Below are 71325 nucleotides of genomic sequence, written 5' to 3'. Positions count from 1 at the left end.
GACAGGACACGGCTTGTAGGAACGATGTCTGTCAGCTGATACCCAGCGGGGGAACCTCCCAGAGCTCCATCACTGGGGGAGGATGGGGCCTGAGCATTTGCCTGTCTGCAGAGTGAGGAGTGGTCCCACAGAAGGGATCCTGGCTCAGCCCAGGGAAGTGCAGAGAGAGTGCTCACAGAGCCTGCAAACTCCATGTCGGTGTGTAAAAAATTGAAAGTGGTAGTCGCTCAGTCATGTCTGACTCCTCAGGTACTAGACAGAGAATGTTGCTCTTGTGGGAAGTTTGGCCCCAGTTTGATGATAAAAGTGCACACAGTCTTTTCACAAAGTACTGCTCTGTCCATCACTAACTGGGTGAGGATTGTGCGTGGACCAGCCAGCGATCAAAGTGCCTGTCTGGCCTGTGCCTCCAGGCCAAGTCAGGAGGAGGATGTGTGAATGCATTCCCTTCCTCGACTAGACCCTCCCAACTTCATCTGTGCTGCAGTCTGTGTTGTCTCTTGGTTTCATTGTCCAGGTTGTACCTGGACACATCCATGGTGGTCATCTTCAGCTACCCCTTTTGGTTCGTGCTCACCATCATCTTCATCACTGGGATGACCCGCATCAGCATCTTTTGCATAGGCTATGTGGTGGCCTGCTTCTACTTCCTGCTCTTCGGGGGCGACTTGCTTCTGAAACCCATCAAGAGCATCCTGTGCTACTGGGACTGGCTGATCACTTACAATGTCTTCATGATCACAACGAAAAACAGTCAGTAAGTGGCTTGTGCCGTGTAACACATTTGCGGTCCCAGCTTCAAAGCAGATGACCTGTTGGGTGGTTATAGAAAGCCCTCAGCCCCTCATGCTGCTCTTTTAAAAGCCCCAAATAGGATGCTGGCAAACTCAGAATGACCGTTTATTACTCCTTGTTTTGCCATTTTAAGCAGAATCCTTTTTGCTCACTTCTACCCTCTCAAGGACAAGAGGATATGTATTTGTAGGAAAAAAAAAAAAAACCTCTAAAATGTATTTTCTCAATTAAAATCTATCCCTTCTGAGGAACAATTGGATATCACTCCAGGACAGGCTGCATGTGGCCCTTTAAATGAGTTGAAATAGTCATGGGATGTCTTCACAAATTATATTCTGTTGACTGAAACTGACTTTCTTACTGGGAAAGCACCATGCAAGTGTAAATATTGATAGAATGGACAAGGTTTTTCACTACATGGTGTAGGGTACAGATGGGAGGGATGGGCCCCCAAAGGTGCAGGTGTTTTATGGTGCCCTGATGCATGGTGGACACAGGAGCTTCATAGCTGCCCTAAGCACTGGCGTCTTGACTTAAAAACAGCTAAGATGGTGCAGGATTGAGACCAACACTTCCTGTCCACAGAATGTGGCCGGTTCTCTGTTAAATTTCTGCCTTCTAGGCCACAGTGTGGCCCTTCCCTGGTAGATAAACCACCCACGGGTCATCCCAGAGTCTCATGAAAATTTTAGGCCACAAAGATAGCTTTTAAGCTCTGTATTCTGTCAAGAAATTAAACAGTGACCTTTCAGGAGCTGAAGGAGTTAATCCACCTCTAGCTCTAATTTAAACTCAATCCCAGGGCCTGCTGCTCATGGCTGTAACTGACAGAGCGTTAGAACAGTGGTGGAATTGGGTGGGAGGTGAGAAGGAGTTTCAAGAAGGAGGGTACATGCATATACCTATGGCTGATTCATGTTGATGTGTGGCATAAACCAACACAATATTGTAAAGCAGTTATCCTCCAATTAAAAATTAATTAAAAATAAAAGAACAGTGATGCGTGACTGCCTGCTTCTCCCCTTCCTGGCACTTGAAGATGAGCTCACCAGGCAATTCTCCTGGAAAGCATTTGACTTTGGGTGTGGGGAGGCACATGCATTGCTGTGTTTAGAGGTCTAGGGAAGCCAAGTCTATGTAACCATGAGTGTGTCTTTGAATAATTTAATTTTTCTCCAGTCCATGTGAATGGTTAAGTTTCTAGTTGGTAGTAAAAATTATTTTTATTCCTCAGTTGGACTCTAGCAGTGCGTGTTTGTCTGTGGGGTGGTGTCGAGAGTTATAGGACAGGGGTGAGGCAGGACAGGAGGTCATGCTTTCTCCTGAAGCCAGTCCAGTGGGCAGAGACGGGCGCCTGGGAGCTGATCCCTCCCAAGAACTGTTCCTGGAAAGTATGTGACTGTGGAATCCACTCATTCACTCATTCATTCTGTAAACCCAGGTTTCAGACCTGGTCTTCACTTTTCTGTTGTTGCTGTTTAGTTGCCCAGTTTTGTCAAACTCTTTGAGACCCCATGGACTGCAGCACAACTGGCTTCCCTGTCCTTCACTATCACCCAGGGGGTTTGCTCAAACTCATGTCCATTGAGTCAGTGATGCCATCCAACCATCTCATAATCTATTGTCCCCTTCTCCTTCTGCCTTCAATCTTTCCCAGCATCAGTGTCTTTTCCAATGAATCAGCTCTTCATATCAGGTGGCCACAGTATTGGAGCTTCAGCATCTGTACTTCCAACTAATATTCAGGGTTGATTTCCTTTAGGATTGACTGGTTTGATCTCCTTGCTGTCCAAGGGAATCTCAAGAGTCTTCTCCAGCACCACAACTCAAAAGCATCAATACTTCAGTGCTCAGCCTTCTTTATGGTCCAACTCTCACATCCATACATGACTACTGGAAAAACCATAGCTTTGACTATATGGACCTTTGTCGGCAAAGTGATGTCTCTGCTTTGTAATATGCTGTCTAGGTTTGTCTCTGACCAAATGAATCCTGGATTAGTGCTCACCCATTGGCTATTGCAAAGTCTGGCTTGTTCCTATGACACTCTAAGTATCCTCTTTGAAAAGAGAGGTATTTCTCAGTGCAGAGAGCACCATGCTGAGGCTTCTCCTCCTTGCTTCTTGGGTTTAACTCCCAGAAGTGAAACACCAAGCACTTCACTGGGTGGGACTGGATTTTAGGAGCCATCAGAGCACTGAGCTGTGGGGAATTCCTGCATGTGTTGGGATTGAAAGATATCAACCTTGTTTTCTGGGTGCAGAGTTTCAGGATACTCCTTTCCCATTTGTTTTTCAGATAGGAGCGTGTGGCTGTATTGAAAAATTGGTTCAAAATAGTTAATGGTTGATCCAAGCATTCAGCCTGGCCTGCACAGTCAAGGGATACACAAATGCATGAGTATGAAAAGCAGATTTGGGAACAGAGGGACAGAGAAGGGAGGGCAGAAGTAGTGTTCTAATTTAAATATCTGGGTCAAAGCCCCTGAAGGAAGAAAATGAAGGGACACCCAACTCAGTGTCTTCATGGAGCTGTGGGATGGTGCCTCCAGGGTATCTGTGGTCAGAACACCCCTACCCCTAAGATAATCTTTGATCTTCTTCTACAAATATCCCATCCCTCTTCCCAAGCAGGTATTTAGCAACTCCCTGAACTTCCTGTATTTATGATGGGAAATGTCACAGATGCCCATGCACACCTATGACTGCTGGGTGGATCATCAGAGGAGCTCTGCCTGCAGAGCCCCCACCCCGAAGCTCAGAGAAGCTCCACTGGATGGACAGTCGGGAGGAGCAGCAGAATGTCTGTAGTTAGACTCCCTCCCTGATGGAAGCGGGACTCCCATTCCCACCCTGTGCCTCTTGCGTCAGCACCCTGGACAGCGCCACTGTCCTCTGTTCTCCATAGGGCCTGGAACCTGGCTCTCCCCGACCTCCACCCCCACCCCCGCCCTGCCCTGCCTTCCTGTCAGATGATGAAGGAGGCAGTAGAGCTTGTTTGACTTGGGGGGTCAGACATGCTGTTGACACCTCTTCTTCCAGTAGACTGTAGCTACTCTGCTAGTCACCCTGGAAAGGGCCCATTCCCAGAACATGTCTTGTTTGTGCCGAGATTCCCTCTGGTGTTGGGACAAACAGATGTGATTTCTCCCTGGCCTTTCCTCCTGAGCCCTAGAGTATCCAGAGCTCACTTGTGGCCATCCTTCTGAACTGGTGCTGTTACCATACTTGAAGTTTGTGCCCTTGGCTGTGAATAAATCCGTTCACAGGGACTCAGTGTCTCGGAAGTTTGCTCGTATGTCTGTGTAATCGTATCACAGAGCTTATAAAATAACAATGAAAATGAGTATTCATTTTAATTTTTTTCTTTTTCTTTTCCCCTCCCCTAGCTGATGACGACTCGTCATGTAAACTGCTTAGTGGGGAGGTGGGGATCATTTGGGACAGCATATGCTTTGCCTTCCTCCTGCTACAGAGAAGAGTGTTCATGAGTTAATATTTTTTGCATGTGGTGGTGGATATAAAAGCCTAGAAGATCCTGGCATCCAGGTGGGTCAGGCTGTGGAATCAGGGATTTCTCCTAAGAAACCTGCTGGGAAGTGACATAGCCCCCAGCCTGCTGTCTGAGCTTGCCTGTAGAACCCACAAGGAATTAAGACACATTCCTTCCAGGAAAAGTGATCCAAGGCTTTAAGATCTAGAACAGAAGAGTAAAGAGGAAGACTCTGGAGGGAGTTACACCTTACCAAGACTAGGATACTCTTGAAGTTCAAAGACAGATTGGACATTGAGCTCCTCGGTCCAGACCTCAGTCCTGGAGTAGCTCCTTAGAGCCTCCTGAGTCAGAACAGAAGCAGAGACCATGTTGGTCCAGAGTCTAGTCCATCTTCCCCTGCTGCCTCCATTTTAAGGAGAAACTCCTGACAGTAGAGAAAAAATATTCATCTGTTACCTTTAAGAGTATAGCTGGAGGAGCCCATCTCCCCAGGGGAGGATGGAGGGTGTGTGAACCCATTCACAGGGATGGGGCTTCTAGACCGGACTTGGGACCCCCAGCTCCAGCCCAGAGACTCCAGGCAGCAGCCCACCCAAAATGTTTTCTCTTAGTAACTGTTGTCAGAGAAAGTGGCCAATACCGATAAAAATGCTCATTCATTCTGTTTCTGGCTTTCCTTTAGAGGGGTTGAGCTTTTCCATGCCACCATTGTAAAGGCTGTAAAGGCCAAAATCGAGGAGGAGAAAAAGTCCATGGACCAGCTAAAGAGGCAGTAAGTACACTTCCCTTTCATTTGGGGTACACCTGATCCTGTCCCACCAGATCCTGGCTCCCAGGGAGCCCCAAGCCCTGAAGAAGCCATTTGTGGTGACCTTCACACCTACCCAGGTGTTTGCTCTGTGCTGACTGATGTGGAAATTGTCCAAAGGAGGTCACAGAGGAGTTGGGGCAAGGGGAGGAGCTGCCATGGGCAAGACCAGCGTCAGGTCCTAGTTTAGATGATTCTTCTGGAGCCCCCAGCAGGTCTCTAAACTCTCTGAATTCCAGTTTCCTGTTTTAGATTAGGACTCGGTTCTGCCTGATCCTGGTAAATATTAAACAAGCTAGTGAATGAGACAGGGTCGTTCCCAGCAACACTAACTCAGAGAGAAGTCCATCATGTCTGTGGGTGAAGTGAAGGAACATAGGTTCTCACTTCAGAAGGATCTTTAGAGATAATACGGTCCAGTCTGATCAGAAGCTGCTGACGCATGTAGTAGATGACTTAAAACCCACAACAAACCGGAGGTGGCACTAAAAATACACCCACATTTCCATGTCCAGTTCATGGCCTCCTGTCCCACTGGGCCATTCTGGAGAAATCAAGTAATGGACTAACTCCACCCAGGAGATCTGAGAAGTCTTTTTCTTTTTTAATTAGCCCACTGAAAATAGTTATTTTCTTAGAGTGAAATCTCTAGCAATAAGTGGAACTTCTGAGGAAGGCTAGTGCCTCACATGTCTGGGGCCAGGTTTAAGAGCTGATGGCCATAGAATTCAAAACCTAGCCACTTTCTCCAGGAAAATGGAGAGACTCTGTCAGCCCACCTGGAAAGTTCCCTGCGTTTCTAAGACTACTTCATTCCATCCTGACCTCATCTCCCAGCTCCTTTCCCTGTGCAAAAAATATTTGCCAATATGAATCACACTATCCCATGGCATGGTTATTTTCATAATCAGAGGTATGAGGTATATAACATATATATATATATATATATATATATACACACACACACACACACACACACACATATATAGCTATGTAGCTACTACTATTGCTGTTTCTAGCTATCTAAATCATGTCTAGAGAAATAGCAAATTTGACCTCACATGTAGTATGTGTTCCTAATTTCCCATAAGTGAGACCACTTACTATAATTTACATCACTGGATTTTTCCATTTCCTCAAATGAGAAGTCAAAGAAAGAATGAAGGCAATGATCATTGTTAAATACAAACAAATAAAGAAAATATTTAAGCTGCCCAAAGCAGAAATGTCACTTAAATCAGTTTTAAAACTTGGGCCATACATTTAGAATTTTAAGAAACCAGGAAATGAAATGTTTTAGGACTTCCTTAGTGGTCCAGCAGACTTCCACTGCAGGGGTGGGGCAGAGTTTTGATCCCTGATCTGGTAATTAAGATCCCACATGCCACACAGTGAACCCAAAAATGTTTTTTGTAAATTTATTTATTTATTTCAATTGGAAGCTAATTACTTTACAATATTGTAGTGGTTCTGCCATACATTCACATGAATCAGCCATGGGTGTACATGTGTCACCCATCCTGAACTCCCCTCCCACCTCCCTCCTCATCCCATCCTTCTGGGTCATCCCAGTGCACTGGCCCTGAGCGCCTTGTCTTATGCATCAAACCTGGACTGGCGATCTATTTCACGGATGGTAATATACATGTTTCAATGCTATTCTCTCAAATCATCCCACCCTCACCTTCTCCCACAGAGTCCAAAAGTCTGTTCTTTATATCTGTGTCTCTTTTGCTGTATCACATATAGGGTCATCGTTACCATCTTTCTAAATTCCATATATATGCATTAATATACTGTATTGGTGTTTTTCTTTCTGACTTATTTCACTCTGTATAATAAGCTCCAGTTTCATCCACCTCAGTAGAACTGATTCAAATGCATTATTTTTAATAGCTGAGTAATATTCCATTGTGTATATGTACCACATTGCCGCACAGTGAGGCCAATTTTTTTTTTAATTAAAAAAAGGAAATGATATTTTTCAAGAGGGTATATGTGGGAGATGAAGCTCAACACTGCAGTTTCTGAATAGATTTCCTGAATAAACAGACAAAAAGCTACAAGACATTTTCCCAGATCCAATAAGAGATTAGATGTGACACACAGAAGAGTTGCGGGGTCTGATAGAACACTCCAGAATGTTGAAATAGCAACTTACTATGTACAAAACAGTTCTCACATTTATATGTCTTTTCATTTGATCTTCACAACTATATGAGGTAGGCAGCATTTTTTTTTTAAAGAAGAATGCAAAACCTGGGAGAATAAAAGAAACAAGGAGACAGTTGTTGCTAACAAGCAACCATCCACAAGTCCCAAATGTTGCCACACTATCCACGATTTTGGCTGTCTGCACAAAAGTGTATAGGTAACTGTGGGTGTAGGCTGTGTGCATAAGTGTGTAGGTAACTGTGGGTGTAGGCTGTGTGCATAAGTGTGTAGGTAACTGTGGGTGTAGGCTGTGTGCATAAGTGTATAGGTAACTGTGGGTGTAGGCTGTGTGCATAAGTGTGTAGGTAACTGTGGGTGTAGGCTGTGTGCATAAGTGTGTAGGTAACTGTGGGTGTAGGCTGTGTGCATAAGTGTATAGGTAACTGTGGGTGTAGGCTGTGTGCATAAGTGTGTAGGTAACTGTGGGTGTGTCCTTGGCGTTGCTGCTGGTGTTTTGTTGTACAGGATGGACCGCATCAAGGCCAGGCAACAGAAATACAAAAAGGGTAAGGAGAGGATGCTGAACTTGACCCAGGAGTCAGGGGAAGGCCAAGACCTCCAAAAACTTTCTGAAGAGGATGACGAGAGTATGTTGAAATATTTCCTTCTTCACTCAGTACCTTGATGTTGGGTAAAAGCATGATATAGGGTAGTTTTATGAAATAATATTACTATTCATTCTAGTTTTATGTTCCAATTGTGAGTGGAATGTGTTTGTTTCAGAAAGTACATATTTAATGAATCCATGATTTTATGAATAGCCCCATATTTAGCAAGATGACTTCTCTTTCACGGACATGAGCTTCTGAAGAAAATAGGATGAGTTGGCTTCATTTGTTCCTTTAGGGAAGATATTTAGATATGTAGTCTACAGTTGTCTTTGATTTCTATAAAATTTATACAAAAATTAAATACATAGGCCTCTGAATAAAAGTAGTTAAAATATTCAATTATGGTCTGTTCCAATGAAACTTGAGATGAAATAACATATTTATTATATCTAATTATAGATTTGTTATATCCAGTTAAGTTTAAAAGTTCTAAAAGATGCTTGCATGCTTGTCTATTTGAAGGGAATGGAAAAATAATACATGGTATTCTTCCAGTGCATAGCATCTATTTATCAATAGTAAATTGATATTTTTCCAACCATGCATTAAAATGATCACAAGAGATATTTCAGGTTATTGGAATGGATGTATTACAGCAAATTATTTGCCACTAAATTCTTCTATAGTATCTGGGTGGTGCTTCTTTTTGTTAATTCTATGGAAAATTCAATGTGGGATGCATTTTTGACAGATAATCCTTTTCTTATTATACTTTTTATATGCCCTCAGTCACTAAAAAGAGAGTGAAAATGTGGCATTCTGTTAATAGAATACTGAATATTTACCTTGTGAAATTGATTGCTGAACCACCTAAATGTTCAGAGTCAGTAGAATTTCTTTTCCTGACCTCGGGTGTACTTTTGCAATGTGTCTAGATTTTGACAATTGAGTTGTTAAAGCATGGTTTTCAAAGTTTGTTTTCTCATTTCCTGAGAATTAATATTTGGACATATTTTGTTTTAGGAGAAACAGACAAACAGAAAACAAAAGGCAAAAAAAAGCAGTGGTGGCGGCCTTGGGTTGATCATGTTTCCAGTAGGTTTTCTCAATCCTCTTACAATTTCATCAATTCTAACCCTTACATCCTTGACCAGAATTCAGGTGTCCCTGTGACCCGTGTGTTCCATGCATGGTTTGATGCTTGTGACTTGATAGGAGGGGCAGAGGGGAGAAACACTGTGATCTCTGTGGGTCTCTGAGCCCGACTGATGGAATCTTCCAGAGCAGTCAGCTGACTACCATGTGGCTCACTTGCCCCTGAGCACCACACATGGGCTCAGAAAGAGAAGAGGGGTTGATGGTTTTGTTATCCAGTTCTGAGGTCCAGAGCTCTGCTGAGGTGTGTTTGTTCCATGGCTGAAAACCCTTATTGAAAATGCATTTCAGCTCCTCCTGGAACTCTGAATTTAAACAGAACCACTGTATTTGGAATGCCCGTGACCCTCTTTGAAAAGCATTGAGCGTGAATGCGAATGAGCTCCCCTTCCCGCCCTGGCCCACCCCATGCTGTCATTCTGAGAGCACTGATTCCATTTTCATGTAAGGGTAGTTGGCAATTTATTAAACACAAAGATGGGGATACCTTAAGACAGTTGCTTTCTTATCCTGCCTCCTCAGTTTCAAAAAAGTTCTAAACTACCCTCCAAATCCAATGCCCAGTGTGTGGGTAGTCTCAGAGTCACCAGAGCTCAGACAGGACCCTTCAGAGCAAAGTCAGACGATGGTTTTGGAAAAGCAGAGCTCTATAGCCACACAGAGTTGGTGTGTTTCACCCTATCACAGAAAAATAAAATGAATGAGTAATTGCAAAATGCAGCAGCTATGCCTGCTCCACTTAGCAAAGGATGTAGCACTCACTTACTCTTGGCAATGGCATTCTAATGGAATGATCCATTTCAGCCTGACCCACTTTGAATTTGTTAGAATATTGAATAATTATTAATTATCTTACAGATTATTCGTAATGTCTTCAGACTTTTATGTCTTGTATTGTGTCTTCTTTACTGCAGCTTATCTAATCAGACAAGTAATATCACAAGGTCCCTAACGTCAACAGGATGATATTCAAAATCAGTAGGAAATCATTCGGAATCCTTTCCCTCACCTGATTCTTACCATCATTTAGATCTGGTTTTGGCCTTTCACCCAAGAAGTAATTTCCTAAAATCAGCAAGCCAATTTCAGGAGTGATATTCAAAATGCTTCATATACCTGGATGTAATCAAATGTAATCCCAAATATTGAATTTAGCATTATGGTGTGAAAAAAATCCATGAGTTCTAAAGAGTTTCATTTCATCCGCTGCTTGAGTCAAAAGACAAAGATTCAAGCTGAAATTCTATGTGACCCACTGTCTGCTGGCGTGTCAGTCATGCCAACAGTCTCCTGTGCAGATGCTGTGTGCCAATTTCTATCAAATCACAAGTAAACTGTGCCAATCTGTCTGTTTTTAAAGGGGCCTTTGCTAGTTTTGAGAGACCTATCCATTTCAAAATGCTGTCATACTGATGTTTTGTCCTTTAACTGGGGGTATATGCCCACTGCAGTCATCATGGGTCTTTCCTTTGCTCATGTAAACATTGCATTTTGGAAGGAATTGGATATGGTCTTCGATCACCACCTTATGAGTTGGTTATCCTTGAAAGAACTTCTGAATGTTGTTGACTTTAGTTTCTGATTCATTTCACCCTCATTATATCAAGTTCTTGAAGGCTGGGATTACAGCACCTGTGCCTTGTCATAAAAATTCCAGTGCAATGATGCCAGGATGTGTGTCATTGATAGTTTGGAATCAGATATTTCTTTTTACAAGCTGGGGAGGAAAGGAAAGGAATTGATGTGTGGCTTATTTTTGTTGACAATGACGAGTTCCAAAACCTATCTTTAGATTTGGAAGCACTTTATTGAAAGCCCATTTTCCAATCTCTTAAGTCATTGGGCTTTTAAATATTTCTTAGAGATGCCAAGTTAAGAATAAATGTCTTTGGAATACCCTTGGCAAACCTGTTGATGATATAATAATGTTGCTGTGTTGTTCACATTATTGGTGAGCATCTGAGCTCTTAACATGTTCTGTAGGTGACATCCTCCCAGTTCCACATCTATGTGCACACAGACCATCGCATCATTGCTGTTCAATGATGCCTTCCATGCTGGTAAAACACATTTGTTTCACATCAGTTCTGTACAGCAGAATCAGTGACAAGCCTCACTTTGTTGTCAAATATCTGAAATAAAGGACCAAGTCCCTTGGGTTGTAGGTGGTGGGATTTTAAAAGCCAGCTGTCAGCATCAGTGTCCATGGTACACACACGGACCCAGGCTGGAGGCAGGATCCCCATCAGAACTCACAAACATAAAATAACAGTTTCTCTACTTATTATTAGCAGATAGAACTTCAGAAAATATTATCTAGGTTTCATTTCAATAACAATTTATAAAGGAATAGGAGATCTTTTTAAAAAACTTTCTTCCTTTTTTAATGTGTTAATGGCACATGTCGCATACAAATTGGCAGCATCTTTCAAACAATAAAAATCAATGTACAACTTCTCATGATGAAAACTGACTTCAGTGGCCACGTGAAGAAAAGTTCTTGAAGGTATGATTGAATACAGTTGAAGCTGTAGTTGATTTTAGAGCCGATAATGAGGGTAAAATGTTCAGTCCTGGAAATCTCGGTGTTTACCAAATGACCACATGACATCAAGTCCGTGTGACTTTCCAGCAAGTCTCTTAGCTTATCTGAAGCATTACTTTCATGGTCTCCATCTCGGTCTGACGTAATGCTATGACTTTGGTTCATTCTTGCTTATTCTTACCTTACGTTGAATTGCATTTATTTCCTCAGGCCTGGGCCCAGTCCTCTGGGCTTGGTTCCTTCTTCAAAATAAACATAACAAATTACAGTGCTTCTGTTCAAGGATATAAGGCCCAAATCATTCATTCTGCATCTTCATGGATGAAGGTTTCAGATATGTCTGAAAACATGGGCAAAATTTCTCACTGTCATGTTTAGTGATAGCAACTAATTTTCAACAAGCCAAGGTTTCCTGTGACCTTACAATGGATAAGTCCAGAAGATACCTAAAGACATCACATGATGTCATCCAAAAGACACCTCAACATTTGAAAATTCTAATATAACTTGAAAATACGCATATGTTTTCCTGCAGTGATAGTAAAGTTCTTGTAGCATCAGAAATGCACATGCTGGGTCTCTTTTCTCTGATAAAATAGTCATCAAACTGATAAAGATTCCATTCTCAAACTTCTTGAGCTCTCTGAACATTTCAGCTCTCTAGACTGTCCCCGTGCTTAAGACACAATATGTCTTTGCAAGGAAAATGCCAGCAAGGACCATCCATACAGTTTGTGCTTTGTGTCTTGTGGTCAATACACTTCCCCTCAAATTTCAGTAAGCAACTGGGGGACTCCTTGTTGACCGGAAGCCTAACAGTGCTAAACCGTATGGATCATGTCCACCTGGCTCCTTCTGTCCTAGCCTATGAGTAGAAACAGCCAGAGTGTGGTGGTAGTGTTTTTGTGACTGTGCTTTTTTCTTTTCTTTTCTTTTCTTTTCTGTGTTATTTGCCCATTTCCTCCTCATGATAATGTGTGATTAAAAACAAAAAAAAAAGCTCTTTCAAATGCCTTACAGCCTGTGTTATGGCCTGTGTCTGCACAGTATAAAGTAAAGCAGAAGGTGATGACACTGACTCCTGGTCCCTAATCATCCCAGTTAGCTTTGCCATAACAATTTGGACCCATTCAGATAACAATGAAGCTTCCACTTCCTCAGACCTTGTCTGAGGTCCCAAAGTGCTGAACTGTGACATGATAGTTTTCAGTCTTCTGGGCCATCTTGGTAACAGAACTGGTTGCTGCAGGCTTGATCTGGTGCATACATGTACAATTTCCTATGAAGAAGGAAGAAAATGCCAGACGAACCCAGCAGCAGCCAGGTCCCCTCCATGGCCTCCACAGACCATGTAGCTCAGCCCAGAGTGAGGCCTCCTCATCTCCTGTTTCCTCCTCCCCACTGATGCCTTTGATGGACAATTTATGTGTCTTTGGGGGGCATTTCATAAATATGCCCCCAACTGTCTCATATTTCTTCCAAGAAATAAGTACATATTTTGCTTTACTTAGTGGTCAGGAGAGGAGATTACTATTTGTTTGAAACGGATAGTGAAGAAGAGGAAGAGAAAGAATAAAAAAAGGAAGATGAAGAGCCCCCTGAAGGTCAGCTTTCCAGCTAACTATGGGGATAAGGATGTCACAGCCTTGGTTGGTTGAAGAGGTTTTCTTTCTGACAGACCTTGACCACAGGCCTCAACTTCCTCTGTCGTGTTAATGCATGGTAGCTCTCAGAGGTTCTAGTTCACATCTGAAGTCACATGGTTCTCACTGTCCTGTCCTGCCGCTTGCTGTAAGCATTGCAATTGTTACTGCCAGAATTCCTGCAACGGCACTGGTCCAGCCAGCTGTTCATTTACATAAGAAATTTCTGATACTCTAAACAAAATTAAGGCTGCCCTGGGTGTACTTCCTTTCAAACTTTGGATCACTTGAGTGGACTTCTAGTTCCATAGGTGAAATAGGTAACCATGAAAATAAAATCCTCGCTTTGTTTTAAACACTGTCATTTCGAATTTTGCAAATCAGATCCCTTTGTACTTCTAAAGATTTTAGACTGTATTAAAATCATGAAAACCTCCAGCCCAGTTTTGATGTTCTCAGTTTAAATTCGTCTCTTTTTCAGAACCTGCCATATCATTTTCGGTGACATGAGTCACCAGCCTAGTACTATGTATCCAGCAATTACATCATCAGTGTTTGTTAAAGATGTGGGCTTGTCATTAGAGTTACATATGTGATGAAAACTCAGATTTCCATTCAGTTCAGTTCAGTTCAGTTGCTCAGTCGTGTCCAACTCTTTGCAACCCCATGAACCACAGCACTCCAGGCTGCCAGAGTCTACCCAAATCCATGTCGATTGACTCGGTGATGCCATCCAACCATCTCATCCTCTGTCGTCCCCTTCTCCTCCTGCCCTCGATATTTCCTAGCATTAGGGTCTTTTCAAATGAGCCAACTCTTCACATCAGGTGGCCAAAGTATTGGAGTTTCAGCTTCAACATCAGTCCTTCCAATGAACACCCAGGACTGATCTCTTTTAGGATGGACTGGTTGGATCTCCTTGCAGTCCAAGGGACTCTCAAGAGTCTTGTCCAACACCACCGTTCAAAAGCATCAATTCTTCAGCATTCAGCTTTCTTTATAGTCCAGCTCTCACATCCATACATGACTACTGGAAAAACCATAGCCTTGACTAGACAGACCTTTGATGACAAAGTAATGTCTCTGCTTTTTAATATGCTGTCTAGGTTGGTCATAACCTTCCTTCCAAGGAGTAATCATGTTTTAATTTCATGGTTGCAATCACCATCTGCAGTGATTTTGGAGCCCAGAAAAGTAAAGTTAGCCACTGTTTCCACTGTTTCCCCATCTATTTCCCATGAAGTGATGAGACCGGATGCCATGATCTTTGTTTTCTGAATGTTGAGCTTTAAGCCAACTTTTTCACTCTCCTCTTTCACTTTCATCAAGAGGCTCTTTAGTTCTTCTTCACTTTCTGCCGTAAGGGTAGTGTCATCTGCATATGTGAGGTTATTGATATTTCTCCTGGCAATCTTGATTCCAGCTTGTACTTCTTCCAGTCCAGCATTTCTCATGATGTACTCTGCATGTAAGTTAAATAAGCAGGGTGACAATATACAGCCTTGACATACTCCTTTTCCTATTTGGAACCAGTCTGTTGTTCCATGTGCAGTTCTAACTGTTGCTTCCTGACCTGCATACATGTTTCTCAAGATGCAGGTCAGGTGGTCTGGTATTCCCATCCCTTTCAGAATTTTCCACAGTTTATTGTGATCCACACAGTCAAAGGCTTTGGCATAGTCAATAAAGCAGCTGCTGCTGCTGCTAAGTCACTTCAGTTGTGTCCAACTCTGTGCGACCCCATAGACAGCAGCCCACCAGGCTCTGCCGTCCCTGGGATTCTCCAGGCAAGAATACTCGAGTGGGTTGCCATTTCCTTCTCCAATGCATGAAAGTGAAAAGTGAAAGTGAAGTCGTTCAGTCATGTCTAACTCTTCACGACTCCATGGACTGAAGCCTACCAGGCCCCTGGGTCCATGGAGTTTTCCAGGCAAGAGTACTGGAGTGGGTTGCCATTGCCTTCTCCGCAATAAAGCAGAAGTACATGCTTTTCTGGAACTCTGTTGCTTTTTCAGTGATCCAGTGGATGTTGGCAATTTGGTCTCTGGTTCCTCTTCCTTTTCTAAAACCAGCTTGAACATCTGTAAGTTCACAGTTCACGTATTGCTCGAGCCTGACTTGGAGAATTTTGAGCATTACTTTACTAGTGTGTGAGATGCGTGCAATTGTATGGTAGTTTGAGCATTCTTTGGCATTACCGTTCTTTGGGATTGGAATGAAAGCTGACCTTTTCCAGTCCTCTGGCCACTGCTGAGTTTTCCAAATTTGCTGACATATTGAACGCAGCACTTTCACAGCATCATCTTTCAGGATTTGAAATAGCTCAACTGGAATTCCATCACCTCCATGCACTAGCTTTGTTCGTAGTGATGCTTCCTAAGGCCCACTTGACTTCACATTCCAGGATGTCTGGCTCTAGTTAAGTGATCACACGATCATGATTATCTGGGTCGTGAAGATCTTTTTTGTACAGGACCCCACAGGAACTCATAGTGAGCAGGGTGGCTGCTCCCTCCACCCCAAGAGTAGAGGAGGCCTAGAGAGATGCAGCCTCCCTGCCTCAGCCCCAGAGAGCTGAGCCTCCACCATGCCCTAGGCCGTGCCTGGGTCCTGAAGGTCTTCCTCGTGCTTGCTTGGCTTGCTCAGCTCAATCATCTCTACCACAAGCGTGATGCCCAGGATCAAGCCACAGACAGGAGTGAGGCAGGCGACACCTGGGGACCATGGGCCTCGGCTGAGAATCGTACCTGGGAATGGTCTGAGATAGGCCACTTAAAAGTCTCCTCTTGAGGGGTCCCCTCAGTCCTCCGTCAGGGTCCTCACCTGAACTCCTTCAGAACCTAAGAATCTGCCCTCCAATCTCTGAAGCCCCGCACCTTATATCACGTCTCCAATGTCCTTGAGATCGTGTGCTCATGCAGCCACCAGAGTCGCCCCAGGCTGACAACAGGTTCCTGGACCTGTGGGGTTCCCTGTGTCCTCCCTCAAGGTCCTCATCTTGAGCCCTGGCAGGTCTGGGGATGCCCCTTGTGTTGACCAGAGGCAAGACCCTCACACCAAGCCATTACTTCACTGAGACCCCAAAGGGAAGTCTGTGGGCATGACATCAGGGCTCCATGCCCAGGGTTTCCCAGAGCTGAGATGATGCCCCTGGCCATCCTCAACCCTCCTTCTGCTCTTCACTTTAACTCTCAGCAGGTCTGGGTACTACCCTCTCACCCTGACTTTTCTCCCCTTAAAATCAGGCCCACCCCAGCCAGGACCCCTGAGAGGCAAGCAGGAGTAGGGGGCTCATTACCTCAACCCTGCCAGGGTCTCCCAGGGCTGAGAGCAGTGATGACCTGGATGTCCTGGGGCCCCGGAGCCCCTGTCAGGATTCTATCTTGACTCCTAGCACAGCTGGGCTCCTTCACTCTGCTGACCTGAACCCGGGCACCTGACCCAGGCCCTCACTTCTCCCCTCCCATCGGGATCAGTGAGTGACGTTACATCTGGACGCCACACCCCATGGTCCCCCAGGGCTGTCGGGAGGGCAGCACATGCATCCCCCGGGGATCCTCAGCCTCCACTGGTCCTCACCTCGAGTCTCCACAGGACGTGGGCCCCTCCCTCTGCCCACCTGTGACTGCACCCCAAAGACCAAGCCTCTGAATCCCTGAATTCACTGAGGAAGTAAGGGTGCTTGGGGTCTCAGCCTGATGGCCCAGACTGGGGCACCCAGGAGGCCCAGTAGGGGTGGAGTTGTATTCTGTGGGGCTCTCTGTTCCAGGGTGCCTGGACCCCCCCACCGTCTCTCAGGAGGGGCCTCCTTAACCCTTGAGAGAAGGCTGCAGTCCCAGCACAGATGCTGCATGGGGGGCTTCTGCACCCATGACAGTCGGGGAGCACAGGTAACCACTCACCTTTCCAAGGGGACCCCTCAGCAGTCACCAGACTTTGTAAACTTTTGTATTAAAGATGTTTTAGCCAAAGAGGGTGAGGAGTGGCAGGCGAGTTAGCAAGAATTCAGCAGCTTAGAGATGGCGTTGGCTGCTCATAGTGACTTCACACTCCTCCTCTGTGGGGTATCCCCAGGGTCATCTGGTGACTCTCCCACTGGTCGGCATGGATGCCTCTCCACGGGCCCTGCTTCTGCTGAGTGGCCAGAGGGGCTCTTGGAGGCCAAAAACTCCTTTGTTTTGGGTTCTAAGTCCTCACTGGTTGGGCGACCTTAGACTCTTCTACCAGAAAGGAGAGACATTCGGGGGGAGGGTGGGTGGCTGACCCGCCCTGCCCCTGGGGCCCCTGAGGGCCAAGGACTCAGCCTCACTGCAGTCCAGCCCAGCCCCCATGATGGCCTGGCAGCCCCCAGCCCCCCTAGAACCCCCCAGAGCACTACTCAGAGGCCAGAGGTGCTGCCTGAGTGAGACTTGGGCATCCCCAGGTTTGCTGAGGGCAGGGGCATGCAGAGATCATCGTCGGGGGGTTTGCATGGGGCCTCAGGAGGCCCCCTGGCTGGGACCTCAGACCCTGGAGATGGGGACCTTCCCTCCCTTTTCAGAGGCTCAGCGGATGGCTGAGCACCTTGCTGCCCATTCACAGGCCTTGTTTGTGGAGTTGCGTGTGAACAAAACCAAGGTCATGGTGTCTCATCAGCCTCCCCTGCCAGTTTGTAGCTTGATTCATCCCCGGGCATTTCCTCATGACAGTTCCCACAGAGTCCTAGGCGGTTCCTCCTGCAGAGAGTTGGCACTCCAGAGGACCACCAGGTTTGCTCATCATAGGCTAAACCTTGTTTCTGTCATCCAGAAATCAAACTCTTCCAGCCTTCCCACCTCCTCCGTTTGGCCATGGCACCTCCCTTTGTGAAACGACAGATCAAGGGAGCCCAGAGGATGAAAGAGCCACTGAGGACCCAAGATGAGCACTGGGCCGAGGGAGGCTCGGGCAGAGCTGGTGGGAAGGGAGTTGGCCGTGGATCACCAGCTCCCCGGGGTCTGCCCAGTTGGGCCTCCAGGGTCACCCTTGCCTAGTTGGAGCACTTGTGACACAGGGCCCCTCTCTGAGACACCCTGTCTGGTTGAATTGCATTTCCACTCTCCTAGACACTGTCGCCTGTGTGGCCCTGGGGACAGAACTAATTCTGTGCCTCTGGAGCTGCCTGGCTTCTCCTCTGGTGACCTGGGCACGCCTGGGGCTCAAGACAGTTTGACTTTCCAGGGCCAGCCCATCAAGTCCCTGCTCCATCCCTACACTCCTGTGTGACCTTAGGCTGCTGCCTCTGCCCAGCCCAGGAAGACCCATGCTTAGTCCCTTCATTCTGCAGCTATCAGTCAGAATCTACCAAGGGCTGAGTGGTGGGAGTGAAGTACCACATGAGTCTCTTGATGTCAGGCAGCCTTGACTTTGTAAATAAAAGTTGCCTTTTGTGACAAGCAGATGACTTGAGATTGCAATCTGAACATCTTCACTTTCTCTATAGATTTACAGGTAAGCAGGTGCCACACATGCTGAGGTTTCTAGGAATGTGGTTTTAAAAATAGCAGCATCTGCATGTGATTCCAGGTCAGGAGGCATATGGAAGTCAAGACAAAAAAATCGAATGAAACCTTCTGAAAAGTTAAGGCGTTCCCCAGGCAGTGAACCTTTGTAATGGGCTGTGTTTTGTCTTGGAAGTGAGCAGCCTGGTCGGGCGTCACAGCAGCTCAGTGCTGGGGCTGACAGAGCCCTGGCCTTCACCGCCCCAAGTCCTTTCTCAGGGGACTCCTGTGCCTGCACCAGACTGCCAACAAGGGAGACCTGGCCTTCCGGTTCCAGTGGACTGGTGTGTGCGCTCTCTCTCTCCTGACCTTAGAGCCCTTGTCTCTGCAGTGCAACCCTGGAGGGCTATTTGCTATGCTCCTCAGGACAAACACTCTTTTAAGAGAGAGCATGTTATAAACTGGACACCCCAGCGAGCAGAGGGTGCTGAGGTGTGACACCCTTAGAGTGCTCAGCTGAAAAAGGAAAAGAGAAAGGAGAAAATGTCACCAGATGCAGGCCCTGCAATGAAGCCAAACCTTGGGCCTGCTGTCCAGACACCAGTGAGCCCCCAGACTAAACACCCACAGACCTCGGGCAGGGACCACGGGCTCCAGCCCTGTGCGTCTCAGGACAGGAAGGGCTCTTTTGGGGCCCCCGACAAGGGGAGGCTTAATTTCTCCTCATCTGTCAAGTGAGGAGCCTGCTTGACAGTGTCCCTTTTTCTATGAAGCCACTCTGCCAGGCTCTTGTCCAGCCCTTGATAGGTCTTTTCAATGAGTGGGTGCAGAGCATCTGAGGGGCTTCCCTGGGTGTGTACGAGGTACCTGCTTTGTGCCGGGGGTGGGCGGCCATCTGTCTTACCTTCCTGAGCGAGCAGCTGCCTGAGGGGACTCACATGCTCAGCCAGGCCCAGGATGGAGGCGCTGAAGAAGTGTGCCGGGCGGGAAATCCCTCGTGTTTTCAGGCTCCTTATTGCCATGCAGTGTTCTGACCACAGGGCCGCCTCTATCTGTCTGAATAGGGTGCATATTTGGGGTCCTCTGGGTGCACACCTGAAGGCTGTGGGGATTACTGGAAAGAATGCCTGGAGATTATGGGGAAGAGGGGCTGCCTAAGCAGTAATAGAAGGGGTTCCGTGCCTGAGCCATGGTTGGGAATCCAGATGGTGCACAGAGGCACCAGCATGGCCACTGGGAGCTGCCCAGGGAGCAGGCTGAAAATCTGGGTGGGCACAGTGGTGGGGCCAACCACCACCACAGGAGGAGCCATCTGGGCAGGAGGCCAGGTGAAGCAGACTCACGGGCCCTTGATGGGCAGGGCCACCTCCATCAGGACAGGGATTAGAGAAACTGGAGCCTGTGTGCACTCGGGCTGCCAGGCATCAGGACCCATCAAGTGGTTAGGGACTTCCATCCCGGACCAGCAGCAGGGCGTCATAGGTCCCAGCCAGGGCGGTGATGGGGGCGAGTTCCAGGTGGCCTGCTTTTTCCTGGGCACCCTCAGGGCAGGGTGACAGGCCGGCCTGTGGCTGCATGGTGCTGGGTGCAGGAGGGACACCCAGGGCTACCAGCCTGCCCTCCACCTGCTGAGACACAGACTTAATGCCCCCTCTACTCTTCATCTTCCCAAGGAGGTGTGGGCTGTCTCCCTTAAAAAGGGGACTGTAGCAGAACTGTAATGGGGTTCACCAAGAGAGAGAGAATAGCAAAATCCGAGTCTCAAAAGGCTTACTGAAACCAGCACCCTCCCAGCTAGGCCCCTGGGTGCCCTCACCCAGCCACCCCCAGGCCTCATGGAGAAAGTGGGACCCTGTCCCACAGGACTCAGTGTCCCAGCTTGCCCATCCTCAAGACTCAGTAATTCATCATCTCTCGACCTTGGAAAATGACAGAGTGGCCCAAGAGTATCCGCACAAGGCCCAGAGAGGGGACTTGGCATTTGCAGCAGGCAGACTGCAGAAGCTTCCCTGCTTTCTATACAGGTGTCGACCCCTGGCCTGCACTTCCTCGGCTGACCAGGACACTTCCCAGGAAAGGACCTGTGCTTCCCTGCACTAAACTTCTGTTCTACAGCTATGGGAGTCATGTGCTTAGTCACTCAGTCATGTGCGACTCTTTGGGACCCCATGGACAGTAGCGCGCCAGGCTCCTCTGTCTGTGGGGATTCTCCTGGCAAGAATACTGGAGTGGGTTGCCGTGCCCTCCAGGAGATCTTCCCAAACCAGGGATCGACTCCAGGTCTCCCGCCTTCCAGGCAGATTCTTTCTGGTCTTAGCCGTGAGGGAGTCATGGGGGTACACAAACCCCTCTCCCTGCCTGCCTCCACCCTGGGCCCATTTTTGCCCTGGCTGGAGGAGAGGAAGGTCCAGCATTTGAGCAGTGTCATCTCTTTCCCCGATGTGACTGCGATCTAAGGGCCCATGGGTCAGCGGTACAGAGTGACACCTGGCCCCTGGGTATCCTGACCTGATCCCTACTGTGCATTCAGCTTACCTGCAGCATCTCACACAGACATCCCCACCGGAGAAAGAGAGGAGGGGCAGTGACTTCTTTGCACTGAGAATGCTCAGGCTCTCCCCCTCACAACTCGCCAACACGGCACTGGCAGCTCCGGCAGTCATGCCAGTCCCCAGTCCTATCTTTACATACAGCTTTCCCTGCAGGCCGGCCACCGTCCCCGGCGGCCCTGAGGTTTGGACCCACCCCACCCCCAGGGCCCAGCAGGTACTCCCCTGCCCTTACCTTGCTCAGGACACAGACAGGTGGCTCATCCGTGAGCAGGGTGGTCAGGCAGAGGGAGGTGAGCACATCCTGGCACTCTTTGCTGAATCCATACAGGCTAAGCTGATGGAAAAAGCTCTTCATGAGGTCTGTCTCAAATACCTTGTCTGAGCCCACCCTCTCCAAAATGTTCTCGAAGAGCTCCTCACTGATGCCTATGCAAGTGCCATCTTCCTCCCACCAGATGGACACAAAGTGGTGACTGTTGACGATGGTCCTCAGCTTCCTGAGAAAGGGGAGGGAGAGGAGGCTGCCCTCTCCCCGAGGCAGGGCACCACACTCAGTGTGCAGCCTCTTCAACAAAGGCTCTTCCCCCAAAGCCTAAAAAGTGCTCTCTTCCAGCAGCAGCCTGAAGCTGCAGTGGCCCGTGGGCACGAGCTGGGCCAGGACGGCTGAAAGGTCCACAGGGAGGGGTGCATCTCCCTGAGCCGAGGGCCAGAGGCCCTGTGTTTGGAAGAAAGGGAGACTCCCCAAAGCCGGGCACCCCATCCATCACGGGGCCCTCCTTGTCCATAGCCACACAGAGGGTGGTGTGTCCCTCCTTGGAAATGGGACAGTGCAGTGGCCAGGAGCAGTCCAGGCTCACAAGGGTGCTTGGCCCCTCACCAAAGGCCTCTGCTTCCTCAGGGCTGACATCACAAGGCAGCCATTAAGTGAACTAATAAAGGGCTGGCTGCACCCAGGCTGGTCAGCATGTCAGCCTCCTGGTCCACGCTCATCATGGCAGCAGGCACCATGACACTTGTGCATGGGTGTGAAGTTTCAGGCTGAGCACTCATACAAACCGGGCATGGCCTTCTGGTCCTGGAGCCCTGACGCCAGGGAGACATGCACCGACAGACGTGTGACCCTCAAAGTCAGCCCCTCCTCTGTGTTCATAGGTGCCTTGAGGGTTCGGCATGGCACCCTTGTGCTCAAGCACAGCCATGTCCTGGGTGGGGGTCCACGGTCAAGGGTACAGCCACCTGGCCCTCTGTGCACTGTCCCTGGCTGGGAATCCAGTCCCCTACTCAAGCCCCTGCTGCAGGAGCGGCCACCGGCCTACAACCTGCCACCAGTCTGCAGGAGCCCCAGGATGGGGGCTGTGGAGGTGATGGGTGAGATCCTGGGGACACAGAAGGAGGACAGGCCACCATCCTCTGGGCTCCGCAGCCTGCCCATGTCCACCCCAGGCCAGCCTTGCTCTGCACACCACGGTCCCAGGAACGCAGGAGGGGGTGGTCACCCTGGGCCTTCATGCACACTGTAGCTTCCTTTCCTGTGACTGATGCCCACGGGACCTCTGTCCAGCTCTGCATCCAGGCTGTGAGAGCTGCCATCCTGCTCTTGGGCCTGGTGCTCTAGCATCAAAGTGGTGGCCATGCAGGGCAGCCCTCACATGCAGCCCACCCTACTAATGCCCCACAGCCCAACTCTGTTCCTGGGGTTGAGGATCTTCCTGAGACTTCCAGAATCAGAAATGCCTCTGACCTTGTGGTGTCAGCCATCTGGGACCCAGGCACTCGGCCCAGTGGGTGAAAGAGAGGGCTCGGGTGAGGAGATGCCACGGCGGGCACCACAGCACTGCTGATCCCCAGTTGCCTGGCTCACCCAATCTAAGACTCTGCTTCCCCACATGGGTAATCCTAGGGGCACCTGCCTCACAGGGTGCTGAGGACTTGGGGGAGGTACAGGAGGTGGCGAGGGTGCTGACACTTAAGACTGTCACATGGTTATGGGGAAGTATGCTGTATCTCACAGCAAGTCTACATCTAAGGCGCGTAAGCACTGATCTCCCGGTGGACCTCGATTCCATGCTGGAAGCCTCCCATCACCATTGAGGGATTCCTTGTCGATTCTTGCAAACTGGGGGCTGAAACACATCTGAATTAAATGTTTCTAGACACAGCTCGGGTGAGCTAGATAGAATTGCCCAGTGTTCCCCTTAGACAGAAGCCCTACTCAGTGCCCTCTCATGTGATCCAGGGATGCCTCAGACCCCTGAAAAGCTGAGTTCCATTTTAGACTGTCTGGGGCCCAGCAAACACTCTCGGCTGCCTCCTCAGCTTTCAGGATTGTGGCAGGGTGCTCCCTGCCAATGGCTGAACCCCTGGGCCCGCATTTTCCCCACTGTATGTTCTGGTTGCCCCTGCATCCTCCTGAGAGATGCTCACCCACCCCTGCTCCCCTTGGCTGTCCATGGCAACTTGATTTTCCCTTTTGTTCTGGCCAAGAGACCTCCCAGCGTTCTGGTCCAGAAAACTACTAGAGCTCGTCAATGAATTCAGTGAAGTTGCAGTATACAAAAATAAAATTAAAAAAAAAAGAAAATATAGAAGTAAAAAAAAATTAATATATAAAAATCTATTTGCATTTCTGTACACTAACAGCACATAGCAGAAAGAGAACTTCAGGATATTACCCATTTACCATTAAATAACCCCATGTAACTTCATCAAAAAGAATAAACTACCTAGAAATAAACCTACTTAAGGAAGCAAAAGACCTGTACTTGGAAAACTGTAAAATATTGATGAGAGAAATTGAAGACAGCACAACGAGATGGAAAACTTTACTGTGTTCTTGGATTGGAGGAATCAATTTTGTAAGATGACTATACTACACAAGGCAATCTATAGATTCAAATTATCAATGGTATTTTGCATAGAACTAGAAATTTGTATGGACACATAAGACCCCAAATAGCCAAAACCATCTTGGGAAAAAAGAACAGAGTCGGAGGGACTTCAGTGATGGTTCAGTGGCTAAGACTCCGTTCTCTCAATGTAGGGGGGCCAGGTTTGATCCCTGATCAGAGAACTGGATCCCACATGCAGCAACTAAGAGTTAGCATGGTGCAACAGAGATTCATATGCCACAACTTAGAGTTCATATGCTACAGCTAAAGACCCTACATGCCACATCTAAAAAGATCCCAGGTGCTGAAACTGAAGATTCCAAATGCTGCACCTGAGCATCCCACACGCCTCAATGAATATCAAAGATCCCATATGCTGCAACAAAGACCAGACACTGTCAAATAAAGTAAAAAGAAAAAAGAACAGAGCTGGAGGAATCAAGCTTCTTGACCTTAGACTATACTACAAAGCTATAGTAATCAAAACAGTATGGTACTGGCACAAAAACAGACCTACAGATCAAGGAAATAGGATAGAAATCGTAGAAACAAGCCTATGCACCTATGGTCAGCTAATCTACATCAAAAGAGGCAAGAATACAGTATACAGTGGACAAAAAGACAGTCTCTCCAGTAAGTGGTGCTGGGAAAACTGGACAGCTGCATGTAAAAGATTGAAATTAGAACATTTTCTAACACTATATACAAAAACAAACTCAAAATGGATTTGAGACCTATGTGTAAGATTGAATATGTAAAACTTCTGGATGAAAACTTGGGCAGAGCTGCCTGGGCGGGCTGGGAGGTGCGGGTTGAAAAGTCTCGTTCCAAGTTTGGAGAGAGAGAGAAGAGCGCCTCAGACCTCGGTACCCGCAAGCGGGGAGGAGGCATCAGAGAAGGACGCAGCGTCTGGGGGGCTCCCAGGCTGTAAAACGGAGCTCAGGCTTCGAGAGCTAGAAGTGTGTGACGCGCCTAAAAAAAAAAAAAAAAAGAAAACTTGGGCAGAACACTTTTTGAAATAAATCACAACAGCCTTATTTTTGGATCCATCTCCTAAAGTAAAGGAAATAAAAGCAAAAATAAACAAATGGGCTTCCCAGGTGGCACTACTGGTAAAGAACTTGCTTGCCAATGCAGAAGACATAAGAGATGAGGTTTCGATCCCTGAGTTGGGAAGATACCCTGGAGAAGGACATGGCAACCCATTCCAGTATTCTTGCCTGGAGAGCTCCATGGCCAGAGAAGCCTGGTGGTCTACAGTCCATAGGGTGGCAAAGAGTCAGACACAACTAGAGCTACTTAGCATAACATAGGGACCTATTAAACCTAAAAGCTCTTGCACAGCAAAAGAAACCATTGAAAAATGAAAAGAAGCTACTGAATGAGAGAAAATATTGCAAATGACTGATTTGGGGCTAATATCCAACATATACAAATAGCTCAAAAACATAGCGTCAGGAAAAAAAAAGAAACACACACACACACACTTTAAAAATGGGCAGAAAAACTGAAAAGAAAATTTCCAAGGTAGATATACAGATGGCTAACAGGCACATGAAAAGATGCTCAACATCACTAACCCATCAGAGAAATGGAAATCAAAATCACAATGAGATGTCACCTCATACCTGTGAGAATGTCGATCATCAAAAAGAACACAAATAACAAGTGATAGCAAGGATGTGGCCAAAAGGGAATATTTGTGCACTGTTGTTGGGAGTGTAAATTGGTGCTGTCACTATGGAAAACAGTAGGGACGTTTCTCAGAATACTAAAATTGGGCTATGTGACCCAGCAATTCCATTCCTGAGTATATATCTGATAAAAACACTAATTTGAAAAGATACATGCTCCCCAATGTTCATGGTAGAATTATTTACAGTTGTCAGATATGGAAGCAATCTAAGTGTCCATCAACTGGTGAATCTATAAATAAGGTGTGGCGTGCACACACACACACATATACACATAATGGAATACTACATAGACATAAAAATGAATGGCATTTTGCCATTTGCAGCAACATGGATGGACTTGGAGGTCAATGTGCTAAGTGAAATGAGTCAGTCAGAGAAAGACAAATACTCTATGATCTCACTTAGATGTTGAATTTTAAAAATAAAACAGACTAATAACCTCAGATACTCAGATGACACCAACCTTATGGCACAAAGCGAAGAGGAACTAAAGAGGCTCTTGATGAAGGTGAATGAGGAGAGAGAAAAAGCTGGATTAAAACTCAACATTCCAAAAACTAAGATCATGGCATCTGGTTCCATCACTTCATGGCAAATAGATGGGGAACCAATGGAAACAGTGACAGATTTTATTTTCTTGGGCTCCAAAATCACTGCAGATGGTGACTGCAGCCATGAAATTAAAAGATGCTTTCTCCTTGGAAGAAAAGCTATGAACAGCCTAGACAGTGCATTGAAAAGCAGAGACACTACTTTGCTGACAAAGGTCCATCTAGTCAAAGTTATGGATGGTTTTTCCAGTAGTCATGTATGGATATGAGAGTTGGACCATATAGAAGGCTGAGCACTGAAGAATTTATGCTTTTGAACTGTGGTGTTGGAGAAGACTCCTGAGAGTCCAGTGGACTGCAAGGAGAGCCAACCAGTCCATCCTAAAGGAGATCGGTCCTGGGTGTTCATTGGAAGGACTGATGCTGAAGTTGAAACTCCAATACTTTGGCCACCTGGTGCAAAGAACTGACCCGTTAGAAAAGACCCTGATGTTGGGAAATATTGACTGCAGGCGAAGAAGGGGAGGACAGAGGGTGAGATGGTTGGATGGCATCACCAACTCAATGGACATGAGATTAAGCAAGTTCCAGGAGATGGTGAAGGATTGGGAAGGTCAGCGTGTTGCAGTCCGTGGGGCCCCAAAGAGTAGGACATGACTGAGCAACTGAACAAAAACTGAATATTAACTTAGCAGATGCTGACTCACAGACACAGAGAACAAACTAGTGGTTACCAGTCAGGAGAGGGAGGGAGGGAGGGAGGGGCAAGATAGAAATATGGGAGTAAGAGGTACAAACAATTATGTATAAAATAAGATACAATGATATATTGCAAAACATGGGGAATATAGCCTATATTTTGTAATAGTTATAAATGGAGCATAACCTTTAAAATTGTAAATCACTATATTGTACATCTATAACATATAGTTCTGTATAGCTGCTATACTTCAATTTTTAAAAAAATGAATTTTCTCAAATGGTTCTGGGGTTTCTAGAATTAGCTCTGTAATCTGCTTAGGTTTAAAGCTGGTAATGACTCTGTAGTAAAGACAGCATCAATAGTCTATGACAATAGGTTTATGGAAAATATCTCCTTTGGATATGCCTGATGAACCACTTAAAAGAAGTGCTGGGTGCAAGGTGTTCTGTGACTGTGTATATGATACTTTTTGACATTTTTGAAACACCGATAGATATGATGAGCTTCCTGATTGTTCCCAGTGTAGTTGGAAAGCGTGGTGAAAGAAAAGGATTAGCTCAGTTTACAGTAAAAGACCTAAAAGATTCTACATGTACCCATAAGGAGACAGTTATCACCTGTAGATAAAGGGTTGAGATTGCTAATGATCACATGCAAGCACTCATCCTGCAACTGGTTGAATTACAGTGGAAGTTGAATTCTGCCACTAGAGTGTTTCCTGGTAAAATGAAGGCGCTGACTTGGAAAGAATGGGATTCTGTACACTGTGATAGAGCTGTGTGGGGAGACCCTGAGGAAGCTGGGGACACTGAGCCCATCAAGTCTGGTGAGTCATCCTTGCCAGTAGAAGAATCCTCCCCACCCTCAGTTGGAAGCAGCCTCCTGACCCCAGTGGGATCAGCCTCCCCACAGAAAGCTGCTGCTGCTGCTAAGTCACTTCAGTCGTGTCCGACTCTGTGCGACCCCATAGACGTCACCCCACCAGGCTCCCCCATCTCTGAGATTCTCCAGGCAAGAACACTGGAGTGGGTTGCCATTTCCTTCTCCAATGCATGAAAGTGAAAAGTGAAAGTGGAATCGCTCAGTCATATCCAACTCTGTGCGACCCCATAGACGGCAGCCCACCAGGCTCCGCCATCCCCGGGATTCTCCAGGCAAGAACACTGGAGTGGGTTGCCATTTCCTTCTCCACCACAGAAAGCTAGATCAGGCCAAAATGATTCACTAAGCATAGATTCTGCATTTAATATTGCAACTCTGGGTGTTAGAAAGCACTTTTATTGGTTTGTCTGGTTGGTTGAACTATGGACCAAAATTTGGCCCACAGTGAATGAGCTGGAAATGTCAGCCCTGCCTTGGTTTAATACAGAGGAAGGCATTCAGAGGTTTACAGAGATTTGACTGTTAGTGTGGATTTGGCATTGAAGACATAGTCATCCATACTGGGAGAGTCCTGAAGGCGTACCTTTCACCTTGTCCCAGCACCCTTGAAGAACTCTGTGATTGCTCTTCTCTGCAGGCCAGAACTCACAGTAGGAACTGCAGTCACTGAACTGGGAATCCTAAATACAGTGGAGTATTTAGATCCCCAGATGGCTGGAGCCAAATGGGAGCACACAACCACTAAGGGCCAGGTGGGCCTGGTTACAGTAATGGAGAGAAGAGTCAAAGCACATTCACAACAGGCTGACTTGGGCACCTCTATGGTTTTATCTAGTTGCTCATGATCTTTCTAGAAGTAAGAGTTAGAAAGCCCAGTAAGTTCTTACTTGATCTGTATAAGCAGAGATGTCACAGGTCAAATGAACAAAAGTCTACTCTGAATCACAAAAACAGAGAGTCACGGTCCTTTGATCAATTCCCAGACTTGAGCCATTAAAACTCTCAGAAGAGAATGCAGAGGTACATTTTTATGACATTGGATTTCAGAAATGGATTCGTAGATGTGACACCAAATGCATGAAGACCAAAATGAAAAAAGACTGTGGGTGAACCTCAAAAACATCATGCTAGGTGAAGGAAGCCAGCCACCAAAGACCGAATATTATGATTCCATGTATATGAAATATCCAGAATCAGATCAGATCAGTCGCTCAGTCGTGTCTGACTCTTTGCGACCCCATGAATCGCAGCACACCAGGCCTCCCTGTCCATCACCAACTCCCGGAGTTCACTGAGACTCACGTCCATTGAGTCAGCGATGCCATCCAGCCATCTCATCCTCTGTCGTCCCCTTCTCCTCTTGCCCCCAGTCCTTCCCAGCATCAGAGTCTTTTCCAAAGAGTGAACTCTTCGCATGAGGTGGCCAAAGTACTGGAGTTTCAGCTTTAGCATCATTCCTTCCAAAGAAATCCCAGGGCTGATCTTCAGAATGGACTGGTTGGATCTCCTTGCAGTCCAAGGGACTCTCAAGAGTCTTCACCAACACCACAGTTCAAAAGCATCAATTCTTTGGTGCTCAGCCTTCTTGACAGTCCAACTCTCACATCCATACATGACCACAGGAAAAACCATAGCCTTGACTAGACGGACCTTTATCTACAGATAAGGAAAGAGGATTAATGGTTACCTAAGGCTAGGGGCTTCCCAGGTGGTGCAGTGGAATAGAATCCACCTGCCAATGCGGGAGACATAGGTTGGATCCCTGGCTTGGGAAGATCCCCTGGAGAAGGAAATGGCTATCCACTCCAGTATTCTTCCCTGGGAAACCCTATGGAGAGAAGGGCCTCGCAGGCTGCAGCCCATGGGGTTGCCAAGAGTCAGACATGACTGAGCGACTGAACACACACACACACAAGGCTGGAGGGGGGCCGGAGGGAGGTGGTGGTGGATATAGTGTCTGTGAATGTTCATCCACTTGGGTTCTTACTGGTGTGCTGGATATTTTCTAAAATTGATTGTGGTTATGCTTGTCTGGCTCTCCAAACACACTAACAATAACTGCATTTTACACTTTTAATGGACGAATTGTGAGCTATATGAATTTGTATTAATAGACTTATTTCAAACAATATTTAAAAAGAAGAAATAGAATATCTAAATAAAACTTTTAAAAGTCAGGATTTGGGGGACTTCCCTCGTGGTCCAGTGTTTAGGAATCTGCCTGCCACAGCGGGGAATGAGGGTTTAATCTCTGGTCTGGGAAGATTCCACATGCCATGGAGCAACTGGGCCCATGTGCCACAGGTACTGAAGCCCGTGCACCCTAGAGCCTGTGCTCTGCAACAAGAAAGTGGTCTCCACTAGCTGCAACTGGAGAAAGCCTGCGGGCAGCAACAAAGTCCCAGCACAGCCACAAATAAAAGAAATAAAATTCTTTAAAAATTAAGGGTTTTGAATTAGTACATACAAATTCTTTCCACAAAGAAAAGCCCGTGCTCAGATGGCTTTACTGGTGAATTCTAACAAACATTAAAAGAATGAACACTGATCCTCACACACTGTACCAAAATGTTAAAGAGAGCGGAAACACGTCCCAACTTGTTCTATGCAGCCAGTATCATATACCGAACTGAATAAAGTCAGCACAAGGAAAGACAACGATAGACCATGACAAAGGTACGAAGTGCTCAACAATATGCTGATCAACTGGATCCAGCACCACACAAGAGGGACGATACACCATAGCCAAGTTGGGTTTGTACCAGATATGCAGTTGTTTTAACATGTGAAAATCAATTAATGCCACGTATTATATTAATGGAAGAAAGTACAAAAATCACAAGATTATCTTAATATATACAGGAATAGCATTTGGTGAAATCCAATACATTTTATAATAAAAACTGTTCAGTGAGTTAAGAATAGAAGAATAATTCCTCAACCTGATAAGGGTATCCATAAATAAAAGCTCACAGCACACATCATGCTCAATACTAAGATGCATTCAATGATACACTGAAAATGAGTGAAGAGTAAATTCTCCGGTATGTAAAATATATGTCGATACAATTGGTTGATCTGTTGTTTGTCTTGGTCTCATGGGTGCTCTTTCTGACTGGTAGAGAGAAAGAACAACTACCAGGAACTTACGGCTTGCCTCTCTGGAGACTAACTGAACTTGGTAGCTTCCATCACCATGGCCCTTTCTCTTCCCTTCACCCTTTCCCACCCACTGCCTGTTACCCACAGGTACCATCTTGGCTGGGCACTGTGTGACCCTGGGAAAGGAGAGCAGAGAAAAGCAGAGGGAGTCATATGTGGGGGAACGGGACTGGGAGATATGTCAGTATGAGAGAAAGGATGCTTTTAGAAAATCCATAATGGTTGCCAGCCATTTAAAATTGGGAGCGGCAGCATCAAACTCTGGATTTACGGCTCAATTAAAAAATGGTTCAGGGGGAGCACTGACAATACTTGGCCCCTGTGCTGGGCCAGTGTTTCCCCTGCAGCTGGGCAGCTTCATTCACTTTTATCAGCCACCGAGCTCCCACCAGCATCTGCATTTGTGTGTTCCTTTTGTCTTTCCCTGCACCACAGTCTTCTGTTCTGGCCACAGAATGACCCTACTGGGACATCTCACATAGGACTGCACTTCACACTTGTGGGTTAGCGGTACATGCAGTGGCCTTCCCCTCTCTCTGCTACTGTTAGCTCTTCCATGAAGCCTCCTCCCGTTCTTCCATTCATATCTGACCTCACTCTTCAGTCTCTCTTCTGAACCTTGCTCAGATCTGAGTAGGCAAACTCCACACCTGCCTCTGCCCTAGGTATTTTCCTGCTGTTCTAGGGCCTCCACTAGACTCTCAGGCTGGTTTCTGTCTTACAGATTGCCACCTTGACTGCCATACCCCCTAGATACCCTGTACATAGTTCAGTTCAGTCGCTCAGTCGTGTCCGACTCTTTGTGACCTCATGGAGACTGTAGCACGCCAAGCTTCCCTGTTCATAGCCAACTCCCAGAGTTAACTCAAACTCATGTCCAATGAGTTGGTGGTGCCATCCAACCATCTCATCAGTGGGTGCCTAATATTTTACAGACTGGATGGTCCTGCTGTCCCAGCCTGGTGTTAAGGAAGGAAAGTTGCTATCACCATAGGAAAAGATTCAGCACAGAAAACTATGGTACACTAACTCAGAGGAGCAGTGACAAGTGGAGGCATTCAGCAGCAAAGACCATGGGAAAACACTCCTTGCTTGAACTGAGCTAAGCCTGTCCAGAGATATTCCCATTCAGAGATATTTCTCAATGTGGCTCAGCAGTAAAGAATCTGCCTGCAGTGCAGGAGATGAGGGTTCAATCCCTGGGTCGGGAAGAGCCCCTGGAGGAGGAAATGGCAACCCACTCTACTATTCTTGCTTGGGGAATCCCATGGACAGAAGAGCCTGGTGGGCTGCGGTTCATGGGGTCGCAAAGAGTCGGACACAACTGAGCGACTGAGCACGTAGGATCTCACTAAAATTGGAAGTGGCCTCATTCCTTCCAACAGCAATGCTCTCCTGACGGTGGCTGGTAAATGGCGTGTTGGCAGCTGGGGGAGTGAAAGGTGACCTGGCCTCTGCAGCCAGTGCTTGCAAATCTGACAGTCACGTTTTCTGACCACCCCGTGGGCAAAGCGCTACTTCCCCCTCCCACCAGAACAGGCTAGACTTCAGGGGTGACATACAGAGCACAGCAATCAGTATTTATTGCCTGTCTCCACCTGAGACATTAGGAGAAAACCAAGAACAGAGGTTTGGAGGTGGGGTGGGGACTGGGAAGAGAAGTCCTAACTTCTATTTTCCTTTAAACCATTAAGATCAATTTTTTCTCCGTGGGCCCTACTCTTCAGTCATGAAAAATTTCTTCTCCAAAGTGAATGAAATCATGCTCCTAAGGAACTGAGAACGACTCTTGCTAGGTGAGTAACTAACTGGAGCTTCTAGAAAGTCTCCACGGAAGAAATCAGGCACGATTTCTCCTATGAGTGCGTGCTAAGTCGTTCATGGACTGTAGCCCAGCAGGCTCCTCTGTCCATGGAATTTCCCAGGTAGGAACTCTGAAGCGGGTTGCCATTTCCTCCCCCAAGGAATTTTCCTCGACCCAGGGATCAAACCCACATCTCCTGCGGCTCCTGCATTGCAGGCGAAATATTTACCACTGGGTGGCGGTAGGGGTTAAAGAACCCTCTTGCCAATGCAGGACACGACTGAAGCGACTTAGCAGGCATGCAGGAGCCACTGGGGAAGCCACTCCTGACCATGGAAGACACAATGACCCTGCATTCACAGACTCTACAAGGCAGAGGAGCACAGCACAAGGCGCAGTGAACACGTGGTGACTTGTCCCCTCCCCCTCCTGAAAGTGGAAGTGAGTCTCAGTCGTGTCAGACTCTTTGCCATCCCATGGAAGCTGCCAGTCGCCTCTCTGCATGAAATTCCGGGGTTGCCATCCCCTTCTCAGGGATCGAACCTGGGTCCCTCTCATTGCAGGCAGATTCTTTACCATCTTAGGCACCAGGGACGCCCCCCCCCTTCTGGGGACCTCGTTAATATGCAGATCCTCGCTGTGTAGCTGGGTGGAGCCTGTGATCTTGGTTCTCTTCTCTGCATCCAGGTGATGGGGTGCTGCTGGTCCAGAACCACTGGTGGGCTGCAGAGGAGGGCAGGAGTTGGGGTGGGGGAGGAGGGTGGGTTGCAGTGGAGACAAAGGAGCAAGAGTGGGCCTTGGCTCACCCCAGGCACAGGTGGGTGCACCCTGGTGGTCCTTGAAAAGGCTTGGGATTTGTTCAAGCAGCCCTGGCCTGTCACAGCTATTTTTGGCTCCTCCCTTCTTAGAGATCAGACATTCTCTGGTGTCTCAGAATCATGGTAAAGCATCTGCCTGCCATGCAGGAGACCAGGGTTCGATTCCAGGGTGAGGAAAATTCCCTGAAGAAGGGAATTGCAACCCATTCCAGTGTTCTTGCCTCAAGATTTCCATGGATGGAGGAGACTGGCAGAGTCAGACACGACTGAGCGACTTTCACTTTTCCTTAAAGATCCACCAAAGGATGGTGACGGCCCTGGAACCGGTCAGTGTGTGCAGGCAAATGTCAGTGTGTAGTGTTGGGCACGGGATGGGACGGGCTGGGACGAGATATGACCTCCCCAGTGTGTCCTTCCCCGAAGTGCCAGAGAGATGAGTGGGATCGTTCTCAGGGATGCCCTAGGGAACACGCAGGAGACCCCACACCTCTCCCCAGTCTCTTTCCTCAGGAGACCCCGGGTCCCCTCGGGAGGTGCCCGCAGCACTTGACCGTTCTCCCTCAGGGGACCGGTGTCTCCGCCAGACCGGGCACGCCCTTGGCCCCAAGTGAGCAGGTGCCCCAGGGGTGCTGGCCTGCAGCAGTTTCCTCCCTGTCAGGGCGTCCGTCCATGGGTGCAGGTGGCAACCCGCACCGCTCTCGTCGCTGTCCCTACTTCAGGACCCGCAGCACCCCCTCGGTGGCACCATGCAGGCCCTGGTCTCCCCGGGGACCAAGGCCATCTTCATGGCTCTGTTCCTCTTCGCTATCCTGCTCATCCTCTGCGTGATCTTGTGGTACATTTGCCGGGACCTGTACGATGATTACATCCGAAGCAGGTAAAGCTCTGCCTCAGCCCCCTGAGGCCCCAGCCCCGTGACCCCGCTTTTGTCCCTGGAATCTGTGTCTCTTCCCAGGACCCCGAGCTCTTCCTATGGATTCTGTGTTGCTCCCCGGGACCCCAAGCCCTCTCCCAGTCCTGCATCCTTCCCTGTACTCTGGGTGCCCCCATCTCTGACCCCGTGCTTCTTCCCCAGACGGCTTGCCATTCCCTTGTACTTGGAGTTTCTTCCCTGGCCCTGGTGCCCCTCCCCAGATTGCTTGCCCACGACCCAATTCCAAGCTCCACCTCTCACCCCGCGAGTTCCTCCCCTGGACCCAGCGCCCTTTCTCAGAACCCTAGCACCCTCTCTTAAGCTCGACATCCCTTCCCTGCACCCCGTTGCCCTCCCCGGAGCCCCGGAGTCCACTGGGAAATCCCCAGGACTCCATGTTCTTCCCAAGACCCTGTGGTTCCATCCTGATCTGTGATCCTGTGCCCTCTCCCTGGAGCCCCCTCTCTTTATTGGAGCACTCTCCCCTCTTCCAAGCTCCAAGGCCCTCTCCCTATCTCTGAAATCTGCTTATTGCCCCTACTCCCCACCACAGCCCCACATCCTCTTCTGACCCCACACTCTTCAGCTTTCTCCAGACCCTGGAGAAACCCAGTGTCTTTCTTCAGAAACCTATAGCCCACTGGCCAGCACCCTTCATACCTCCCCAGGCCCAGAGCCTCCCTGAGGACCTTCCCAGGATGCCTGGGCCTTCTCCCAAGTTTATGCCCTTCCTGGGGTCCTTTGCCATTCTCCGGATTCTGCCCACACCAAGCCCTGTCCCCACCCCTAGTACCTGCTCCCCTTTCTAGCTCCTGACAGGTACGCAGGCTCACTTCACTGCCCCCTCCCACTTTACTGTTGGATTTTGTGTCTGAGCAGCAGGTGAGTGAAGGCCAGTGAGGGGAATTCTGGCGGCCAGGGGCCTCCTGTCCCCACCCTCCCCCACCCCGTAGCCTTTCCACACTGCCCTGCTTGTTCCTGGCATGGATGTGCTGTTCTCCCTCTCACAAGTAGAACTCTGGGGTTGCTTGAGCCTGTACACCAGCAAGCAAGTCGTGATTTGACACATCACTCCTGTGTCCTGAGTTGCCTCGAATGAGATTCAGTCCCACAATGCGGTTCCTGACTGGCTAAGCATGGCCTGGGAGATTAAAGGGTGCACCGGGGATGAATTCTCTGGTGGACGTGGAGTAATAGAAGCTGGACCACGCTAGTTAGATCAACCGCTTCTAGTTCTGCTCTTCTGATGGGGCAGATCCATCTGTGGGCAGATGGTTAGTCAGAACGTGACCAGGTGGACACTGGGGCATCTTCCACTGAGGCTGCTCTGGGAGAAGTAGGTGGGAAGGTGGGCAGGGAGTGCAAGGCTGCTGCCTTTGGTGGCCTCGGCATCACTCAGACATGAAGGCAGCCCCAAAGACACGGTTGAGTAGAGACCTGAAGTGAGTTCACTCCAGATTCTCCCTGGAGAGGCCAAGGGTGTCAGAAGGAGGGAGTACGGCATCTGCAGTGGATCCTCTGGATGGACATGTGTAGGGTGGTGCGGGCGCATGGTGTGAGAGCCGGATTCCCGTTCCAGACCAGCTGCTTACCAGCTGTGCCACTGCGCACATTACATCTCCAAGCATCTACTATTTTATCTGTAAAAGAGAATTAATGATGGTGTCAGGCTCATTGAGAGGAATACATGAAATACTGTATTTAAGCTGATAAACAGTCTTCCATGGAGAAAATCTGCAATGAGCGGTGGTAGTTCTTGTGGACTGCCAACCGTCCTCTAATGATAACCTGTTTTACTTATTTTGGAGGCATAAGTTACATGGAGTAAAATTCACTATTTTCAGCATACAATGCTAAGTTTTGACAAACACATTAAGCTGTGTAACTACCAGTGCAAGCAGGATATGAGTATCTTCTATTAATAGCCTAATACTAAAAATATTTTCCTTTCCATGTCTTTAAGTCCAAGAAAAGCAGCATCTAAAGCTTGTTTTGAAGAAGCAGGGGCAATATTCATTTATATTTATATTCAATATAAATGGTCGTTACTTGTTTAATATTTTAGTGGTTTGAGATTTGCATGGTACTGGTTTACTGCCCCACCAAAATGCTTCATTACTTTTTTCACCAATATTCATGATACACTACAAAGAGATTTTTTTTAATATTACCCAAGCAATAAATATACTTTCTGGAAAAAAAAAATCATACAGCCCAGAAGTGAAAGGAGCAATCATTCCACATAGCCCGCCCCCATCCTCCTTCCCAGAGGAAGTAACACTGGTAACCATTCAGTTCTTCCCGACTTTCTTTGCCCCTCACCGCTGCCCCTCGGTCTCATGCTCAAACACACAGTGCTATTTGTTTCTATTCTTCATATTAAATGGGATTATACTTTAGATTTCAGAGGGCCAGGAAGGAATTCCCAAGCAGAAGAAAGTCTCCAAGGAAGTACCAGGGCCCTGCTCGCCTGTCTTCTCCTCCTGCCCTCAGACATGGCTGGGAAAGGGAAGCCTGTGATCCAGGTCTCTGAGCAGATTGCTTTGAGTTTCTTTTGTGAAATCCTCCGATGAAAGGTGCTACATGAAGTGCAAAGACTATTTTTAAGAGTCAGGCCGGAAGCACTGGGCATTTTCATAGAGGGCAGAGGAGGCACAAGGTCCGCATTTCTGGGTGGCCCACTTCTTGACTGCCCACTTCCCCGGGAGTGGCAGGCAGCTCCGTGCCTGTTGTTCCGCCCTTTAGGCTGCAGGGTAGAGTGCCAGAGTGGCTGTCCAACGCTGATGATGTGGGCTGCTTTTGAACTGGAAACTTCCTCCCCTTACCTACAGAAAGCTCACAGCCTATCTCAGTGGTCCTGTCAGTGCTTCTAGATACTTCCTCATCAGCAGTGTGGAGGACAGATTTGAGGTCCTGGGAGTAGAGAGCAGTTAGAAGACCAGAAAGAATGAAGGCCTGAATTCAGCCCGTGGCCATGGGAGAAAATGGGTTCTAGACATCTCTGACTTAGAACTGGGGGACCTTGGTGGCTGGATGAGTGTGGAGGCTTAGGTACTGGTGTGGGTGGGAGAAGGAGAGGAGACACAAAGCCGATCCAGTTCTGGCCAGGTAAGAGGCCAGTGACCTCATTAACATGTCATGGGCCCTGGGGCACAGAGGTTCCCTAGGCCTGTGTTCCTGGCTCCTGATAACATTGCCTCCTTGATTTTCCTTCCTCTCATCCTACTGCCCAATGTGTCTAACCAAGGGCCTGGCTCAGAGAAAGAGCTCAGAGAGCAGTAGCGTAGTTATATCTCTTGAGGCTTCACTTGTAGCTTTGGTTTTTGCAGAGGCCACTGGCTTTGTTCTCACTTGGCGAAGTTATTTGTGCCCACAGATGGGGTCTACGCAAAGCCTGTGGCATACTGACCAGAATATGTGTGAAAGTCAGCTTGTACACATAAACAGGTCCCTGCCTCACTGTGCAAACCAGAGCCTCCTCAGCTCCTAGCTCAGCTTAAAGAACAGCCTCTGAACCAATTACAACTATGTGTTCAAACCTTGGGGTGTGACATGGATTATGGAGTTTTCCTTCTTCCAGTCCCTCCTCGAGAATCAACTTGTGCCATGCGGCACTGACAGGGGATTTGGATCCCTGAAGCAGGTCAGTGAGCTTAGAACTTCAACTCCCCCAACCCCAAAGCCCCGCACAGATGTTATCACCCTACAGTATTGATCCCAGGCTGGCCTCCCCTACCATCTGCTGGTGCTTGTTCAGGGAAGTTAACAAACACAGTGGGTGCTAGGGAACCACACGTTTGGGGTGCTGATGTTACTCTTGGCTCTGCAGCTGACAACCAATCAGCGGATGCCTCACACAGGCCTTTGGAATACCTGCCTTTTTGCTATGTCCCTTCAGCCTGAACAGCAAGATCCCTGGGAATTCTGCTGCCCTGTCATGGATTGGAGGCTGTAGGTGAGTTGCAGCTGTTATCAGAGACAAGCAAATGACTAAAGCTGTAGGTTGCACTTTCTTCATATCCTTCCAAAAGTTATCCTGTTAAAATGTTATATCCTCTTCTAGGTGTTGTATCAGTAAATTCAACCAGAGAGAACCTTTCACGTGTATATGAGTGTAATATACATCTACTCCCAAGCCCTACCCCACATCTGAATCCCCCTCTAGAAAATCACTAGCTAGAAATTACCCATCACATCCTTCTCTAGGAAGAAAAGCCATTCTCTGGAACTTACCCCATTCAAATTGTTAAAGGTTGGTTCAGGTTGGAACAAGTATCAGTACATCCTTCTTTCTTTCCCCTTAAGTTTTTAGTTCAATCCTTCTTAATGGTTGAATAATATGTCATTGACCAACTAAGCTATCAGGGAAGCCCTGCATAGATACACATTCTGTTTATTCATTAATTATTGTACATTTGGATTTATATCTGTATAAATTGGTACACTGGTACATACCAATATATTGGTATACACTAGTACATTGGTTTGCTATGACCAGTGCGTTCTCTTGGCAAAACTCTATTAGCCTTTGCCCTGCTTCATTCAGTACTCCAAGGCCAAATTTGCCTGTTACTCCAGGTGTTTCTTGACTTCCTACTTTTGCATTCCAGTCCCCTATAATTAAAAGGACATCTATTTTGGGTGTTAGTTCTAAAAGGTCTTCATAGAACCGTTCAGTTTCAGCTTCTTCAGCGTTACTGGTTGGGGCATAGGCTTGGATTACCGTGATATTGAATGGTTTGTCTTGGAAATGAACAGAGATCATTCTGTCATTTTTGAGATTGCATCCAAGTACTGCATTTCAGACTCTTTTGTTGACCATGATGGCTACTCCATTTCTTCTAAGGGATTCCTGCCCACAGTAGTAGATATAATGGCCATCTGAGTTAAATTCACCCATTTCAGTCCATTTTAGTTGGCTTATTCCTAGAATGTTGACATTCACTCTTGCCATCTCTTGTTTGACCACTTCCAATTTGCCTTGATTCATGGACCTGCCATTCCAGGTTCCTATGCAATATTGCTCTTTACAGCATCGGACCTTGCTTCTATCACCAGTCACATCTACAACTGGGTATTGTTTTTGCTTTGGCTCCATCCCTTCATTCTTTCTGGAGTTATTTCTCCACTGATCTCCAGTAGCATATTGGGCACTTACTGACCTGGGGAGTTCCTCTTTCAGTATCCTATCATTTTGCCTTTTCATACTATTCATGGGGTTCTCAAGGCAAGAATACTGAAGTGGTTTGCCATTCCCTTCTCCAGTGAACCACTTTCTGTCTGACCTCTCCACCATGACCCGCCCGTCTTGGGTGGCCCCGCACGGCATGGCTTGGTTTCTCTGAGTTAGACAAGGCTGTGGTCCGTGTGATCAGATTGGCCAGTTTTCTCTGATTATGGTTTCAGTGTATTTGCCTTCTGATGCCCTCTCACAACACCTACTATCTTACTTGGGTTTCTCTTACCTTGGACCTGGGGTATCTCTTCACAACTGCTCCAGCAAAGCGCAGCCACTGCTCCTTACCTTGGACGAGGTCACCCCTCCTGACCCTGAACGTGGAGTAGCTCCTTTCTGTCCTCCTGCACCCACGCAGCCACCACTTCTTGGACGTGGGGTTGCTCCTCTCGGATACCACCTCTGACCTCAGACGTGGGGTAGCTGCTCTCAGCCACCGCCCCACACGCTAATAAAGTAATGCTCAAAAGTGTCGAAGCCAGGCTTCAGCAATACGTGAACCGTGAACTTCCAGATGTTCAAGCTGGTTTTAGAAAAGGCAGAGGAACCAGAGATCAAATTGCCAACATCCACTGGATCATCGAAAAAGCAAGAGAGTGCCAGAAAAACATCTATTTCTGCTTTATTGACTATGCCAAAGTCTTTGACTGTGTGGATCACAATAAACTGTGGAAAATTCTGAAAGAGATGCGAATACCAGACTACCTGATCTACCTCTTGAGAAACCTATATGCAGGTCAGGAAGCAACAGTTAGAACTGAACATGGAACAACAGACTGGTTCCAAATAGGAAAAGGAGTACGTCAAGGCTGTATATTGTCACCCTGCTTATTTAACTTATATGCAGAGTACATCATGAGAAACACTGGGCTGGAAGAAGCACAAGCTGGAATCAAGATTGCTGGGAGAAATATCAATAACTTCAGATATGCAGATGACACCACCCTTATGGCAGAAAGTGAAGAGGAACTAAAAAGCCTCTTGATGAAAGTGAAAGAGGAGAGTGAAAAAGTTGGCTTAAAGCTCAACGTTCAGAAAACGAAGATCATGGCATCTGGTCCCATCACTTCATGGGAAATAGATGGGGAAACAGTGGCAGACTTTATTTTGGGGGGCTCCAAAATCACTGCAGACGGTGATTGCAGCCATGAAATTAAAAGACATTTACTCCTTGGAAGGAAAGTTATGACCAACCTAGATAGCATATTAAAAAGCAGAAACATTACTTTGCCAACAAAGGTACATCTAGTCAAGGCTATGGTTTTTCCAGTGGTCATGTATGGATGTGAGAGTTGGACTGTGAAGAAAGCTGAACACCAAAGAATTGATGCTTTTGAACTGTGGTGTTGAAGAAGTCTCTTGAGAGTCCCTTGGACTGCAAGGAGATCAACCAGTCCATCCTAGAGGAGATCAGTCCTGGGTGTTCACTGGAAGCACTGATGCTGAGACTGAAACTCCAATACTTTGGTCACCTCATGCAAAGAGTTGACTCATTGGAAAAGACCCTGGTGCTGGGAAGGATTGGGGGCAGGAGGAGAAGGATATGACAGAGGATGAGATGGCTGGATGGCATCATTGACTCGATGGACATGAGTTTGGGTAAACTCCGGGAGTTGGTGATGGACTGGGAGGCCTGGCGTACTGCAATTCATGGGGTCGCAAAGAGTCGGACATGACTGAGCGACTGAACTGAACTGAACGGAGTACACTGGTATTGATATACATTTATCAGGAGTGACCATCATATCATCTGAAGATTAGATCAGAAAACTCATAGAGAGTCAGTCATGGAGGACCAGAATAACCTAACCTTTCCTGCCATATAAAATCCCTCAGGGCCTTTCCAGGTTCAACATCACATACATCTCAAAGCAAAGGTGGCAGGGAAGACAGAAGGAGCCGTTTCCATTATGTTATAAGTGAAAACACAGGTGTGGACAAACTCACTAGCATGCCTTCAGCTAGCATTCACTAGCATGCCTTCAGCTCCTCCACCAGCCTGACATCTCCCAGGAGATTGGGTCACGGTCCATTGGCTACCTCCAACGTGCCTGGAAGTGTGGCAGCTCTTGACATGATTCAGGAATTAAGCCCCAAGGTGAGGTCTGCAAAGTTTCTTGATGTGCTGGGCAATTTTAAGTAATGGCAGTTTTAATGTATTCACAAATAATTTTAAAGCAATTTGTTTGGGGTCCCTATAACAGATGTGGTCCCTACAATGGCTGTTTTTCTGAGAGCATGGCAGGAAGCTGCCTGTCTGGCTCTTCTCACTGGCACTCCTTCCCTGTAGGGAACTGTCTTTGCAGGCGCTGGGTTATTTTGTCTACCCTGGGCTACTGACCACCAGTGCCGGAAAGCAACATGCATCTTCAAGTACCAGGGGAGCAGACATATGAAAAAACCCAGAGGTAGGCTCAGAAGAGCACAGAAATGATGGAACTAATTAGAAGCTGATCGCAAATAATGAGTATTCCTGTTGATTTGAATTTCCCACTCGGGCCAAGGCTCCCAGTTGCCTCTGCTATAACAGCAGGATGTGTTTGATGCATAACAAAAGCACATGCCCATGACAGGGTGTGGAAAAAGCATAAATGAGTGTTTGGGGATGAGCAGCACATGTCAGGATGTTGATCTACTGACACTTATTTATCTAAATGAGAAGAGGCTAGGGAATACCAGTCATCTGGTTTCAAATCATTACTGTGACCTCTGTGATCTGAAATGGCAACAGAGATGACTGGGAGAGTGAAATGCAAGTTTTACCCTGCAGTTCTGCTATTGGAGGCTTAAGTCATGGGAAGGGAGGCATCCATGTAGAACATTCGAGAGGTGCAGTAACACCCTCTGGAGCATGGGAGGATTGGAGGGCTTCCAGGCCTCCATCAAGGATAAGGATAACCATACACCATGCTTGGCAGGAGGCTGTGTTTCAGGTTCATCACATCTCAGTGGAGCACACATTTTAGCCCTGTTTTACAGACTTTCCAAGTTCTGTTAATCGAGCTGAATGACAGAATCCTGAGGCTGCACAGCAGTGTCTGGTGAGGTCAGAATTTGCTGGTTTAATAAGCACTCACTTGGCATTTACTATGTGGCAGGTGCTGTTGAATGTGCTTTACAGATATTACCTGGTTTTGTCCTCAAAACTGTCCCATGAGTTAGGTACTATTGCTATCCATGGTTTACAAATGAGGAAACTGAGGCACAGAGAGGTCAAAAGCTTACACAAGATCACTCAGCCGGGAAGTGGAAGAGTCAGGATTGAAATCCAGGCTGGCTGGATTCAGAGTCCCTGTTTATAGCCATGTACTTTGCCAACTCTTTTAAACCTAAGTCTGACTAAGTATTCTCACTCAAAACCGAATACATTTGTGATTATCCATTTTTGTTGTCTATATGCCTTGGTATTTCTAGAACATAAAGAAGGAACTTTGTTATGTGGCCATTTATTGTTATTCAGTTGCTAAGTCACGTCCGACTCTGCGACCCATGGACTGCAGCACACCAGGCTCCTCTGTCCTCCACTATCTTGGAGAGTTTGCTCAAATTTATGCCCACTGGTTAGGTGATGCTATCTAACCATCTCATCCTCTGCAGCCTCCTTCTCCTTTTGCCTTCAGTCTTTTCCAGCATCAAGGTACCCTTCATGGATCACAGCTTTGTCGAGGCAGAGGGGCTTGCATAACTCAATGAAGTTATGAGCCATGCTGTGAAGGGCCACCCAAGACGGACAGGTCACAGTGAAGAGTCCTGACAAAACATGGTCCACCAAAGGAAGAAATGCCAATTCAATCCAGTATTCTTGCCTCGCTGCTGCTGCTGCTGCTGCTAAGTCGCTTCAGTCGCGTCCGACTCTGTGCGACCCCATAGACGGCAGCTCACCAGGCTCCTCTGTCCCTGGGATTCTACAGGCAAGAACACTGGAGTGGGTTGCCATTTCCTTCTCCAATGCATGAAAGTGAAAAGTGAAAGTGAAGTCGCTTCAGTTGTGTCTGACTCTGTGTGACCCCATAGACGGCAGCCCACTAGGCTCCCCATCCCTGGGATTCTCCAGGCAAGCACACTGGAGTGGATTGCCATTTCCTTCTCCAATGCATGAAAGTGAAAAGTGAAAGTGAAGTCGCTCAGTCCTGTCCGACTCCTAGCGACCCCATGGACTACCAGGCTCCTCCGTCTACGGGATTTTCCAGGCAAAAGTACTGGAGTGGGGTGCCATTGCCTTCTCCATTCTTGCCTTGAGAATCCTGTAAAGTGTATGTGGCCAGATTGCCTATTGGATCATGAGTTGCTCAAGTCAGAGTTTACATGTCATGCTCTGTGGTCCTGGTGGCCCCCATGGGCACTCAGTAGAAAATCAGAAAATGACTTACAGATCACATGATCTGGTCATATCAACTTTATTTGGCCCCCAATACATGTCAACAAGGCCATAAACACAAACAGGAGCAATGACGCAAGTACATTTCTGCAAACATCTGTAAGAGAGGTGCCTGATACTTACACAGCCAACATAGACAAACCATTTTAGCCCATGGGTAACTGTAAAAAGTCCCATTTTCTAGGAAAATCAGATCAATGCTGTGAAAGAACAGGATGGTGGCAAGAGAGAGCAGCTCATAGAATGACAAGCTAAGCCAGTGTCCCTCAAGTGCTGGGGGAGCTGTGGTGGCATTTAGGAGGAAATGACCCATCAGGCACAGTAGGAAGGCAACTTAAGCTTGGGGCTGGGAGTGGAGTGTGCTACAGAATGGTTGCAGAAGTGTGAGATGGAGCCCTTCCCTAAAATATTCCCCAAGAAGTTCAAATTTTTAAACATCTAATTACTTTAAATGTAGTCCAAATAAACTGATTTTCACCATTTAGAACCTGCTTTCTTGGCATACTCTGAAAAACTGTACCCCAAACCTGATGGGCATAGATAACAGTAACTGGGCATAGATGAGATAACTATAACCTGGAACCCATAAGACTTCAAGCCACTGCTGCCTTTCGGAGCTCTGTGACCCAGAGATTCCCCATCACCCTCCGATTCCCTTTCCACTGGGACTTCTCTTGCATCTTGCCCTTCTGGGTGGTGAGTCTTTGCCATGATCTCTGCAAGATCTCTTGCTGTGAGGGACTTCCCTTCACATGCCATCCTGTCAAAGCACCGCCCATATAAAGCTTGTCACATGCCACTGCCATATCATGGTCATAATCAGCCCCCATACCTCAGACTCACGAACAATTATGTGTGAAAGTCTAGAATCAACTTTAACATTCATACACCAGATTGTTAGATGTGGTTATTTCTGAAGGCAGGGCTGAATTTTGAGGAAACTTTGTAGAGGGAAAAAATGATTTGTCTGAAGTTTAAAAAGTTTTCTCAAGAAGAGTGCATGCACCATTATCATTGTAATTACAATACATAAATAACTCTAACAGCACATTTGTTAGTTATTGTCACTCAGTCATGTCCATCTCCTTGAGACCCCATGGGGTGTAGCCCACCAGCGTCCTCTATCCATGGGATTCTCCAAGCAAGAATACTGGAGTGGGTTGCCATGCTCTTCTCCAAGGAATCTTTCCAACCCAGGGATTGAACCTGGGTCTCCTGCATTGCAGGTGTTTTCTTTAACATCTGAGCCATCAGGGAAGCCAAAATAGTTGCTGTATATCAGATAAAGTAACTGCTAGTTGACACAACAGGCAAAACCTGAAATTTAAATGGCTCAACTTGGGGTTCCCTGGTGGCTCAGACAGTAAAGAAACTGCTGGCAACGCATGAGACAGGAGATGCAGGTTCCATCCCTAGTTCAGGAAGATCCCCTGGAGAAGAGAATGGCAACCCACTCCAGTATTCTTGCCTGGAGAATATCAGAGGAGCCTGGCAAACTTCAGTAAACGGGGTTACAAAGGGTCAGACACAACTGAGCCACTAACACTAACTCTGATCTGAGGGGGCCCCAGTTCCCATGCTGTTTCCATTCTGGAATTCTACCATTGGATAGCCATGTTTGCTGCTTCGAGAAAGAGAAAGCACAGAAATGGCATACTGGCTCCAGACCTGAGCAACAATGCTCCTTCTCGTATCTCTCGATGGTAATGGCTAGTCACATGACCCTTCCTAACTACAAGTGGACAGGCGATGTAGCGTCCCCTGTGTCTGGGACGGAGGAAAGGAAGACAAGATACGGACAAGCACTTGTAGTCTCTCTCGTATAGTGATCCACAGTAGGTGCTCAATTAAGAGTGGCCATTATCATTTGTTATGACTAGCTTCTTCATTTCTTGGAAGAGTTTCTGGGAAAGCCAGATTTGCCTTGATATCCTCCAGATACCTAAGTGCCTCCTATATGTCAGTTGTTTCCAAACACAGTGTCACATTAATCTTAAGAGAAGCATGTAAATGTCTGTCAGGTGGATTTGCATGTTACCACATAGCACATTTCTGTACTTCCCTTTGCGATCCTGACTGTAACACTGACTGTAACGTCAGTCGAATGAGAATGGTCTCTTTTGATGCGAGGCTATCTTCTGGGAGTTTCAGCTGCCTCCACACAACTGGACTTGCCTGAGCACCTGCCCAGGTACCCTTAGGCACATTGACAACCATGACATTCCTGTGGGTCAGGTACCAGACAAGAGGCCAAGGAAAGATGGATAATTATTTTTTTTTATTTTAAAATCTGAGCTACCAAGGAACTGTTTCTTCACCTCAGAGGAGGATCCCACAGTTTTCAAGAGTTCAGCCTTGAAAACCTTGGCTCCACTTCTGTGGCCCTTCCTCATCTACCACGTAGGATGGAGGCTTTGGGTTTTGACCACCTAGTAAGCTCATCCATCTGGGCATGTGTTCGGTGGCCAGTTTCAAAGAAGACACCCCATTAAAATCTGGCTGGAAATGTCAGGGGTTTTTAAAAATCCCTCTCTTTAACTTCAGGTTTATATCCAAAGAACCTGCTGATTATGTGGCACATCAGAGTACTCACACACCCAACAAGAAAACATTTGGAGAATGTGTTGAAGTTGCCCAGAAGGATTACCAGGTGTCTAAAGGTTACTATCCAAAGCCAAGGAACTGTTCTGGAGTTCTTGAGGGGTTCTGGAGTGAGGGCTGGGACAGCCAGAGGACTTCTGCAGGGAGTTGGAAAGCTCTGTGTAGAGAAGGACAGGAGATCCTCCTGTGCAGCCTTCAGAAGGGGCAGCAGCGAGGAGCTGGTCGGACTAGCAGGTTCAGTTGGGCAGGAGGCCCCATGGCAGCAGCAGGGACAGGGTGCTGCCCTCACGTGGGAGGCGCTGGGACTGGACAGAGACGCCAGTCAGTTCTCAGCAAACCCCAGAGCAGCCCCACAGTGCTTCTGATTCTCCTTGACCCCTTCCTTCCGCAGGCCTGCTTTTTCTCACCTCAGAGGCATCGTGTAGCACTGAGAGAGGAAGGCGTGAGAGGTCAGAAGGTTGGGCCGCAGCCTGGGCGGGGCGGGAAGGGTGGGAGCTCCAGAGAAATTGAGACCAGGGCTCGGAGCCCACCCTGGCCCTCACTAGCACGTGGTCCTCGGAAGATGCCCAAGGCCCACGGCCTCAGTTCTTCATCTGGGAGGCGAGCAGGTGTGAAGAGCCCCGTGTGTTGGGCTGCAGGATGGGCCTGAGGGACAGGACAGAGCTCAAAGGGTCTGGCAGCTGTTAGCCCTGTGATGGCAGCCCAGGAATCTCTCACACTGTTAACCCCAGAAACTCCCCCAGTCTCTCCTCCTGCATTTTATTTTATTATCCTGTTCAGCACAGAATTCAGTCTCCTCCAGAGGCTTCTCATGTTTTGTTATTTAGCTTTTGTGGTCGATATTGTACTTCTCATTTGCTTCATTTTCTCTTCTTTAGTTTGCCAGGGTAGATTTTGGGAACAGAGACAGCAGCCTACACTTCACCACCATCTTGAGAGCTACAGGTAAAGCACTAAATCTGTAAATAATTTAAGCAGACTTGAAACCTTTGTAACAGTTTTCCCCCATAAATGAATATGGTATACTGCTAGAGACTTTTTATTTGAGACTATTTATTTGAGACTTTTTTCCCCATGCTGCTGCTAAGTCGCTTCAGTCGTGTCCGACTCTGTGCGACCCCATAGATGGCAGCCCACCAGGCTCCCCCGTCCCTGGGATTCTCCAGGCAAGAACACTGGAGTGGGTTGCCATTGCCTTCTCCAATGCATGAAAGTGAAAAGTGAAAGTGAAGTCGCTCAGTTGTGTCTGACTCTTCATGACCCCATGGACTGCAGCCCACCAGGCTCCTCCATCCATGGGATTTTCCAGGAAAGAGTACTGGAGTGGGGTGCCATTGCCTTCTTCGATATCTATCTATAAATTTGTGTTGTAGTCTCTATTAAGATTTTATATATTTTGTTAGCCTTCTTAGGTAATTTTTGGATTTATGTTGCAAATGGGGCATTTTTAAATTACATCTTCTAAATAGTGCTTTGTGTATGTGGCAAGGCTCTTGGTTTTACTGTAGTAATCTTCCATACAGTTTTTTCTCATTTTATTAATTTGAGTATTCCATGTATCGGTTTCTTTGAATTCCCTATGTGGATGACCATATTGTCACAAAATATTATCTTTTTCAATATTCATACTTCTCATTTCCTTTGACATGCACAGTCCTAACTCTCTGTTCCAGAGAATTTTTGCATTGTACAAGGGAGAGCATGCATCTTTGATGTGTTCCTGTCTTTAATGGGAATGCATCAAACATTTCACATGTAAGTATGTTTGCTGTAGATATTAGGAAATGGAAGTTCCTTTCTAATGTCAATTTATTAAAAGTCGTACTCATGTTGAATTGATTTCAGAGGCTTTTTCCACATCCACTGACATGCTTCAATGATTTCCCCTAACTTGTTACTGTGGAGAATTATACTTGAGCTATTTTCTAGTTTGAATCATACTTTCATTCTTTAGCCATAACCTGTCTGTTCATGTAATCCACTGCTATATTGAATATGCTATTAGTTTGCTTAGAATATTTGCTACTGTGTGGGTGAACTTTGCTCAAGTGTTCTTTGCATGGTAGGAGTGGGAGTACTCATCTGGTTTTATAGTCAAGGAGAGCTGGTCTGGGAGAATAAGTTAACTAATTTCCCAGTTTTTTTGTATGTGCTTTAGAAGAGTTTACATAAAATGGAGATTACTTTTTCCTGACCATTGGTAGAACTGCCCACCCAAACTGCCTGTCTTGGAACATTTGAAGGTAGCTTGGGTGTTGACTACAATTAAAGTTTGTATTGTTTAAAGTTTCCTGTTTCTTTATGGACTGATTTGGTCTTTTTAAAAAAAATTGTCCATTTCACCCAGAATTTCAAATTTAATTGCATGATATTTATAATAAAACTTTATTATTATAACAGATACTGTAAAACACATACAGCAGTAGAGAATGGTATAAGGCACACTATATACTTGGCAGTTAGCATCAATCATCTGCAGTACATGGCCGGTCTGGTTCCAATGTACCCTCACCCTCCCCACATCTCTGCCAATGGACTAATATGAAGGTAGTCCAAGACAACAGGATGATTCATCTCTAAGTATGTCAGCATGCATTTCTAAAAGACAAGGAATCTTTTATAAAACATAAACCCAAAACAATGATCATTCCTAAAAATTTAAATGTTTTAACAAGAGCAAATATCTAGTAATTTTTCACATTTACCTTATACATTAATTTTTTTTTTTAGTTTGTTTGGATCACAAATACCGTCTATATATTGTGATTTTTTTTTTTTATGTTCCTTGAGTCTTTTTTAATCAATAGGTTTCCCCTGCATCATCTTTTTTTCTTGTAGCTTTTGTTGTGAAAAAAGCAGGTTTTTTATTTTTCAAGTTTTCCATAATATAGACTGTGTTGAATGAAACAGTTTGGTGTCATTTAACACGTTTGGCCCCTCAGCAGTTCTCTAGATTGGTAGTTACAGGTAGAAGTTTGATTAGCTTGTTTATTTACAAGACTGCTACCTAGGTGATGGCATGTACTTCCATTAAGAAGAACATAATGTTTCTTGTCCTTTGTGCTGAGTTGGCAGTCACTGATGATCCTCTCCTTCTTTTACCCCTTGGGGGTTGCAGAGGGGTAATTTGCAAAGTTGCTCATTCAGTTTTAGTTTATTACCATAAATACTTTACATGTAGAAACTTTTCCTTGTCCACCATTTGCTTCTCTTGAGGGAATCATATAAGCATAGTTGCTGTGCTTTTACATCATTTAAATATCTTTGGCATCTATAGTTTATACAGTTTTAACTTATATTGTTTACATGTTATTTTTTTCTTTAGTATCTGCTCATATTTTTTTTTTAAAAAGTCTGTTCATAAATATTTTCAAGTAATTGGCATTTGTTTTTTGGCCTTGCTGCTTTCTCTTTTTTTTGTATTGCATTTTATTTTTATTTTTTAATTAATTAATTTATTTTCATTGGAGAGTAATTACTTTACAATATTGTAGTTGTTTTTGCCATATATCAACATGAATCAGCCATGGGTGTACATGTGTTATTTCTATACTTATCTTCATTATTTCCTACCTTCTCTTACTTAAGGTTTCATATGATGTTCATTACCTAGCTTCTTGAATTTCTTGGGTGATTTAAATAGCTCTTATTTTCTAATACATCTATTTAAGGCTATATATTTCCCTTTGAGCACCATTTTGCCTCTGTTGCACAAGCCATGCTATTTAACTCCATGTATATTGCTTGAATTATTTTTTACAAGTTTACTAAATCACTTTATTACTTATGCTGTTGGAATTTTTCAATATATGCCCAAAAACTAGTGAGTGTGAAAATTATTTTTGAGAAGACTGTGAAGATGATGATGAAAGATACATTATTTGGGGAAAGTTTCAGAGCCCGGGATATTTTGTTTTATTATTATTATTATTATTAATTACAGAAGAGACAAACATTTAACTTCTGGTGACAGAGCTGGGTTTACACCAGGAATGCAAAGGAGTTTAAGACTAGAAGATCAGTCATTATAATTGGCTGCATGTAACAGTCAAGGATTGTCCAGGAAAACAGAAACCACTGTAAATATTTACCATGGAGGGAACTTAATGCAAGGGGTTGGTTACAAAAGTGGTAGGAAGCCAAGCAGGAGAGAATTGGGAAACCCCATTATTAGCAACACGAGTAAATCACTCATCCCTAGGATGGAAGGACAAGGAAAGGAGACAGTGTTACTGGAACCTGGGTGTTAGATTCAACAGGATTCAGAGCCATGATGGGTCAACCTCATGGTTGAATGGCTGGAGCCATGAAGAATATGGAACCATTGAAGGACAAGCCACCTGATGCAGAGGAAGGAAAAAATGTTTGACTGCTCTGTCTTCCAGGCTTCTAATCTCTTGCTGGTGTTTCTGGTTAGCTGAGCCAAAATGGCAGCCAATTGTTGGCTAGTTTGATTGCAGCCTGCTGGAGTCGGCCCCTGTATAATCTAGAACAGAGCAAGGAGGAATGAGGGATGGATCTGGGAATGTATAAGCCCAGGATTGCCTTATTACAGTAACAGATTGAGAAAAATCAGACCTACATCAATACAGAAAAATATCTAATAAAAATCAACATCCAGTCATCATAAAAATAAGTGTTAGTCCAAAGTATTCAACTGGGTAAAGAGTTTTGGGGAGGAAGACCAGAGAGACAAAGTGCCATTCTTATGACATCATATCAAGGGCACATTCTATCAACATGATTTATCACCATTGATATTGACCTTGATTACCTAGCTGAAGTACAGTTTGTCAGGTTTTCTCCTCTCTTGAGCCCAGATGCAGAAATAAGGACGAGAGGAAGCTAGCACTTGAAAAACTTCCTAAATAACCAGCCAGAAATCACTGCTACCTGTGGCTAACTTGTCACACAGATTGCAACCCAACAAAAAATATTCAGCCCTATTTCCTGCAGTGAAACAGAAGTCTTCCAACATGGGAAACAATAAAAGGGATCATAGTGTAAATAGAGAATATATGGGGGTTTCTGTCCAATTCAAGGGACCCTGAATATCAGAGGAAGGGGTGTGGGCCTTATTTTACATGCTAAGTCACTTCAGTCATGTCACACTCTTTGCGACCCTATGGACTGTAGTCCTCCAGGGTCCTCTGTCCATGGGATTCTCCAGGCAAGAATACTGGAGTGGGTTGCCATTTCCTTCTCCAGGGGATCTTCCCAACCCAGGGATCAAACCTGCATCTCTTATGTCTCTGGCATTGGCAGGCAGGTTTGTTTCCACTGGCGCCACCTGGGAAGCTTTTATTTTATGGATGGTAGAGAAATAAGCAGCAGAGTGACATGATCACACCTGGGCTGTCTCATCTTCCTCAGTTCCTCTTGGGAGTGGGATTTGGATCTGTTTTCTTATATACTATCCTCACTGGATATGAGAAAAGCTTAAATGTTCTCAGTTTGCGATGTACTTATGAATACCTCAAAAGAAGGGCACCATTTAAACTCCCATCTAAGAACAATCCTTTGCTCATTTTGAGATCAAGTTGTTTCAATAAGACACACTTTCAGTTCACCTGTGTTCTCTTTATGCTTTCAGATCAAACTCCATCCAGTGACTGCTCGACATCATGGCCCCAAACCCAGGAAAGCATGAAGTCTTGATGAGGAGCTGAAAACACCAGCTGAGCATCCTCACTGTGTATTATGGACTCTCTAACCTGTGGTCATGTGCACCATTCATTTGCATCAGAATTTTGGTCTTAGGCCTATTTTTGTGCTTAGGTATCTATCACCTTACTGTCTTGACCTCTCTGTTGCTAGAAGGGTGGATTTGCTAACCAAACACAGTCTCAGGTCCTTTTGACTTAAGCAAAAGTGAACAGAATTATAACTGCTCGTTTCATACACTCCCTTTTGGATAATAGTGACAGGAAGGCCAAGCCTGGAACTGGCACTGTGCAGCACTTGTTTCCTGTGTGCTGACATCTGACACACACACTATAAGGGAAGGGCCAGAACGTTTATCCCGTTAGAAGAGGCAGGTCTCTGTGTCTTGAGTGTGCCAGAGGGTATTTCAGGAAAGGACTGGGTTTTATACTTCTGGAAGTCACAGAATACTGTACTCCTCCAAACCTAAATAGCCTTCCTATTGTGCCTGGTTGGTCATTTCCTCCTAAATGCCACTTTGGTTCTCCCAGCACTTGGAGGACACAGGCTCAGCTTCTCATTCTGTGAGGAGCTCTTTCTTGCCATCATTTTGTTCTTTCACAGCAGTGATCAGATTTTCATGAAAAAAAAAAAAAAGGAATTTTTTTAAAGCTACCCATGGGCTAAAATAGTTCTGTCTCTGTTGGCTATGTAAGTGTCAGGCACCTCTCCCACAGATGTTTGCAGAGATATACTTGTGTCACCGCTCCTGTTTGTGTTTATGGTCACGTTAGACCTGTTAAATGTACTGATGCTGCTGCTAAATTGCTTCAGTCGTGTCCGACTCTGTGTGGCCCTATAGATGGAAGCCCACCAGGCTCCCCTGTCCCTGAGATTCTCCAGGCAAGAACACCAGAGTGGGTTGCCATTTCCTTCTCCAATGCATGAAAGTGAAAAGTGAAAGTGAAGTCGTTCAGTCGTGTCCGACTCTTAGCGACCCTGTGGACTGCAGCCTACCAGGCTCCTCTGTCCATGGGATTTTCCAGGAAAGAGTACTGGAGTGGGGTGCCATCGCCTTCTCCGGTTAAATGTATTGGGGGTCAAATAAAGTTGATCCAACCAGATTGCAGGAGCCTCGAGAAAGACATTATTTAGTGAACACTTTCTGATCTCCCACTGAGTGCCAAGGCCCATGGTGGACACCAGGACCACAGAGTATGACAAGTAACCCTTACCCATTGGAGCTCACAATCTTGGTAGCTTAGTTGCTGCTAAGTTTTGGCAATTTTTCAGAGTTCTGATAAAGTTGGTTCTGACAATTTCTGCTTGAGCTGTTTGATATTTCTGAGGTTCTAAAGATTTTCTTTTTAGAAAATTTTAAAAGGTGATATCCGTTCTCTAATAGTTGTGGTACTATAAAGGTTATACATTTCATCAGGGGTGAGTTGAGTAGTTTCTGGATTTTGAGTAATTTTAAAATTCCACTTAAGTTCTTGAATTTATGTACAGTACATAGATTTTTTTCTTAGTGTTTCCTTTTTATCCTTCCAACATCTTTAGTGTAGGGCTTATAGAATTGTAGTGATAGTCAGTATTTCATTTCTGATACTAGTCATTTGTCTTCTCTTTTTTGATTTTGTTTATCTGGCTAGAGTTTTATCAATTTTGTTGATCTTTTCAATGAACCAGTTTTTTTTCCCATTATTTTTTTTATTTTTGATTTCAATTTTTTTCTTTTCTGTTTTTGGTGTGTTTGTTTGCAGATTGCTTTGGGTATAGTTTTCCTTCTTTTTCTATGTTAACGTGGAAGCACAGATTATTGATTGAGGTCTTTCTTCTTTCTTAATCTAAGCATTAAATGCTATAATTTTCCCTCAACACTGATTTAGATGCATCCCATAAATTCCAATATGTTGCCCTTTCATTTTAATTCATTCCAGTGTAGTTTCTACATCCTTGAGAATCTCTCTTTTACCTGTGATGGTTCTTTAATTTCCAAGTGTTTTGAGATTTTTCTTCTCCTTCCATATTGTTTGATTTCTAGTTTGATTCTTTTCTTGTCAGAGAACATACTCTGCATCATTTAAATTTTTTTAGTTTGTTTTGAGGATACAGGATTCTATCGTGTTGAATGTTTCACATGTGCTTGAAATAAATGTGCATTTTGCTGTGGTTGATGCAGTGATATTTAGATCCATAGTATTTGTGAATCACGCAGGGCACAGCCTGCCCCTTGGGCAATGGTTCAGTTCTCCATGCTTTTGATATTCTGTCTCTGGTGAAATTCCTGCATGTGCAGCTCAGGTTGAACTCAGGAGTTCCTACAACTTGCTGGGATCCCTTGCTCACCTTTGCTCTTCCCCGCTATCTGCCCTCACTCTGGCTATCAGGAGACTCTCCTTGTGGTCCTCTCACACGGAGTTGAGGGTATTTAGTTTCCTCACTCTGTTGTGTACTTCCCTTGAATGGATTCGCCTAGATGACCAAGTAGTTAGATAATACAATAACAGCACAACAGTGTGGGATCTTAGTTCCCTAACCAGGGATCAAATTCATGCTCCCTGCATTGGAAGTGCAGAGTCTTAGCCACTAGACTGCCAGGGAAGTCCCGGTTTGTCCTTTTAGATTCCACATGTAAATGATAACAAACCGTACGTATCTTTTTCTGTCTCACTTATTTTACTTAGCATAATGCCCTCAAGCTCTTTCCAAGTTGTTGCAAATGGCAGGATTTCCTTCTCTCACATGGCTGTATACTGAATATGTTGTATCTTTATCCATTCATCCACTGACAGACGCTTAGGCTGTATCCATATTTTGGCTATTGTGAACAATGTTGCAATAAATGTAGGAATGAAGATATCTTTTCGATATCCTATTTTCATTTCCTTTTGATTCCCTGGTGGCTCAGATGGTAAAACATCTGCCTGCAATGAGGGAGATCTGGGTTCGATTCCTGGGTTGGGAAGATCCCCTGGAGAAGGAAATGGCAACCCACTCCAGCACTCTTGCCTGGAAAATCCCATGGACAGAGTAGCCTGATAGGCTACAGTCCATGGAGTCGAAGAGTCAGACACGACACGACTGAGTGACTTCACTTTCACTTTCACTTTCATACACTCAGACGTGGAATTGCTGGATCATATGGTAGCTTCCTTGATTTTGTTCTTTGATGCACAGACTTTTTTTTTTTTTGATGAGGTCCAATTTATCTATGTTTTTCTTTTTTTGGCCTGTGTTTTTGGTGTCATATGCATGAAATCATTACCATTTAAAATATTTCTAGATATATAAATAAACACAGGATAAGAAGTACACATATAATTCGTTGCCCTGTCAACCAACGGGTGCCCAGAAGCAATGACCCTTCAGTACCAATGAGCACACTCAGTGCACACATCTAGTTTTGTCAATACCATTCGGCAATAAAAGGAACAAGGGCTCCATGGAAAAATTGATGATTCTAGAATTGGGACAGAAAATACGGAAAATGAGCCTGAAGCATCTTGTACGGTGTGAAAAAAAAAAAAAAGTGCTCAAAAAACTTTCAAAAGAGGAAGCAACATTTCCAGGGGTATGACAAAGGTATATACAAAGGGATTTGACAGGAAAAGCTCCCAATGGCCAATCTGAGAACAATTTGAAAATTAAAATATATAAAGTTGCACTCTTGCCTGGAAAATCCCATGGACAGAGGAGCCTGGTAGGCTGCAGTCCATGGGGTCGCTAAGAGTTGGATACAACTGAGCGTCTTCACTTTCACTTTTCACTTTCATGCATTGGAGGAGGAAATGGCAACCCACTCCGGTGTTCTTGCCTGGAGAATCCCAGGGACGGGGGAGCCTGGTGGGCTGCTGTCTCTGGGGTCGCACAGAGTCGGACACGACTGAAGCGACTTAGCAGCAGCAGCAGCAGTATTGGATTTTAACCCAAAGTGTAATAAAGATACCATGATTCCATACTGAGAAACATAAATAATTTCTTACTTACACAAACAAGGATAGACAAGTGTTCCACACAGAAAAACCCCAGTTTATGCAGACACTCCCACTTGTAGAAAGTGGAGCATAACTCCCCACCCCTGAAGCATGGACTGCACATCATGACTTTCTTCCAAAGAGGACAGGATAGAGAGGGGACATACAACAATCATTTTATCACATACACCTGACAAGCAGTACCTCAGCCACATGATCAATGAGAGCATCATCAGTGATCAGTTGTGCTAATAATATATACACTTGATACAATGTGATGAGAATAGGATTTTACATCTGTAAAATTCCTCCCCCAAACTTGTAATCCCAGACTAGTCATGAGTAAAATATCAGACAAATACCAGTCACGGGACATGGTGCAAAACATCTACCGAGTACTCCTCAAAACTGTCAAGATCATCCAAAGCAAAGAAATGTTAAAGCTAAGAGGAACCCAAGGAGACATTACAACTAAATGTTAGGGTAGTTTCCTTGCCAGGATCCGGGAATGGGTAAAACCTATAGAAGTCTGAGTAAAGCATGGGCTTTAGTTGATAACAAATAATGCATCAATACTTCCTCCTTAATTGTAATAAATATAACATATTACTGTAAGATATTAGGAATAGGGGAGACTGGGTGAGGGACATAAGAGATTTCTGCTATTTTCACAATTTCTTTTCAAATCTTAAAGGGCTACAAGGGTTAAAAGGGTTATAAAGGAAAAGGTGAAAACAAAGTCTTGTTTTCAAAAGAAAAAAGGCAAGGAAATTTTGGGCAAAACATGCTGAGTACGTTAAAAAAGGAAACAGAAAGGAAACCAAACACAAGCACACAGAACCTGTAAGTGTGAAACAACCCTTGCTAAATTAGCTTCAGCTTTTCCTGTCCCTTAACCTTCAATCCCATATAATATACTAATCGGGCCTCTTCCACCACAGAAACATCTCTGGATCCACTTTTTTCTCAAGCCCCACAAACACTGCCCTGATCCAACCTCATAGACGTTTTGCCACCAACCAAGGCCAGGTGTAGACCTGGAACCCTGTACTTGCTCAAAAACCGCTTTAAGACATCTGCCAGTATTATTTGCCACAGAAGTCTGTCAAGATCCAGGCAGGGGTAAGTGTCTTGCCAAGGATACAAGGGTCCAGAGCAAACCTTTAGCTGTGCGTACATGTGGGTGTTCCGTCGATCAGTCGTGTTTGACTCTTTGTGACACCATGGACTATGGCGCAGCCCCCACCCCGGCTCCTCTATCCATGGGATTTCCCAGGCAAGAATAGTGGAGTGGGATGCCTTTTCCTCCTCTAGAGTATCTTCCCACCCAGGGATCGAACTTGCATCTCCCACATTGCAGGCAGATTCTTTAACAGTGAGCCTCCAGAGAAGCCATGAGGAAACACAGGGACTTCTCAGAGGAACAGAACATTCACTGAGAATCCTTAACCCAGGGGAGATGCCTGTCCAATCTGTGATGCCCAAGGCAAAATTAGCTTGGGAACAGGGTGGTGTGTATCCACACAGAGACTGCTGCAGAAGATGCTGGATCCTGGAAATGACCCCCAGATAAGTCGGTGGGGGCGGGGGGCAGTTTGGGCCTCCTAGCAATCAAAGGCCTGAGGTTCTTATGTACCCAGAGCAAGAATCCAACCACACTTAGCAGTCATATCCAATAAGGTGCATGAGGAGTACCTGTAATGAGAGCTGCCACATATACATCCTGGAGTGCCCCCTGGGGCTGTGGTCCCAGCCTTGGCCCCAGAGCACAGACGTCCTCATGGAGGCCAGGGTGGCAGCTCATCTGCAGCGGCATTTGCTCCCCACTCCCTCTCCCGGCCAGCCCCGGGCAGGTCTCATGAGATCTCCAGGGGCTTGCTGCTTCCATGTCTCTGGGGCTGCTGACCCTCTTTGCAGCCTGCACCCCTGGGACCCCAGATTCCTCTCCTGCCTGGCTCCTTTCTGAATCCTCATTGGAGTCTGGGGCCTCTGGCGCCTGGGTGAGCGTCCTCCCAGGCATCTGCTAGAGCTTGTCCTCTGCTTGAACAGCCTGAATGGGGACACCAAAGTGCTAGCTGGATCTGCAGGTGGCTGACCAGATACACCTCTGCCTCTCACACTCAAGCTCAAAAGCCAGTACCTCACAGTCACATTCAAAAGATCCTGAGTTTACTGTAACACGTTCCACAGGGATTCCACAGGGAATGGTCTGATATACTTCAGGATCTTAGAGATGTGCCCCGTACTTCCATGGCAATGATTACTAGTGACCCACCAAGAGACTTGCCCAGGGGCTGCATCAAGTCCTGCTGGCTCCACCTGAAGCACCGTGGAAGGGGATGCTGCTGTGGGATTTCCAAATAAAGTTACACACATGAGGACATCAGGACCAGGGCCTAATCCACTCTCAGTGCATGGGGCAGGATGGGGGGGCAAGCAGGACAAAACCCAAGGCCAGGTGCCGGGGGAGAGGGGGCGCTATGGGCAGCAGAGGTCGGGGGCCTCGGGGCTGGGACCCACAAGGAGGACACCCCCAACCCCAACAGGGGCCTTTGGCAGCTGGCTGCTGCCCTCCTGATGGAGACTGAGCACAGCCCTGAAGAGGCTGACAGTGCAGCTCATGGGGGGCGGGGGCGGGCTGTGGGTCTTTGGGGAAGGTGGGTGGAATTCCTGCAGCCAGCTCCCTGTGGGGCAGCCTCTGTCAAGGGTCAGAGGTACAGGACTTTAGTCTCTGGGAGAGGAACCACACTCGGAGAGATGTGTGTCTGTGTGTTATCCTGACTTGAGGATCAACCCCCAGGCGCCTGTGTCCCTTCAAAACAAATGGTCGTGACAAAAATGCTTCTGCTCAAAATTCACTGGCCCTGGGTCATCACATGACCCTTCCTAAGTGAAGAGGCCTGGCAGGGTTGTGCCCCCATGTGTGCAGGGAGAGAGGAAGACAAAGGTGACTGAACACCTGACATCTCTTCAGTTCCATATTGCCTAGCAGATGCTCAACAAAGAGCAGCAGTTAAAAATCTCCTTTGTTTTGGGGAGGAGAGTCTGAGCAGGTCACATGGGTCTTGAAATTCTCCACCTTTTCCAAGTGTCCACTGACTATCTGGCAGCTGCCATATACGTGGCCAGAATGACATCTCCTGTTCTGTTGTTCTCTGGCACTCAGCACAGAGAGCTGCCCCTCAGCCCCCTGCACCCATTCACACCCCCCACTGCAGTGACCTTACCACCTCCTTAGGCCCGGAAGTCGCTCCTGCCTTTTGATGCCAGGCACAGCCTTAACCTGTGTCTCTGCTGCCTCCACACTTCTGAACCTGCCTGAACCTGGGGACGCTGGCGGATGTTGCATCTTTCCTGGCTAGTACTTATTTCTTGTGTTATTCGGATCTCATAGTCTGTCCCTCTCCCATGGAAATTGTTTTGTTTTCAAGACACCTCAGAGAATTGGCAGCTCAATTGGAAATGGAAGGATTTGTGTACCTTTTTTAAGTTTCTACCTGTCACTCTTAATAAACGCAGTGAGAAAATAAACTAAATATTACTTAGAAGAAAAAAAAAAAAAAAGAAAGAAAGAAAACCACTCAGAATTGCTGTTCTGTGTTTTCCTCCCAGAGAATATATTATTCAATGTCAGTGTTTGTGTGTGTTTCAGGGTGGAGAGCAGTGTCTCCAGCTGGGCACAGCTCACTCAAAGATCCCAGGATTCTAGTCACACGGCAGGTCCTGTCCACTTTTGCAGCTTCTCTTCACTCATTTCATCCAAATGAAATCTAGACCATGCTCACAAGTGAAAATAATAAAGTCCAGATGCCCAAATAAACTGTCATTTCAATGTACTTGGTAATCAGCTTCCCAGGGCAGAGAGAGGAGGGCCAGCACAGGGAATACTGGGCCATACATAAAAGAGCAAGATTCACATTTCTCTAGGATTCCTAGCAGATGGTGGGTAGAAAACACCTATTTCATCCCTGTGGTCAACAGCTATGGGACAAGAGCCAGGACCCCTTCCTTCCTGCCCTAGAAAGAGATCTCTCTGGGGTTTATCCAAGAAGCAAAAGGACACCTCACAGCAATGATCCATTTCAGAGATTCCCCTCATCCCCAAGACAAAGCTCATGTGACTGCAGCTCCTAGACCATCGCTGTAAGTGCAGGGGTGTCCTGCTTCTGCTAGTGTGTCCACCGCTAACATGGCCGTTCACGGAGCAGAGAATCTGTACACGTCTTTGGAATAAATGAGCCAGTGAGCAGGGGTCGCAGATTGTCTGCTACTTTCTTTAATAACTAAGGAAAATTCAATACACTGAGATAATTTAGTTACTGTGAATGACATACAAGAAGGACATAAACATGAATTCACTATAATTACTTTTATTATCTAATTCTTCTCCATTCAATACTATTGCTACATAAGTTCACATTTTCAAAACAGTTCTGATTCCTATTCCATTGTATTCTGTTCAGGACCACAAAACAAAATGGAAGACTTCCCAATCTCTTTTACAAAACAGCAAAACTCTTGTTTTTGAACTGGGTAACCAAAAATACACTGGGTTCAGTATCATTCACCAAGCTAAGATACTGAAGTTTCTTTAACCTTCTATGAAACCAAACTTTGAAAAATTTCTAAAGAAAACAGAGATGAATCCCCATGTCATTATAGAGAACAGCAACCAAAGACGCTACACACACTGGTTCTCCCAACTGGCCCTCACTTCTGACTGAAGGCTGACTACTCCCTCTTCAATCACAGAGGGAAGGATCAACCTGGCTGCTGCTCTGGCTCAGGCCCCCTATTCCTCCTCCCTTGCAGCCTCTTCAGACAGGAGTGGGAAGGCCCTCAAAGGCCTTTGTCTGACCCTGAGCACAAATGCCATGACTTGCTGTTTGCTGGTCTCCTCATAGGCCCGGGGACCCCACAGGAACTCATAGCGGGCAGGGTCACTGTCAGGCACCTGCCGGTACTCCAGGTACCCCTCCCGCACCCACACTTGGGTCAGCAGCTCCCTGGGCTCCCCAAAGATGCAGTGCTCCCTCCCAACATACACCCCGATCCTGCTGAGTGCTCCCCAGACCACCTCTGCAGGGGCCAGGTCTCCACTCCACATGATCATGCTGAGGACCAGCACCAGGAGGCCGGCCTTGGGCAGGCCCTGCCCATCGCTCAGCATCTCATCGCAGGTGAGGCCCAGTGTCGGGACCATGACGTAGATGTGCTCTGTGGGATCCACCTCCTTCACCTCCACACCAAAGATCACCTGCAGCCACTCTAAGGCTTGACTGAAGACCACCGGGAAGTACTCCTGGTTATCCCTGAAGACCTTATTCAGCATTTCTGCTGGGGAGGTCAGCTTCTTGGCTCGATACTTGAGGAGCAGGAACGTCATAAGGTTAGTCATCATCTCATCCAGAATTTCTTGAGGCAAGGCCTCCACAGGAGTGGAGGAGGATGCTGGGTGGTAGGAGGCCAAGTGGGATGCAGCCTCCCCCACCTCAGCCCCCAAGGGCTGCGCCTCTACAGGGCCCTGGGCCTCGCCTGGGTCTTGAAGGTCTTCCTCGGGTTTGCTGAGCGCACTCATCTTGACCACGAGCACAACGCCTGAGGTCGAACAAGACATGGAAGTGAGGCAGAGATACAAATGGGGACCAAGGGCCTCGGGGAGAGAGGAGGTGTGAGTGGCCTTGGCTAAGAAACGCATCCTGGATGGTATGACACAGGCCACTTACAGGTCTCCCCTTGAGGGGTGCTCTCAGACCTCACAGGAGTGCTCCTCCTGGGAGGCCAGTCCCCTGGATACCCGAAAGAGGAAGTGAGGTGGCTCCCCAGGGTGTGGTCAGCACAGCCCGAGATTTCCGGGGCCAACAAAGTGGGAGGAATTGGGGCCTTCTGGGGCCCCTCTCTGTTCTGGAATAGGGAGCCTCTGGTTCACTTCAGGGCACCCGCTCACCTTGACTTCTGATACTGCCTGGACTTCCTCTGCTCTCTGAACTCAGAACACAGGCTTCAGACCTCTGGTTTCGCCTCCTGGTTCCTGGAGCTCCTGTGAGATAAATGGAGGAGACAGCTAAGCGCTGTACTGCGGCACAGCCCTGGGCCTTCTGTGCTGGTAGGAGGGGGTGGACTCTGTGAGGTGGTGAGTGGGTCTCTTGTATTGCTCACCCTTCCCCTGGCATGGCCTGGACCGTCCCCTTTGGAGGAGTAGAAAAAAACTCAGAATAAGACACAAGCCCGAACAGAAAGCGCTGAGGGGCCCCACATGTGGCCGCACCTGCCCAGGGCCTCGCGCGGGTCCTAGGCTAGGGAGATGCTCGATTCAGCTCCTCCTCATGTCCTGCCTGGCCTCCCAGCACTGACCACAGGGGAGGGGGTCTGCTCAGTCCAGCCTCTGCCAACCTGAAGCCTCCGCCTGTAAAACCTCACCTCCCGAGGTCCCTAAGCCAGAGGTCAAGAAACTGCTCACCCTGCTCACCCCACTCTGGGCCCTCCAAGACCCTCTTGCAAGGGTCAAGATCCCTCCCTGTTGGGGTCTAACCGCCTCAGTCCTTCCTTGCATGGAGCCTGGACTCCAGGCAGCACCCGAGGCTGTCCCGTCCGCCATTTTGAGACCTCGCCACTTTCACAAGGCCTCCAGTTGCTCTGAGACCCGCATGTTATGAAGTCAGACAGACCGAGTGTGCTCTTCTCACAGCAAAGTCTCCCAGGGCCAACTACAGGGGCAGGGATCTGTGGGGTTCTGTCGGTCCTCACTCAGGGTCCCCCCAGTCCTTCAAGCACCTCACCTCGCCTCCGCACAGGACCTGGATTCTCGCCTCTCCGCAACTGAAGCCCCGCCCCTTATACCAGGACCCCAGTCTCTTGAGGACCCGGATGTCAGGAGGTTAGCGCATGCCTGTTGCGCTCATCCTGCCCGCACGGTTGCCCTGGACTGACAACAGAGATGGGCTTCTCTGAGGTCTCCTCTGATTAGGGGTCCAGGGTACTCTAGTCCCTCTTCAGGGTCCTCAGGGTCTTCAACCCTGCAGGACCTGGGAATCGGCCCCCCTGAGGCCCCGCCCCATATGCGAGGTCCCCAGTCAGAGACCCGGATGTCAGGAAGTGCGACCACGCACTTTGGGCTCATCGTATCCCAGGGCCACCAAGGACCGACAGCAGCTACAGGCTTCTCTGAGGTCTCCTCTGATTGGGGTCCAGGGTCCCCTCAGTCTCCCTCAGGGTCCTCAAATTGAAACCCTGGAGGAGTTGGGCTTCTTCCTTCTGCTCACCTGAGGCTACACCCCCTTTTCCCAGATCCTCAGTTTGTCTGAAACCCAGATGTCAGGAAATGCAGCATGTGCTCATCTACCCTCTGTGCTCCCTGAGCCTTGATGTGAGGGTCCCGCCTCCAGTCAACACAAGGGGCATCCCCAGATCTGCCAGGGATCAAGATGAGGTCCCTGAGGGAAGATACAAGGAACCCCACAGACCCCTGACCCTGCTGTCAGCCCTGGGCCGCCCTGGTGGTAGGATGAGCACTTGGCAGCCTGTTCTGACTTCCGCATCTGTTTCTCAGAGACATTAGCTTGGTAAGCTGCAGTCCATGGGGTCGCTAAGAGTTGGACACGACTGAGCTACTTCACTTTCACTTTTCACTTTCATGCATTGGAGAAGGAAATGACAACCCACTCCAGTGTTCTTGCCTGGAGAATCCCAGGGACGGGGGAGCCTGGTGGGCTGCCATCTATGGGGTCACACAGAGTCGGACACGACTGAAGTGACTTAGCAGCAGCAGCAGCAGAAGGGGCAGGGCCTCAGATGGGCAGAGGGAAAGATCTTAGTTCTTTTGAGAGTCAAGGTGAGGACCCTGAGGGAGGACTTAGGGGACCCTGGACCCAAGAGCACAGTGGGCTCTGGGAGGACATAAGGCGGATGAGCACATGCTGCATTTCCTGACGTCTGGGTCTCAGAGAGACTGGGGAACCTGGTACAGGGGTCTGACTTCCTAATATCCAGATTTCAGACTGGTGTCCTAGTATAGAGAGCAGACTTACTGACATCCAAATCTCAGAAAGCCTGGGGTCCTGGTATGAGGGTTGGAGCGTTAGTAGGGGAGGGGAGAGGAAAGAATCTGAAGTCGTACCTGGAGATAAGGTGAGGTCCCCGAGGGAAGACTGAAGGGACCTCAAGTGGAGATTCTAGGGATCCCAAGGTAAGGCTTATGGAACTCCACAGATCCCTGTCCCTTCCATCGGCCCTGGGAGCCCTCAGGGTGGGAAGAGCACACTAGGTCTGTCCTGATTTCCTGACATCCAGTTCTGTGAGACTGGGGACCTGGTGTGAGGAGCAGGGACTACGGTGGGGAGAGGACAGAGCCCAGGTCCTACCGGAAGTGAAAGTGAGGACCCTGAGGGAGGGCTGAGGGTAGCCAGATCTCAGACCAGAGGCAACCTGGTAGTCCCCGGGCAGGACAGCCTCGTGCCGCATTGCCTGACATCCCTGTCAGAGAGACTGGGGACCTGCTGATAGCAACGGAACCTGCAAATGGCAGACAGTACACTTCCAGGTCTTGTCTGGAGTCTAGGCTCCATGCAAGGAAGGACTGAGGTGCTTAGACCCCAACAGGGAGGGATCTTGGCCCTTGCAAGAGGGTCTTGGAGGGCCCAGAGTGGGGTGAGCAGTTTCTTGACCTCTGGCTTAGGGACCTCGGGAGGTGAGGTTTTTCAGGCAGAGGGTGGAGGCTTCAGGTTAGCAGAGGCTGGACTCCCCAACCCCAATGGAGGACTGAGCAGACTCCTGCCCCTGTGGTCAGTGCTGGGAGGCCAGGCAGGACGTGAGGAGGAGCTGAGGACCAAGCATCTCCCCAGCCTAGAAGCTGCAGGAGACCCTGGGCAGGTGCTGCCACATGTGGGGCCCCTCAGCGCTTTCTGTTCAGTCTCAGGTCTTGTTCTGAGTTTTCCTGAAGGCCCCAGAGGGGAGGGACCAGGTTGTGCCAGGGGAAAGGTGAGCACTACAAGGGAGCCCTGAGGGGACCTCCCACCACACAACTGAGGGGACCTCACAGAGTCCACCCCTCGTACCGTCAGAGAATGCTCAGGGCTGTGCCACAGGATACCACTGAGGTGCCCCCTCCATTTCTCTCACAGGAGCTGCAGGAACCAGGAGGTGAAGGCAGACATCTGAGGCCCAGGTCCTGAGTTTGGAGAGCAGAGGAGGTCCAGGCAGTGCCAAGAGTCAAGGTGAGGAGGGTGCCCTGAGTGTACACCAAGGGCTTCCCATCCCAGAACAGAGGGGGCCCCACAAGGGCCTAATCCCCTTACCTTGTCAATCCCAGAAATCTCGGGCTGTGCTGACCACACCCTAGGGAGCCACCTCACTTCCTCCTTCAGATAGCCAGGGGACTGGCCATTCCAGAGGCATGCCCCTGTGAGGTCTGAGAGCACCTTCCAAGAGGAGACCTGCAAGTGGCCTGTGGCTGCCCAGGGTGCGGTTCTCAGGTGAGGCCATTCACAGCCCTTCTATCCACCATCCAGGCCCGTGGTCCTCATCTGTCTCCATTTGCCGCCATGCCTCACTCTGTGGTTTGATAGCAGGCATCATGCTTGTGGTCGAGATGATTGAGCTGAGCAAGCTCGAGGAAGACCTTCAGGACCCAGGCAAGGCCCAGGGCCCTGTGGAGGCACAGCTCTTTGGGGCTGAGGCAGGGGAGGCTGCATCCCCCTCAGCCTCTTCCCCCACAGTCTCCTGCTCCGCCCTTGCAGAGGCCTTGCCCCAGGAAGCTCTGAATGAGATGGTGGCTAACCTGATGAAGTTCTTTCTCCTCAAGTATCTGGCCAAACAGCTGACCTCCCAAGCGGAAATGCTGAAGAAGGTCCTCAAGGATAACCAGGAGCACTTCCTGGTGGTCTTCAGTCAAGCCTCAGAGTGCCTACAGGTGGTCATTGGCATGGAGGTGAAGGAGTTGGACCCCGGGGAGCACACCTACATCATGGTCCCCACCCTGGGCCTCACCTGTGATGAGATGCTGAGCAGTGGGCAGAGCCTGCCCAAGGCCAGCCTCCTGGTGCTGGTCCTCAGCCTGATCATGCACAATGAAGACCTGGCCCCTGAGGAGGCAGTCTTGGGAGCACTCAGCAGGATGGGGGTGTATGTCGGTAGTGTGTACTGTGTCTTTGGGGAGCCCAGAGAGCTGCTGACCCAAGTGTGGGTGCAAGAGGGATACCCAGAGCCTTGGTATTTGGTAGGGTAGGGGTGGAGCCAGGGGCATGTTTGTCAACCCATCTAGGGCCTGGCCCCCTGAAACAAGGCGCATGGCAGCAGATGGGAGCCTTTGCAGGCAACCTGAAACATACTTTTCTGTACTTTCAGACAAGAGACAAGCTGGGGATCACATCTCTGTCCCCAGACCCCCTTCCCCACACTAGGCCAGGGCTGCCTCTCCACATCACCTCTGTGACATCATGAAACAAGTAAGGAAGCAGACCACTTAATTGGCTGCCCGGCCCACGACCCAGATTCTAGAATCTCCAGACAGTATTTATTGGGCACTACCACCCTGCTCTGAGGCCCTTCTGCCCTGACCATTCACTGCTTGGGTAGAGAATGCTCCTGAACTAGACTGGCTCCATGGATAGTCAGAGTTCCAACAAGCCATGTGCAGCTCCACTCGCCCCATCCACTGATGGAGAGCCCACAGCAGGGCATCCCCCTGATGTCACCCAGATTCAAATGTGGATTCAGAGGAAGCTTTGGAGAAGTGGTGAACCCAGAACCCAGATCCGGGCCCCCAAGACAACCTGCCCCACAGGGCCCGAACCTCTTCCTCTCGTCTGGGGGCTCAGCCCACCCAGGACAGCCACCTAACTCTGCTCTTGACTGCCACCGTCCCTGCTGTGTCCCTGCCTCCCAACTGCCTGATCAGAGTAAATGCTCCTCTACCTGTCCCCGATGCTACTATCTGAGCTCAGACTGCATGGCCTGGGGCCGGTGCTGTCAGCCTAGGCACCCCCACCAGCCTGAACCCCTCCTGTCTCTCCTCCTCCCACCGGTGTTTCATATACCATGGTTCTGTGTCACCCTGCATGCACATCTGTCCTCATCTGCCCCGGATGGAAAGCATACCCGAGCCCTCTCCTGTTTCAGCCCCAACGTGTCCATGGTGCCCTGGTGGGGCTTCCGGTGGTCCTAGGTCTCCTTCCTCATCGCCCAGCACTCGGGGTGGCTGTGCTGGCCATGCACTCTGCACAGAGCTCATCCGGGACCCAACACTTTCTCATGCAGTTCTGCCCCTGGACCACTGGCTCTTCTTGTCCTGACCACCTACTGTCCTCCTTCCAGGCAGGACCATAACATCCTTTCTCCATCCGCCCGAGTGTCGGGTGCTCTCATCTGGGAGTTCTGGGGCGCCCTGTGTCTTCCTGCAGCCTGCCTTTGCCCCCCTCTTCCTCCCAGGCTGTGGCTGCTGTGCACAAGTCTGGACTGCCCCCCACCCCCGAGGTTAGCTGAGTCCCAGGAAGGCAGGATCGGTGTCTCACTGGTGCTGTGGGAATGTTGAGTCAGCAGAGCAGTGCTTTCCCTTCCAGTGTGCAGCCTGCTTTCTCCTTGCAGAAGCCTCCCAGCCACAAGTTGAGGGGCAGAGGCTGCCTCCTGGATTTGAGGCCTCAGCACTGCCAGGACCCGGAGTGGTCACCAGATCCAACTCCCTCATGCTGGCACCCTGCTCCAGCAGCCTCCAGACACCCCAGAATCTCCTGGTAGTGGTTTCAGAAAATGAGTGAGGGTCCTGTGAATGGTTGGTGGGCTGCTGCTGTTCCTCCCAAATCCTGGTTTTGAAGTAGACTTTGCCCAGTGAACTGGAGACCTATGACACGTGGCTGCTGATGGGGCAGCTGTGAGGACCTGCTCCGTGGCGTTTCTCTGCACCTGTCCCTTCCCTGTCTATGGGGTCACACAGAGTCGGACACGACTGAAGTGACTTAGCAGTAGCAGCAGCAGTCCCTTCCCTGCTGCTGGCCCCAGCTCTCCTCACGTGCCCAGATGTGGGGACTGAGCCACAGGGAGTGCTGCCTCCCACCCCACCTGGGTCTCTGAGGCTTGGTGAGGGTTCCACTTTCCTCCTGCTGTGCGTTTACAGGCAACACTGACCTGGGACGGGCTCAACCCAGATTCTCGGGTTCCCGCATGTCCTCCTTGGCCGATGCGGTTTCCTCTCTGAAATGCCTGTTGCCCATCTCTCCACTGAGCTGTGTGTCTTTTCTGTGCTGAGTTTTGGGCACTTCTTTTGGGTCTGGGTGCTTATCCCGCCCTGGTTGGTTGTGTTTCAGATTCATCCTCTTCTGTTTGCAGGCTAGTGGCAGACTCTATTCACCCGGTCTCTTGGAGCTGTAAGTGCCCCAGAGGTCGGTGCGTGTCCCTCAGACCCTCCCGCTGGGGGCCGCCATCCACCCCCAGGCTTGGCACCTGGGGTGAGCACTCCTCAAGGAGACACTGCCCTGGCATCCAGCACTCTGCCTGTGAGAGAGGGCTCCTTCACATCCATGTCAGTCCCTTGGTCGCTGCCTAGCTTCAGTTCCAGGCCTTGGACTCCCACAGGACAAGCCCAGGAGCAGCCGTGTAGCTCTGGGACATCAACCAGCCTTCCCCTCTGTCCCCGGGGCAGCTCCTGTTGGCTCTGCCCCTCTCCATGCAGCCCAGATCGAGGGGCCAGCCTGAGAACCAACCGCATTTCTGATTTCATCTCAGTTTCACTGCAGTTCCTTGAGAGGACATAGGTGTCCACTTTGTTGCCGCTGCTCCCTGCCCAGGGGATGGGGCACCGCCCAGGGGGACCTCGGGAGTTTATGTGAGCCTCTGGCACTGCCCCGCTCACATTCACATCACAGGCCTTTTTATCGCATCTGACCCGGGAGCGGGAGATGCTGGTTTGCATGTCTCCATCACTCCATCACTCTGGGGACAATGTGCTCTTCACTGTCCTCCATCTGGACAGGTTGGCCACGACACGGGCGCCAGGCCCCCCAGCACTGGATGGGGCTTCTGGACACCAGGCTGCAGCCCACTGAATAGGTCCAGCTGTTTTGTTTCTGAGATCAAGGAGCAGGGAGGGCGGTCTGGAGGGCACATTGCCATCCCATACCCATGGTGGGAAGACTTCAGTGAATGGACTCTTGTGCTCTGGGCAGGAGACCCATCTGGCTACCCTATGAGTACTTGCGTGCACACCATGGTAACTTGGCTAAGCACAGAGAGGGTGTGAGGAGTCAGGAGCAGAGAATGTCCATGAGGCGCCACCAGAGGTGAGAAGGTTCTCCAGTTCATCAGTGGGACATGTATCCCCTCCTCTTTTTCTGTGTATTTCTTTTACTCACTGGAATTTACACAGGGTTTCCATTTGGCCTTACCATCTTTCACTCATATCACATGTTCGCCCAGGTCTCACTAAGCCCTGCACGTGGCTCTGGGGGATACTGCATTCCAGACTCTCCCAGCTCAAGACCGACTGATGATTCCTTGGGACTGGCCTTGTGTCCCTTGCCCTTTGACCCCCTCCACTCAGAAAGCTCAGCCCAGGGGGTCCTCCCAAAGTGACTGCAGAGTCAGAGTTAACTAGTCTGTCACGTCATTGTCAAGTTGACCCTGTGTCTGGCAACATCCACCCCTCTGAAGGTCCCACCTCCCTACATAGGGTCACTGACCAAGAGCCTGAGGTCCCTTTGGGAAGGGCTGGGGTCATTCCCTTGTTTGCTGTGGTGCTGCAGCGTCCTTCCCCCGGAGGCCCACCCTATCCCTGTTCCTCAGTTCGAGATCTGAGAATTGGCTTGGGGGCCGAACATGGATGAGGGATCTTGACCTGTTTACTGGGGTGGCTGCCCTTGGCCTCAGTGTCATTGTGGAGCCTACCTTAATCCGTTGCCCATCCATTGAGCCCCCAGGAGGCCATGTACTGACCACCTGCCCCACTCTGTGGGTCTGGTCTTCTAGGGGGCAGCAGCCCTCATCATGGCCCCTGGCTCCTGGCCACTCAGTGCGACCCTGCAAACTCTGCTGCAGTCCCTGGGCAGTGGGGACAGGGAGTGGGGAGTGTCGTCCATCTCCTCCATCATGAGGCCCGGCGAGCCTGGCCTGTGTTGTGTGGTGACTTTGCTCTGCTTGGTGGCCGAGCAGTAGGTGACCACCTCTTCTCATGGTTCCTTGGTTCTCCTGCTGGTAGTGCTGTGGGTCCTGCCACAACTTGGGGCGGCGAGCTCCCCTGCTTCCTGGGAGGGAGGGCTCCAGTCCCATTTGCTCCCTTGTGGGTGGGGGTGGGAGGGCACCAGCTCTTTATCCGGTGGGGGGTTGGGCTGCTGCTGCAGGCTCAGAATTTCAGAGATGTCTGGGTAGTCCTGGTCTTCAGGGGCCTGCCTCCCAGTCTCCCTGGCCTTCATGTCAGGGATGCAGGTTTTCCCAAGAGGACCTTTGATGCCAGTGGGTCAGGCCTGCCTTAGTGGAATGTTCAGTGTCTTTGAAGTTCAGCTAATCCTGTAGAATCCTGGGCTGATGTTTGTCCACTGTCTGAAGCTTTGTCAGATACCGGGGAGACCCTGGCTCCCCCGCCCCCAGTTCTCACTGTTCTTCACCCTGAGCTGCTCAGCCCCCTGTGGACAGCAGAGCAAAGAAGTCACTTCCCTCTATTTCCCCCTTGTCCCACACTCCTGGATCTTCTCACTTGCCAGGGATTTCCTCTCCCACTGCCAGCCCAGTGAAAGTTCTAGCAGCTGGGCTGTGGCCTTGAGCCCAGGGCTGAGTGCACAGGATGGGTCCTCATAACCCGTGGGGCAGGGGATGTGAACCTCATACCAAGGCCCCATCTCGCCACCTCTCCTCAGACGTCTCCAGGGCCAGCC

At 47.9% G+C, this 71325-nt stretch overlaps 2 protein-coding genes and 1 long non-coding RNA gene across 5 annotated transcripts; 2 read left to right on the top strand and 1 right to left on the bottom strand.

Annotated features, from left to right (window-relative positions):
- The first annotated feature begins 33685 nt into the window (after positions 1-33685).
- LOC147341167 (uncharacterized) lies at positions 33686-55355 on the top strand. Of its 3 annotated transcripts, XR_015158386.1 has the most exons (4): positions 33686-34599; positions 38465-38590; positions 47729-47795; positions 52444-55355. It is a non-coding gene; the product is annotated as an uncharacterized LOC147341167 (long non-coding RNA). The 3 variants fall into 3 exon arrangements; XR_015158385.1 differs by having other exon boundaries at positions 33686-38590; XR_015158387.1 differs by lacking the exons at positions 33686-34599; positions 38465-38590 and adding an exon at positions 39811-42279.
- A 5375-nt stretch (positions 55356-60730) lies between these two features.
- LOC147341166 (melanoma-associated antigen 10-like) lies at positions 60731-63550 on the bottom strand. Its single transcript, XM_086388516.1, has 3 exons — positions 63250-63550; positions 62418-62510; positions 60731-62068 (listed from the first exon to the last, which is right to left on the bottom strand). Exon 3 carries the CDS (start codon positions 62046-62048, stop codon positions 61263-61265), a length of 786 nt encoding a protein of 261 aa, XP_086244642.1. The 5' UTR covers positions 62049-62068; positions 62418-62510; positions 63250-63550; the 3' UTR covers positions 60731-61262.
- Positions 63551-65982: 2432 nt separating this feature from the next.
- On the top strand, positions 65983-66692 carry LOC147341165 (melanoma-associated antigen 9-like). The gene has a single exon (XM_086388515.1). It carries the CDS (start codon positions 66042-66044, stop codon positions 66690-66692), a length of 651 nt encoding a protein of 216 aa, XP_086244641.1. The 5' UTR covers positions 65983-66041.
- Positions 66693-71325: the final 4633 nt, after the last annotated feature.

The sequence above is a fragment of the Bos grunniens genome, chromosome X, assembly GCF_055505025.1.
Source record: "Bos grunniens cultivar Pamir isolate PY7600 chromosome X, Bosgru_T2T1.0, whole genome shotgun sequence".
In the NCBI taxonomy this organism is placed as follows: domain Eukaryota; kingdom Metazoa; phylum Chordata; class Mammalia; order Artiodactyla; family Bovidae; genus Bos; species Bos grunniens.
The sequence above is the reverse complement of the archived record's forward strand: the minus strand, read 5'-3'. Positions and strand labels throughout refer to the sequence as shown.

Bases quoted from the DNA above. Each gene is read 5' to 3' on its own strand.
- LOC147341166 (XM_086388516.1), bottom strand. From the start codon at position 62,048: ATGAGTGCGCTCAGCAAACCCGAGGAAGACCTTCAAGACCCAGGCGAG.
- LOC147341165 (XM_086388515.1), top strand. From the start codon at position 66,042: ATGCTTGTGGTCGAGATGATTGAGCTGAGCAAGCTCGAGGAAGACCTT.